Raw genomic sequence first — 72,089 nt, forward strand, 5'->3', positions numbered from 1 at the left:
ATACGACAGGTCCCCTGACAGCCGAACAGCTGGCAGCTATAGAGGATGAAGAGATCCTCAATAATATGGTAAGAGGCAGCTAATGGCACTACAGTTGCAGTTGGTTTGTTATCATAGTTTGTCTTAACCATATTCAGGAAAGCGTTTCTCTTCTGTTCATTGCATGTACTAGCTAGATAAGGCTGTGGATTTCGAGGAGAGGAAAATGATCCGCGCTGCCATGAGAGAACTGCTGAAGAGAAAGAGGGGTGAGGACCAGGGCATGTCCTTAATGTCACATATTCAGTATATATGGCTCAGAAATGGTCTGTTGAGTCTAATGTGCTTCCCAACATTATTTTTGGTTAATCTCACAAAACTTGTTAGGAATATTGATCACATTTAAGTCAAAATAAATTAAAATATTTTGCATAAAGAAAATGAAGTTTTTTGTGACATTATTACTGTAAGCATAATTCATGCCTTGCTGTACTGTCTTTAGTATTTATGCTAATTATACTTAGTGGGGGAAAAGTATCTGGACAGGGCAATTCTCATAACTGTCGATGAGATTTTTTTTGTATTACAGTACTTAAATACTGTGTATTATTTAGAAAACAATAATTTAGATAGCTTTTTTTTTTTTTTTTTTTTTTTTTTTACTGTTTTTTGAGTTAAACTCCTCTGTTTCTGTCAGAGCGGCGTGATAGGGAACGGGCGGCCCGAATGGAGACCCTGCGTCAGCAGAGTGGTGGAGGAAAGACAGCTGCTGGTCTGAATAAGGACCAGAAACCCACTAATGTTACGAGCGGCGCTCAGTACAATGCACACAGTGAGTGAACATTATTCATGAGGATCTGAACACTGTGTACCTGCTCTTCAATCTGCAAGGCTTTGATAACCTTCCATATCTCTTTTTACCTCACCTTGGGTACAGGGATGGCTCAGGCAAAAACATTTTCTCCACCAACCTCTACTTCCTCTCCAAAAACTGTGGGCAGGTGAGTCATTCCTAGAGTCCTGACAGGACGACAGCATGGGACGGATCCCATTGACCGATTGTGTTGTTTTCCTCCTGATCTGGCTCAGTCCCATGTGGCCAGGGTTAAAGTGTCGGGCGGCTCAGCAGTCGGGGGCCCAAATACCAAAGATGTCAAACAAATGCTGCTGGACTGGTGCCGAGTCAAGACTGAACCATATGAGGTGGGCCTGAAGAGACAAAATAAGATCAAATCAAACAGTTTGTTTTGCTACTTGTCTCAGGCTCTGCTAGCCTCCTTGTGTGAATCTCACGGATACATCCAGGTCACATTTCACCCCAAAATCAAAAGAAAAAATAAGACACTTTATCATAAAGAAAACCAAACCTATTTTATGACTATAAAGATTTTTGGCATTACGACATTATTTTTCATGACATATAAGCACATTTTCTACTTATTGTCATGCTTATGCATCCTGATTTTTTTTTTTACATTTAATTATGTAAATGCTCAATTTTGATTCCCTTTATTACAACCAAAAACTGTATTTTTTAATTTAATTTTAATTTAATTTTTGTGTAAATCAGCATAAATTGAACAAATACTGTAGGTATAATTTTTTTTTTTTTTAATTTGTGAATTAGGTGTTTGGTAGTCAGTGTCTTTTATCATTTAAATAGTGCAAAAAAAAAAAAAAAAAAAACGAATGGTCCTAAAAATGGGCTTTGTTTTGTTTAACCAAAACACACTTTTTTATTTTTTTTTCTTCTTTACAGCTTTGTTGTGATTCTCCCTCTTATACTAGTTTTTATGTTTAGGGTGTGAACATCCACAATTTTTCGTCTAGCTGGGCAGACGGTCTGGCGTTTTGTGCCCTGGTGCACAGGTTCTTCCCAGAGGGCTTTGAATATTGCACTCTTGACCCCAATGATCGCAGGGCCAACTTTGAGAAGGCATTCAAGACTGCAGAGTAAGACTTGACACTATTTATTGCATCCACCTTTGCGTGTCTAAAAGAAATGTTTGGGGCATACTTCCCCTGAAAAAGAAAGAAATAGCATTTTCATAATCATATAAAATAATACTATAATACAAAAGAAATATTATAATAATGATATAATTTATTAGTAATAATTGCAATATATTCAATCATTCAATATATGAATAATTAATATAATTTATTTTATTTATAATAGATTTTTAATTATAATTAAATTATAATGTATTTTGAATAATGCATTTAACGTGCATATATATATATATATATATATATATATATATATATATATATATGTATATATATATATATATATATGTGTGTGTGTGTGTGTATATATATATATATGTGTGTGTGTGTATGTATATATATATATATTTTTTGCATTTTATATATATATATATATATATAAAATGCAAAAAAAAACAAAAACATAATGGTCCTAAAAATAAGCTTATTTTTCTTTATGCGTGTAGGAGACTAGCTGACTGTCCTCCCCTGCTTGACGTTGATGACTTGATGCGGATGCGAGAGCCCGACTGGAAGTGTGTGTACACGTATATCCAGGAGTTTTACCGCTGCCTCGTAGAGAAAGGCCTTGTCAAGACTAAAAAGAAGATGCCATAGAAACTTTAACATTTTGAACGTTTTCACTCTAAATAACCAAAGGACTACAACATGCACACGTGACCTGACCTGAAGCTTCAACCAAAGATCAGTCTATTATGTACTTATGCTCTGCTCTGTTTCATACGCGCATGCAGCGGATGAGGATTATAACCTGCGTGTTTTGCGCTCGGGTACAGCTGGGGCTCTGAAACCATGCATTCCACTGAGATAACACATGCATTAATCTCAGTCTATGCTCAGAGATTGTGTGAGAGTGTATTTGTGTGTATATGTGGATGGCTTTTTATGGTACTGCTACTCCCTGTTTTGAATGCGCTCCAGCACTGAAGACACCAGGCTTATAAGGGCATGAGATTTAATGTGGAATTATACTTAACCCAGATTTATTGTTTGTTTAAAAATATAGACAAGGGCACTTTTACTATTATATTAGAGTTCAGAAAGAAAAACAAAGCCTCGAAAATGTCTCATTCGTCTCCTACAGATTAGAAATGTCACCTGCTTTTGCTTGTTGAAATATGACAGCTTGAATAGTTTTTGGTTTCTCTCATTTTGTTCAGGAATTGAAGTCTATTGTAATAAGCGTTTGCTTGGTACTAAAAAAAACGACCATAGAACTGCACTAAGAGAGATTCGGTCCAATCAAACCTCTCACTCAGGGACAGAAGGCCGGAGGTCATTTCCAAGTGCTTTTGAAATGTTCTTGACACTTTATTTGCTGCATGGCCAAAGACTTAAGTGCACTTTAGATGTGTATTTTGAGCATATTGACACTTCTATTGTTAACTAGTGAAATATGAGAAAAATATGACATTAAAAATATAATACGAATTATGTAAGTATTATTATCTAGTACTTTAAGTCATACAAGTATACAATTTCTGTCAACCTGTATGTTTGATTAAATTATGTGTGTTATTTTCCTCCCACAATGCCCCACCAAGTGTTTGCCAAGTATTATTAAATATGATAATCTTCTCTGTGCGTTTTTTCTCTTTACTCACACACACAATTAATACTGGACTTTAGTGACAAACCAAATAATATCACAAAATTTCATCAGAAACAATTGCTAATACTTCAGTGATGGTGCTGTTATTTTCCTACTAAAATGATGACACTTCCTGAAGGATTATGTAATTGTGTTGTGATAAGATTTCCATGTTTAATAACTGATATTGAGGACGCAGTAAATTAAAACTATAAACTCATTATCTCTTAATACAATATTCTCTGGGAAATATATTCTGTTAAAAATATTTTGAAAATGTAAAAAAAAAAAAAAAAAAAGAAAAAAAAAAGGAAAGAAATGATGAAACACCTGCAATATTTCTTAATACATTGTCACTTTTTCGAGTTATAAATTAGTGCAGCACACGGGAGCATTACAAAAATGGCAATATCCACTTAAATAAATCATGAAATTACTTTAAGATGATGTTGTGTTCGGAACGCTAAATAATTTGAGGGGAAAAAAAAATCCTAATACATTTTCCGATTTTAGACAATAGCCTATTAACTCAAATAAAAAATTATGAAATGATTTCTGTTCAAATAATAGTATTGTTAAAAGTTAACCATAACTAGCCTAATATAATTTCCTTTTTTTAATAACTGTAAGTTTATATATAAGCCATATGTAGTTGGAATGACTAAACCTTCAACATCAGGATAAATTTTTGCCTGGACTGTGAGAACAGCTCTCTGAGATGTCGATCTTTGCAGTCCTGACGATTTCATTCCGCTCGCGCTGATGCGGCTGATTTTACGTCGCCTTACGTCATTTTTAGTCAAATATAGTTTGCTAGTCAAGAGTCTGTAGAAGATGTTTCACGCACAGTTTTCGCTACCTTTCCTCGTTCCCTCTTGGGACTGACGTGTCCGCTCTACATCACTCATTATCACACCTGTCTGTGTCTGTGTGAGAGAGATGTGCACGAGCGTCTCTACAGGACACACACACACACTCGCGCCGGTGCAGAGAAACAGACAGGTAAGAATTCTTTCGAAATCAAGTTAATAGTGCTTTTACGAAACGAAACATATAGGTCGACGAGGCAGTCAGATATGAGCTCTTACCATGTTTAAAGCGACGTTATTCACCTCGAGACACTGCAGCGTGTAAACAAGTGTCTTCACCCAAACATCTTTGAAAAGAACCAAGCGTAGCCTATCTGTCAAACACACTAGAGTTAATTTCTCGTTATTTCCATAACATGAGATGTCCTTCTTCCTATCGGCTTGCTGAATGAACTCATCCGCAGCGCGTGCTGACTCGTAACTGACCAGCGAGGACAGATGACCTTAATGATACCGGTTCATTAGGAAATGACGATTATTATATTGGCTTCTCGAGATTTCATTTGATGTCTCTAGGAGATATAAAAATATAATTCTTCTTGACACATGACACTGATTCTTGAGACAAGACCAACTGAAATAAAAATAAAAGTTCATATATTATTAGTATAATAATATTTTGTGTTAATGTGTGCAGAGTAAATGATTTTTTTGGGGTGAAATCTGCTGTTTTTTTCATTTTCTCACAAAATAGGTGTAATTTCTTGCCTATCATTCAGTATCAGTCATAATCATCTGATACAAAAATAATGTCCAATATTTATTAATAATAATAATGACAAATCCAGCATTGACTGAAATGAATGAATGGAAAGTAGGCCTACAGGATGGTTTCAAACTAAATTGTCTCTTTCATCAGACAAACATTTTAATGTCTTGAAATACTATTTTGCATATGCTGCAGAATTTTTTTTTCTTTGTATTACTAGTGACTAATAGGATCTAAAACTCACAAACAATTGGCAAAAAAGCTGAAATATCATGATGGTGAGCAAGAAAATATAAGCACAATTAATTATATATGAAGAGATTAATAGAAAAAGATCTCAAGAACCTGTGACCTTGCTTAACTCAAATCAGGTAAAATATGACCAGGTGTAATGTTTTTTTTTTTTTTTTGTATAAGCATTAGTCATTTTTATGACCTTTTGTGACAACATGCCCCAATAGCAAATAATATTGTCACATAGACCTTTTTGTAAAATTAAAATAAAAATTAAGCACAAAAAAAATTCATTAAACCGCAAAAGTGTAGCAGGTAACATACAAAAAAAAAAAAAATTGTTACTTTGTGAATGTATTTTTTCAGTTGGCTCTGAGTCCATTCAGCCATTGTAATAATTTGTCATCATTATAAATGATGACCTGTATATGCCATCTTATTATAGTGCACTAATTACGGTGTGAGCAGACGAGCTCTTATATTACCTCACTGTATTAAACTGCCTTTGCATTGATTAACTTTACTAAACATTATTTTTATATATAACACTTAATTATTTGAATGTATATTAATGTACATTTAAATAATTAACATGAAAATAAATATCAAACATTAATTCATATGTCTTCTCATATATATATATATATATATATATATATATATATGAAGACATATGAATTATATATACATATATATATATATACATATACAGTACAGGTCAAAAGTTTGGAAACATTACTATTTTTAATGTTTTTGAAAGACGTTTCTTCTGCTCATCAAGCCTGCATTTATTTGATCAAAAATACAGAAAAAAATTTAATATTGTGATATATTATTACTATTTAAAATAATTGTTTTTAAATTTATTATACTTTAAATTATCATTAAATTTTTAGGATCATTATCACATGATCCTTTAGAAATCATTCTAATATGATGAATCATTATCAAAGCTGGAAACAGTTCTGCTGCTTAATATTTTTTCAGAACATGTGATACTTTTTTTGGATACTTTGATGAATAAAAAGTAAAAAAAAAAAAAAAAAAAAAAAAAAGAGCTATGTTTTTAAAATATAATATTTTGTAATAACAATATACACTACTGGTCAGTAATTTGGGGTCAGTATTTTTTTTTAAATAAAATCAATACTTTTATTCAGCAAGGATGTGTTCAATTGATAAAAAGTGATAATAAAGAAAATATATTATTAGAATATATATTATTAGAATTTATTTTTGGAATAAATGCAGTTCTTTTAAACCTTTTATTCATCAAATATATTAGACAGCAGAACTGTTTCCAACACTCATAATAAATCAGAATATTAGAATGATTTCTAAATGATCATGTGATAGACTGGATGTTACATGTGACACTGAAGGCTGGAGTAATGATGCTGAAAATTCAGCTTTGCATCACAGGAATAAATTATTTTTTTAAAGTATATTCAAATAGAAAAACTATTATTTTAAGTTGTAATAATATTTCACAATATTACTATTTTTTCTGTATTTTTGATCAAATAAATGCAGGCTTGATGAGCAGAAGAGACTTTAAACATTAAAAAACATTAAAAATAGTAATGTTTCCAAACTTTTGACCTGTACTGTATGTGTGTGTGTGTGTGTGTGTGTGTGTGTGTGTGTGACATCTGCGTTGCAAACGTTAGAATTATGATTTGCATAAAATATATCAGCTATAAACATAACATCCCCTTTTATGAAATAATTTAATAATTATAATAATAATTTTCACATCCTACTAAGTATGTTTTTATCATCATCATTTTTTAGGCTGGCCATATTTGCTTAATTCTGTTAGGAATGTGTATAACATTTTCTATGATTTAAAGGGATACTCCTCCCCAAAATGAAAATTTTGTCATTAATCACTTAGTCCCATGTTGTTCCAAACCCGTAAAAGCTCTGTTCGTCTTCGGAACACAGTTTAAGATATTTTGGATGAAAACCGGGAGGCTTGTGACTGTCCCATAGACTACCAAGTAAATAACAGTGTCAAGCTCCATAAAAGGTATGAAAGTCGTCGTCAGAATACTCCATCTGCCATCAGATGTGCAATCTGGGTTATATGAAGCGACGGGAACGCTTTTTGTAAGCGAAGAAAACAAAAATAACAACTTTATTCAACAATTCCTTTGTCAGCAGTCTCCTCTGTGTCTCTCCATATCACTGTATGCTGCGAATGCTCTTCTGTATCATCCGCGCCACAATTAAAAGAACCAAAGACTTAAACTACTGCAGTCTGTGTGCATTGAATTTATTTAATACACGAGTTTCACAATTTGAATTGAATTAATGAAATAAATGAACTTTTCCACAACATTCTAATTTATTGAGATGGACCTGTATATGTGTGCTTTCGTATATTAATACACATACATACATGAATATATTTAAGAAATATATGTAATATATATTTATATTTACATATAATATAAATCATACATAAAAATTAATATACATATATATAAAAAAAAAAAAAAAAAAAAATATACACACACACACACACATGTAAATATTTCTTAAATATATACATGTATGTATGTGTATAAATATATACATAATCTATACAGTACACACACAAAATTTTATTTTGGATGCAATTAAACATGTTTAATCAATTTGACAGCCCTAAAAACTGTGTAAAAGTGAGCTTGCCACTTTTTTTTTTTTACTGGATTTTTCAAAATATTTTTATTTTTCTTTATTGTGGACACTATTTGTCATTTAACCATTTGATGCTGACTACGAGCAAAAAAACTTGCATTGAACCTGGAACATTTCTTAAACACCTTCATAGCTGTCTCTATTGTCTTTGCAGGTAAATGGATCCAATGCAGCCCATTCAAAGCTGCCCAATGCCCAAAGAACATAATGGAGTTCTAGGACTCCACAAACCACCAGTCCCAGCCCTGCTTGAAACCCTCGCAAAGTGATCGCATCCTCACACTGCCAGATGATCATGACTGAAAACCCACCAGTTTCGGGACAGACCCCGGCACTTCAGACAAACCCAGCCATTCAGGAGAGAACCAGACCAGACTCCAACTCACAATCCACAAACTGCATCAGCATCAGACGACCCAGGCCTACGGCACTGAGCACCAAGGCATCAATCAAAGTCTCCAGACCCACTGAGTCTCCATTGCAGATTAAATCTACAGGAACACCCAACTGCCTGTCACACTCACCAACCGAATCACCATTGCCTTATTGCAGCCCCCAAAACCTGCTGAACCCCACTTCTCAACTTGGTTTCAACCCCCCAGCCATTCCCCCGACTCCATCACAGCCCATCTGTGCTAACACACACAGTAACCTAATCGCCAGACCTATCCCCAGCACAAACCCCACCCCCCCATCTAACTCCTTTCCTCAACCGATTCCAAGTACAAAAACTACTACTGACAAGAAGTTAAACAAGACCATTAGCGAAAAGTGTGATTTCAGGTGAGACTTTTGTCATATAACTTGTCGATAATTATACAACAGTTATGTTTGGTACCTTAAATGTGGTCCAGCATCTTTCCAAAAGTGACACGATGCGATAAAATACTACAGAACCCATTATAATCAGTGATGCTGTCTACACTGGATGTGGCGTGACTCGACACAACAAATCCCCAACAATAAACTGATACCTTGTTCTATTTATGACGTACTGACATAAAGTCCTAAGGATTTGCAATGGTCACTTGTTGTGTCCAGTGCAGAGAACTTTAAATGTCCCATCCGGTGTAGACTGTTCACTGTTTGTCTGTGCATTGGTGAGAATTTTTTTAGTTGCTCTTTCTGTAGCTTGCATTGTTATGCCAGTAGGTGGTTACAATGACTGTCTTACTGACAGAGTCATGGAGTCATTTATTCAATTGATTCATTCAAACACACTGATTGTTCATTCAAGAACAACAACAGCAAGTGACTGTCTTTAGCCCTATCCCAAAATGAACCCTAAGACCTTTTGGTCTTTTTCTAAGCCCACAATTTCATGACATAATGGTGCTTTGACTGTCAAGAAGAGGTCTGCTGTAAAGCTTGTCGCAGTGAATAAAGGCCACATAGTGGCCGCATAGGGAAGCTCGTGAGCACCCTTCTGAAACCTAATATTACGTAAGGGACACCCAGGGGCACATCCTGTGAACTTAATGGACATGCGTATAATGTAGCCATTGTAAGCTGGCTAAAACGCTAACTCATTCAGGAACAAAACAAATGGCTGCCTTTATGAGTGAATCATTGAATTATTCATGTAACCAATTTGCTCTAAAACACTGGTCATTCAGGAAAAAAAGTGGTTGTCTTAATGATTGAGTCACTGAATTGTTCATTCAACTGGTTTATTAAAAATGTTCATTCTGATTCATTCATTCACTCTTGTGAGTGTGGTATTAATATTTCTCAGTCCCACTGATATGATATGATTTGACTGCAGTCCCCCAGTCATTGGGTTTCTGCTGGGTTTGTTTATGTCCACTGAGGTGAGGGGAGAGAATCTGTCGGTTTAAGGCTGCATCCCATTAGCTGACTCAACATTTCATTGACTCATTGACAACATTTTACTGATGAAAAACTCTGAATCGGAACAGTACATTCAGATCTTCTACACTTGGAGAAGCTCACTGGTCACTGTCATTGCCATGAAAGTCTGCCCTAGTGACAGCCTCAGATTTCAAACTTGCTAGATGTGGTGGTCAGAGGGTTGCTGGGGTCATTAACACATATGCAAATTAAACCTAAAAAATGCGTACCAGCAGAGCTGAGATTTTCTCATACCTTAATATAGGCCTAGCATAATATCGCTCTCCGAGGCTGGTGACAGAATGGACATGGGACGTACAGCTGGCAGCATTCCTAGACACACGAATGTACTACTGGATCCTTTAGCCTGTCATCTTAATTTGACAACATAGACAGAACCCTTATAATGCTGTTTACTCATCTTGCATGTGCTCTAATTAGTTAAAAGCATTCAGCATGTTTTGGAAACTATTGAATACAGCAGGTGACATATATCCCAGACTTCTTGATTTGAGTAATTTTGATGATGTATATAAGAGTAACAGTGAGAGAAACCTAATAATTGTGTGTTCTATGTATTTATTTATTTATTTATTTTTGGTTATTTGAATATTATAAGCATATCAACATGATAATTTCAGAGTGTTTGTATGCATTGTTTGTGTGGTTTTGGTATAGTTGCTGCCAAAAAGTGTTTCAAATCATTTCATTTGGGACCCTGCCTTAGAAGACAGTTGTCTGTGTAGGGAGTATATAGCAAGTATTTAATGCAGTTTGTTTTCAAATATACGTGAAGTCCATATTATGCTTTATTCCTTTTAGAGTTCAAATTGTCACATGGAATATAGGCTCTGGTATACCTCCTGATGACATCACTTCCTTGTTTGGACCCGGTGTTGAAAATGGGAGTACTGACATGATCGTTGTTGGGTAAGAATGTGGTGCATTGTTCAGTTTTCTTATATCCCTTCCATTCTTGTTGCTGAATTAATGAAACTTTATGTGCATCCTCTGTGCGTTTTCTCATTTCCATGTCCTTTTTGTCATCTTGTCCTGTTTGTCCTTGTTTTAATGGTATTCTTCTCTCATCTGTCTTTTTTTTCCTGCTTCCGTCCTTTTCTCTCTTTTTAGACTGCAGGAAGTAAACTCTATGATAAACAAGCGGCTCAAAGATGCTCTCTTCACAGATCAGTGGAGTGAGCTCTGCTTGGACACACTCAGTCATTTTGGATATGTGTTGGTCAGTATGAAATCAAATGCATATCAGGCTTAAAGGAACAGTGCACCAAAGAAAAATAAAGGAAATGTTGTTATCATTTACTCACCCTCATGACGTTCTAAACCTGTTTGACTTTCTTCTGTGCAGTGCACAGATTACTGGCCACCAAAACTGTTTAGTTACCAACATTCTTCAAAAAATCTTATTTTGTAATCCACAGAAGAAATCAAATGTGTAGCTGTTTGGTCATTAAAATTTTCTGATTGGTCGTTAGCTTGTTTCTATGCAGTTGCTAGTGTGTTTGTGATGGTTGTGAGGGTGTTGCTAGAAGGTTTCTGGAGTTAATCAACAAGGTGGCAACACTGACTAGACTCTTTTTTTTTTTTTGAAAAAGATGAGACCGAACAACAACAGCAAACTACTGGAGACACAACAAAAATAGAGACCCATGTTGGCAAGCACTTGTGTGAGGTGGTTAAGACTCAACATTTTAATATACTGTAACTCTAGTTTTAAAAAACGGCACCCATTCACTGCAGAGGATCCAAATCTGTTCCCATGAAGAAACAAACTCATCTATATCTTGGATGGCTTGAGGGTGAGCAAATTTTCATTTTGGGACGAACTATTCCTCTGAGATGCATGCAACTCTATTTGAAACTAGTACAAAAACATTTTTTATTGCTTATAACTTGTGGAGAGAAATTGTGGAGACACTGGAGGAAACGTTCTAGTGTGTATGTGTCCTGCACCTGTTTTTGTGCATGCTATCAAACAAAGTGTACTGTGAAGGGTTATGTGTTCATGTCAAAACTGAAATATACGTTGGGTAAAAGGGTAAAGATAAAGTACACTTCAGTTTTGATGCAAACTCTTTTTGTATGCATTTAGTATACTTTCAAAGTATACTCCATTGAATAGTTAGAGAACACAGGCGTCTGACACATGCACACTAGAACATTTCATCCAGAGTCTGTGCTATTTCTCTCCAGAAGTTATAAGCGATAAAAATGTCTTTGTACTAGTTTCAACTAGAATTGCATGCATCTCAGAGGAATAGTTCACCCCAAAATCTACATGACGTCATTAGGATCTGTTATTCAGAAGCATGGCTTTTCCTATCACTGCTATGCTGATGACACTCAACTCTACTTCTCATTCCAACCAGATGACCCGACAGTAGTTGCTCGCATTTCAGCCTGTCTGAGTGACATTTCTAGCTGGATGAATGACCATCACCTTCAGCTCAACCATACTAAGACTGAACTGCTGGTGGTTCCAGCTAACCCATCGTTTCATCACAACTTCTCTGCACAGCTGGGTTCGTCAACCATAACTCCTTCCAGGGACAGCCAGAAACCTAGGAGTTGTGATGGATGATCAGTTAAGCTTCACCGACCATATTGCTACAACGACCCGGTTCTGCAGATTTGCCTTATACAACATTAGGAAGATTAGACCCTTCCTGTCAGAGCAAGCCACCCAACTTCTTGTCCAAGCTCTTGTTCTCTCCAGACTGGACTATTGCAATGCTCTCCTGGCGGGCCTTCCTGCATGTTCTATCAAGCCTCTACAACTGATCCTGAATGCAGCAGCAAGGGTTGTCTTCAATGAGCCAAAAACAGCTCATGTTACTCCTCTCCTCTTTAGGTTACACTGGCTACCAATAGCCACTCACATCAAATTCAAGGTACTGATGCTTGCCTACAAGACGACCACTGGCACGGCGCCAACATACCTAAGCTCATTAGTTCAATCTTATGCGCCCTCCAGAAGTTTGCGCTATGCAAGTGAACGACGTCTTGTGGTGCCATCCCAAAGAGGTTCAAAATCACTCTCATGGACCTTTTCCTGGACTGCGCCCAGCTGGTGGAATGACCTCCTGATCTCAATTCGAACAGCTGAGTCTTTACTCATTTTCAAAAAACATCTAAAGACTCATCTTTTTTCCACCTGCACTTAACCAACTAATACTAGTACTTACCTTTTCTTTTTCTTGTCTATCATATTCATTAAAAAAAAAAAAAAAAAAAAAACCCTGGCTACGTGTTCTGTACTAGACTAACTGAGACTTGTCATAGCCCTTGTATACCGTTGTTGTTCTCTTGTTGATCTGATTGTTTCTACTGTTCTCATTTGTAAGTCGCTTTGGATAAAACCGTCTGCTAAATGATTAAATGTAAATGTAATGTAAATGTAAAATGAAAATTTGCTCACCCTCAGGCCATCCAAGATATAGATGAGTTTGTTTCTTAATGGGAACAGATTTGGATCCTCTGCAGATTTGGATCCTTTGTAAGAAAAAAAAATGTTTCTGGCTAAAATACGTCTTCTATCCATACTATTGCTTTCTCTATTTAAAAAGTCGTCTTTTCAGTAGTAGTAGTAGTGATATCTCTTTATTTGTCCCTTCCCTTCACAGGGCAATTTACACAGCATCAATTTCACAAACAGACCAATTTTGTAAGACATTGTGACAAAACTGCTAGAATAAAAACATCACAACCACAAAAAAAAAAAAATTACAATACAATAAAAAATACATAAAACTGGAGTGGTGTGGATTTTTTGTGCATTATTGTGATGTTTTTATCAGCTGTTTGGACTCTCATTCTGACGGCACCCATTCACTGCAGAGCATCCATTGGTGAGCAAGTGATGCAAATGCTACATTTCTCCAAATCTGTTCTGAAGAAACAATCTCATCTACATCTTGGATGGCCTGAGGGAGAGCAAATTGTAATTTTTGGGTGAACTATTCCTTTAACTGCCCTACCTATATGAGTCAACGCAATCATCTATTGTTGGGTCTCTGGGAAAAATGTTATTGCTCCATTTTTGTTTCTTTTCTGTCTTAAAACATTTGGTGGCAGAATTGCCACCTTGTGGACAAACTATTTCAAGGTGCATGTGCAAACTGAGCATACAGGGTTACAAAGGGATAGAAAAATCTCGAGGAGTACTTGGTACAGTATGCGTATGCTATGTTGATAATGAAATTTACATCAGATGCGCTTCATGTACATCCTAGTGTACATGTAAATACTGAAGTATACATTTGGATTTGGTTTGTTTGTTCAAATCGTAATAGTGATATATGCCTTAGTAAACCCCACTAATGAAGGGTTCAAATTCAGATATCTTTATTTCCCTCTAGGTGGCATCTCGGAGGATGCAGGGGGTTTTCTTACTGGTGTTTTCCAAATTCTGCCACCTTCCCTTCCTCAGAGGAGTACAAACCCAAAGCACACGCACTGGGTTGGGAGGCTACTGGGTGAGTCAAATGAGAAAAGACATCTGGGAAAGAGTGTCTAATTTCTAAATGCTTATGTCATCAGTGATTGTTTTTCTGCATTAATACTTTAATGTCGAACATCAAATATCTGCATGTCACGACTCCCGCTGTGTGATGTCTTTGATGATTACAGAAAAAGCAGAGTCAAAGGGAGAGCGTGGAAATTAGACTGCGAGCATGTTTTTGATGATGTGACAGTGAGTGTGTGTTGTTGTCAGCATGGCTCCAGGCTCATTCTGGAGTCTCCTTTGAGTAGGGCACAGTAGGACACACAGCAGCTCTGTTTCTGATCTGTCTTCCAGTGCACAAACACACACACACACACACATCAGGTTCATCTCTGATCAAATACAGACTGAACACACAGCAGCTCTCACTTCTCTCCAGCGTGTTACCCAGAAAGAGAGAGCACAACCCGTGGGAACTGCAGCACCAGCGCTGCTAATAAACTGCAAGTCTATGCACAGCCCATTTCAGCTTTGACTGAACAGCACACCTGTCCTTCTCAGCACAGTTTTTAACTGGATACTTCACTCACAAATGGAAATTTGGTCATTATTCGATTATTTACTCATCCTCATGTTGTTCCAACAATGGTTCAGAGTGGTAATGTCTGTCAAGCTCAAAAAAAGTACATATAGTTTTAGTTTAAATAATAGTTAATATAATAACAACACTGTCAGTGAGTCAAGTGTTTATCCTTGTTCACAAACAAGATTCATCCCATTTCATTCTGTTCATTCATGAAGCAGATGTCTAGCTTAGACTTATAACTTAGAGTCATTCTGTGAAGGCTGTGTATTCATTCAATCAATTCCAACCTTTCCAATCAATTGAATGTTTGTTCTTTATTGGAGTTTGACAGCTGTGGTCACCATAAACTGTTATTGAATGGAAAAGAGCTGCATGAAGATTAAAAATTAAAATTTTTCCTTTTGGATTCTATGGAAATTATAACAGCAAAATAATTTGGAACAACATAAGGGTGAGTGAATAATGTCTATAATAATGTTGTTTTTTCTTTCACCATTAAGGCAGACACTTAAAAAACAGCTTACTATGGAGTGCAGAGCTACTGTATTATTAATGTCTTTCATTATCCTCTGGCTCTATATGTTTGTCTCGGGGGAATAAAGGGGGCATAAGTGAACGCATGATTGTTTTCGGACACCGGTGTGCTTCCTCAACTGCCACCTGCCGGCTCACATGCGTATTCTCGAGCAGCGGATGGAGGACTTTGAAAGCATCCTACAGCAGCAGCAGTTTGAGGGCAGTATGGCTGTGGGCGTGCTGGATCACGAGTGGGTACCTGGGGGGGGGGGGGAACAGATCTTTAATGCATAGGCTTATGAATTATTAAAGCTACACTATGAAACATTTGGCAGTTTTAAAACATAAAACTGCAAGCATGTTGCACAAGAACATAGTTTTGATTGTGCTCCTCTGCAAATGACAGATGCGTTATCTCTTATCAACATTTTTTTCAATAAAAAACAGTGTAACTTTAAATATTTTACATAATGTGCAGTCAGACAGTCATCATTGCAAAATGTTAGAATTTTCTTTTAACACCATTTTTTGATTTTTATTTGGTTAGTTTGAGCATTAATCTGTGTGGCTTTTGTACAGATGCACTTTGTACAGATTACACTTTGTATTTTGACCTGTTGAGTTCACTGGATATTATTGCATTCTTCACAGTGTGGTGTTCTGGTTTGGTGATCTGAACTTTCGAATCGAAGGTTATGACATTCACGTGGTGAAAAGTGCCACTGAGAAAGACAAACTGCCTCTACTGTGGGAGAAAGATCAGGTAAAAGATCTGTATGCATATATATATATATATTTATATATATATATATATATATAAACTGTTCTTGCAGATGATAATATTAATGGAACAAGTACACTTAAAGAGAGTGCACATTTCTTAACACATTTAAGTACAATTAAAAAAATTGCACATTGTAATAATGTCAAATTAAAACTTTTAATTGTAAAGTACAATTGTAAGTTTAAATCATGTTTTAATAGTTTTGTCATCATGAAGTACACTTATCTTGATCTTTTATTTTGAAACATTAATATATTTTACATTTCTTAATATATTTTTAAGTACTAAATTGCTAAATTGTTGCATAGTGCACATGAACATCCTTTTGAATCATAAAGTGAACATAGGATGAGGTCTCAAGTCTACATTAAGTGTGCCATTTGGAACGGGGCCATAAAGGAAACTGATTGCACAGGTGCGTGTGATTTCAAGGGTATGTACAGATCCAGCTGTTGAAGCAATGTTGTACATATTAGATAAACTCAGAAAATTGTCCTTGTCTCAGTCACATAACACCAGATGTCTCTACAGATCTTGGCAATATGGTTTTTTTCAGTCTGTATCCAGTAGAGGTCAGTGTACTACATCTATAAACAGAGCAGCTGGATTCAGCTCTTCAGCACACCATATGTTGTGATGTCTGCTAGATTGGGTTGTTGTTAAAAAGATAAAGTGAAAGAACACTTCATCTTTTTGTTTTGTCTTTGAGCTCAACATGGTGAAAAAAAGCGAATCCGTTGTGGAGGGGTTTATGGAAGGACCCCTCAATTTCCCGCCAACCTATAAGTTTGATGTGGGGACACATACTTATGACACGAGGTCTGTTATGCTTTTTTACATGAGTCTTCCTGTTAAGTAAATACTCCTATGTTTCTCAGTTTCTTAAATAACTCCTCTCTTTCTTTGGTATATACTGGCACAATGTAGAAGTACATGCTCAATAGTCTCTGCTTCACTGCATGTAGTACATAATCCTGACTGATGTTTCCCTATTGTGAATAATGAATGATTTAAACCAGAATGTCCTATTTGAAGTCGAGTAATTACTATGTTTTCTTTTCTATTGTTAAAGCATATTCTCCCTCTGCCAACTTGTTTTTGGATATTGTATAGATGTCTGCACTTTAAATCCTTGTCCCACATTTCCTGACACTTTTTATTCATGTTTTCTTTAATCCTTCCTTTTATTTCTACTTTACTTTTTTGTATTTGTACGAATTTGTACCTCAGCGTTCATATGTTTCATTGCTTGTTTGGCCGGTTTATCGACTATTTCATTTCCTTGTACTCCTACATATGAACCTCAGGACTATACCAATTTTCCTGAATCCCAGTCAGATTTATAAGTACTTCATAGATGAAGTTCTTTCTTGATGTTGATTGTTCACTTATCAAACTATTTAAAGCTGACAAGGAATCTGAACAAATGACTACCCTTGTAGGCTTAACTTCCTTCACTCATTGAACAGCTAATAATTTTGCAATTAGCTATGTTGTAAAGACTGATACATAATTAGTTATCCTTTCCTGAATGTTGACTTGTAATCTTTGGATATATTCAGCTGCAGCTGTATTTCCTGATGTAGGATCTTTAGAACCATCTGCGAAGAGTAATTTTGATCTAGATATTGTTGAACAATAACCTCCTTAGATAACGTTTTCTCATTCTTAACCAGATATTGTAGATGAAAATCTACTTGAGGCATAGGAAGCAACCAAGGAGGAATATTCGGCATTACAACAGAGGAACTAACTGAGATTTCTGTAATACCCAAAATCGTAGAATCTCTAGTTGCTGTCCAACCAAAAATTTTGATTTAATTTTCCCCATATTCCCAGCAATCCTTCAATATGTCCTTTACTGGATGTAATTCTGAATTCCCTTTTACATTTATTCAATAATTCATAGTTAATTTCAATTTTTGTAAACGTATAGGTATTTCTCCCATGCACCTCCACTTGTACGGCTGATACTGGAGAAGATCTGAAAGCTCCACTACAAATTCTTAAAGATTGTGCCTGAACAGTTTCTACTTTTTTAATCAAGGATTTTGATACAGATCCATAAATTATGCATCCATAATCAATTGCTGACCTAATCAGTGCACTATATATTCTTTGTAAAAATGTCCTACTAGCTCCCCATTCCATTCCTGTTAGACATTGTAGTATATTATTATTTTTTATGCACTTATCTACCAACTTCTTAATATGTATCTTAAAGGTCAACCTGGAATCCATCCATATTCCTAGATATCTTATATCTTTAACTTTTTCAAGTACTTGTCCATATAACTTCACTTTTATATCAGGGATATGATTTCTCTTCGCAAAAAAGACTAGTTGAGTTTTAGTCACTGATAATCATTTGTTAGCCCATTTTTCCACTTCATTAACCGCCGATTCTTGTCACGTGAGATACATTACGACCCCTTTTCCATATCGCTCCATCGTCAGAGAGATCTTCCTATATCTATTTTGACATTTTGAAACACATTTGTCATGATATTAAACAATACTGGACTGCACACACGTCCTTGTGGCGTACCATTATCTATTTTATATAACCTGGAATATGAAGCCCCGACCCTTACCTGAACAGTTCTATTAAGTAAAAAATCTTTAATCCAGTTTAATATTCTGCTTTCAATTCCCAATTGTTCAAACTTTATTAACAACCCCTCCTTCCAAAGCATGTCGTATGCTTTTTCAATGTCAAAACAGATGCCTACTACCACCTCTTTATTAACTTGAGCCTTTCTTATGTCTGTTTCTAAACTAATAACAGCATCTAACGTACTTCGTCCTTTACGGAATCATAATCTCTTTCCTTTCTAACATATAGTTCAATCTACACACAATCATACGTTCCATTAGTTTACACCAATTTGACATTAATGCTATAGGTCTATAACTTGCAGCATTATGCTTGTTCTTGGCTGGCTTTAAAACAGGAACAATAACCCCGTGTTTCCATGAAGAAGGAAGTCTCCCTGATCTCCACACTTTATTAAAAAGATGCAATAAAAGTCTTCCTGTTTCCCTGGACTCTTGTTTAAACCTGGCTTCCTTTCCTAGTGCAAAAAAGAGGAAGCCTACATGGACGGATCACATCTTGTGGGTCAGTGAAGGACGGGCTCCCCCGTACCGTCCCATAACTCTGCACTACAGCAGCCATATGGGCTTCACTCTTAGTGATCACAAGCCGGTGTCCGCCCTCTTCTGTTTGCATGTGAGTCTAAAAATGGCGGGAAAGATATAGTCTGTGAGTAGTGCTGCATGTATTTCAGGCCTGTAAGGTATTTATTATTGTGACACTTCGACATTTATAAGTTCAGAAAGTTGCTTGTGGCCACAGACAAACAGTTAATAAAATTAAACTGATTTTTTTGTTTACTGAAGACCTCTATAAGACAGTAAATGTTACTGTTTATGTCTTAAAGACTTAATTTTTATATTCATAATACCTACAGTTGATTCTAATATTCTGTCCCATCTTCCTCCATCCTGCTCAGTTTCCCTTTAAGGTGAACGTACCATTAGTGACACTGGAAGTGGAGAAAGAATGGACCAAGTTCTCTGATGCTACAGCCAAACTCACAGTTGCACACGGCTTTCAGAGGAGTTCATGGGACTAGGTGGGACTGTACAAGGTAATACATTAAAGACATTTTCACATAAAATTACTTTTAACATTCATTTCATTAAAGCTCAGTCTGTCCACAGCAGACATTTTTTAAAGATATTACACACATTATATTATTATAATAATTTTTATTTTTAATGATATTTTATTGTGTGTTGTATTGGTGTTTGTTATATGTGTATAACTGGTCCGCCTATCTTGGCTAGGACACTCCTGTAAAAGAGATTTTTAACCTCAGTGAGGTTATTTCCTGGTTAAATAAAGGCTTAATAATAATAATACTAATAATAATCACAATGGTGTTGCCGAAGTGTGCCATTTATGCTCCACTTTTTTCAACAATAATAGTTTTTTAGACATTTTTCCCAGACAATCTCCCAATGAATAGATAGCCTCACACCCAAACCCATGCAACTGGTTGAGCTAGTGTTGCTATGTTGGGCAGGTTAGGAAAATTTAACATACAGAGCAACGTTATGAAAGAACCACAGAAGCACAGCCTTTTCTTTTCAAGGAAATTAATCTATACATTACCTATAGTTATCTTTGCATATTTTCATCATAGAATAAAATACACACTTATCAGTAGAATACATCCACAAAATAAATCATATAAATTATTTTGATAAATGTAAAGTGCCCATGGTTTAATTAGTATGGAAGCTCTCACAGTCTAGAGCTTATATTTCACAATTCTGGCTTTTTTCAGTATTGCATGATATAAAATTCTAAATTGCAAGAGATAAACTCAGAATTGTGAGATCTAAAGTTGAATTTGAAATTCATATCACATAATTGTGACTTTTTTCTCAGAGATCTGAGTTTACATCTGATTAGTTTATTGTCTGAATTTTGAGACATTTTTTAAACCATGGTGGAAACAGGCTTCCATAAACTGTTATCTAGCCTAATTTTCAGACACAGACTCAGATAGTTTTAGTCAATGCTTATACAAAGCAACATTTCAAGCAGCAAACAGAAAACTTTTGTACTAGAAAGAGTTTTTTTAATTTAAGATATTTTGGATGAAAACCGGGAGGCCTGTGAGTGTCCCATAGACTACCAAGTAAATAGCAGTGTCAAGGTCCATAAAAGGTATGAAAGTCGTCATCAGAATACTCCATCTGCCATCAGACGTGCAATCTGGGTTAGATGAAGCGACGGGAACACTTTTTGTAAGTGAAGAAAACAAAAATAACAACTTTATTCAACAATTCCTTTGTCATCAGTCTCCTTTGTGTCCCTCCATATAACTGTATGCTCTTCTGTGTCATGATGATACAGAAGAGCATACGCAGCATACGGTGATATGGAGAGACACAGAGGAGAATGTTGGCAAAGGAATTGTTGAATAAAGTTGTTATTTTTGTTTTCTTCGCTTACAAAAAGTGTTCCTGGCACTTCATCCACCCATCAAATCTGCATCTTAAATGAATTAAATTATTTATATACTCATGTTACTTTGTTTTAGGTGGGATTTAAGCACCAAAAGGATTACGTTGCATATGTGTGGGCCAAATCTGAGCATTCGACACAGGTAGGACGTGTGCGTAAGATGTGATGAGATCTCAAAGACACTAGCAATCTGACTCTGAACCTTACGTCTCTCTGTGTGTACACTGGACAGTGCTTTAATCCCAAAATCAAATCATTCCTGGATAATCTTGGATTGAACACTTTAAGATGACTGAACAGTATTAGTACTAACAAAGAAGATTTATTGTGTAGCCAGTGCTGACTATCATTATCCTTAATTTGTTTTATTCATGACCTTCAGGTGATGTTTCCTGAGGAGGATCTGCCTAGAGACCCAGGAGAATATATTCTGGGATATTATAGTAACACCACCAACAGCATTGTGGGAGTGACAGAACCATTTCAGGTCCACACTGCTCTCACAGCTACATTCTGATTCATATCAAATGCTAATATTAGTTTTGTTTGCATGTGCAGCTCCATAGCTCCGCGCGTGTTATTCCAAGGGCATGATGACTAGGTCATTGTGCTCTGGCTTTGCCATTGTCAACATCTGAAGTATTGATTGCAGTCTGATGAGTATTTGAGGCTGGACATTCACAAATTACAAACATAAAGGCTCTGTCTTGTCATTTGAATGTCAAACTAGATGTAAGATGCCACACAATGGAAATAAGACACAATGTACCGCAGTTTGAAACATTATGTTCCACAGTTTCAAAGAGATTTCAGCAGCATAGCTGGTATCAGAATGAGCAGCAATCCATACATAGTTGTACAGAAAACTCAGAAATGAACTAAAAATGTGTGTAGACTTCTCAAAAGACAGACAGAAAACTTAAGAGAAGCGTTTACTTGCTATATCCAAGATTTGATGACATAATCAACAAGACTCACCCAAACACATATGAATTTCTTTCTTCTGTGGAACTCCAGAAGAGAACTTTTGAAAACAGTGCTGGTCTTTATTTCGTCATTCATTTAAATGAATGGGGAATGAAGCTTTCAAAAAGAAATGAGTCTAGTATAGAGTATGAGTCTAGTATGAAGAAGGTTGAGTTCGGTCTCAAGACTGAAACCAGAAAAGGGTTGAGCTTGAGCCAAGACAGAGGCCAGAAGAGGGTCGAGTTTGAGTCAAAACATGAAAATATGGTCTTGGTCATGTCATGGACTTGGGAACTTGTGGACTTGCAGACTCAACCCATTTTTAATAAATTCTGACTTTTTGGTATCTGTTCATTTGTATGATTACACAAAGTGACTTACATTTCTTTCAAAGTACACTTTTTTTATCACTTCTTGCATTCCCTGGGAATCAAACTCATGACCTTGGCATTGTTAGTGCCGTGCTCAACTGTTTGAACAGAAAACCACTATATATTTGGAATACTTAGAGGACTTACAGTCATACAGACCACTTTTATGATTCTTTATGGTACCTTTTTTCAATTTTTGAAGCTCAGAAACTCTCTGTTCATTGTTATTGATAGCAGCCCTTTTAGGAGAGCCTAGGCCTCCTCAGATAGGAAAAGCAGGCGATGTGATTCTCTGACCAATTCCCCCTTCCCTATCGATTCATTTCTAGACTTTAGCAGAGATCTTAGTGCTACTACTTGAGAGAAACAGCCTGTTTCAGGTCGTCCTCTGGCGTCTATTGATGATAGATTGTAAATGGAGACAGTACAACAGTGGACATCAGCCTTATAGTGCAGGACAACCTGACCCAAGGTAAAACTGTCCTTTTACCGCAGAATTAAATGTCAACATTCATCTCAGCCTTTACTTGTTGGTCTGGTAGTACATGAGTACACATATGCCAGGTTTGGCACATACTATAAGACCACCATACCACATTTTAGAATAAGTTATTTATTAACACCCATCATGCTTTGCTGAAGTTTTGTCAAGATAACAGCCTTCTGAAATAGAGAAAACCTTTGACTGGAGCAGCTGACTGAAGATGACCAATCACATAAGCTCTGTTCATTTATAGCATTTTGTGCCGTTATTTGATAATGTGTGTGTGTGTGTGTGTGTGAGTGTGTGTGAATACATACTGACTGTGCAGAAATGTACAATAATAAATATCATGACTGTTTGCCCTTTAAATATAACGAGATGATAAAATTTAAATCAGTCTCAAACTGACAGTATAAAGATTTTATCAGCACATATCAGCATGATGAACACGTTGGTTATCATCACGTGAACATCAGTTCACAGTGCTATTGTGTATATTGATTTACGGTATGTTATGATTATGATTTGATGTGTATAGAGACAATGTCATGTCTAAAGTTCAAATTGTATTTTGTAGGCAAGTACAAGAATTGAACAGAGGCTTTGAAGTTTCCATATTTATTTTATGGTGCATATGTTTATTGTTTAATACATTTTATAGTCTAACTTACCTGTCTGGTCCTGTGCTTGGGAGGGGAGTGTTTTGATGACGTAAACATCCTGATCTGCTAGGTTAATTAGTGGTTAGTCCATTACTGGGACAGAGATGAATATGGATGCTTGGAAATTGTAATTGTATTAATTGGTGTATTGTTTACATTTGATCAATGGTGATATTCATGATTATGATTGTGTGTTTAAATGTGTATCTGATTGGCACTGATGCAGAACTTAATGTGTATTCTTTGTAATGAGTGTTAATTTACCCCTACAGTTGGTCTGATCCGCTAGTGTTTGGCGTGAAGATCACACACAAGTGATCGCTCTGGGTTTACTGAGGGGAGGCCTTGGATGGCCAAGGGCTGTAGCATGTGAAGCCCAATGCAGGGAATGTGTACAGGTGCTGGTCATATAATTAGAATATCATCAAAAAAATTATTTATTTCACTAATTCCATTCAAAAAGTGAAACTTGTATATTATATTCATTCATTACACACAGACTGATATATTTCAAATGTTTATTTCTTTAAATTTTGATGTTTATAACTGACAACTAAGGAAAATCCCAAATTCAGTATCTCAGAAAATTAGAATATAAATTAAGACCAATGCTAAGAAATGATTTTTAGAAATCTTGGCCAACTAAAAAGTATAAAAATGAAAAGTATGAGCATGTACAGCACTCAATACTTAGTTGGGGCTCCTTTTGCCTGAATTACTGCAGCAATGCAGCGTGGCATGGAGTCGATCTGTCTGTGGCACTGCTCAGGTGTTATGAGAGCCCAGGTTGCTCTGATAGTGGCCTTCAGCTCTTCTGCATTCTTGGGTCTGGCATATCGCATCTTACTCTTCAGTATACCACATAGATTTTCTATGGGGTTAAGGTCAGGCGAGTTTGCTGGTTTTGCTGGCCAATTAAGAACAGGGATACCATGGTCCTTAAACCAGGTACTGGTAGCTTTGGCACTGTGTGCAGGTGCCAAGTCCTGTTGGAAAATGAAATCTGCATCTCCATAAAGTTGGTCGGCAGCAGGAAGCATGAAGTGCTCTAAAACTAACTGGTATACGGCTGCGTTGACCTTGGACCTCAGAAAACACAGTGGACCAACACCAGCAGATGACATGGCACCCCAAACCATCACTGACTGTGGAAACTTTACACTGGACCTCAAGCAACGTGGATTGTGTGCCTCTCCTCTCTTCCTCCAGACTCTGGGACACCGATTTCCAAAGGAAATGCAAAATCTACTCTTATCAGAGCACATAACTTTGGACTACTCAGCAGCAGTCCAGTCCTTTTTGAAGCGAGACGCTTCTGACGCTGTCTGTTGTTCAAGAGTGGCAGCTGAAACCCATGTCTTTGGACAACTGTCAAGTCAGCAGTCTTCCCCATGATTGTGTAGCCTACAGAACTAGACTGAGAGATCATTTAAAGGCCTTTGCAGGTGTTTTGAGTTAATTAGCTGATTAGAGTGTGGCACCAGGTGTCTTCAATATCGAACCTTTTCACAATATTCTAATTTTCTGAGATACTGAATTTGGGATTTTCCTTAGTTGTCAGTTATAGACATCAAAATTAAAAGAAATAAACATTTGAAATATATCAGTCTGTGTGTAATGAATTAATATAATATACAAGTTTCACTTTTTGAATGGAATTAGTGAAATAAATCAACTTTTTGATGATATTCTAATTATATGACCAGCACCTGTATGTCTCAAGTGAGTCTTAATTGTCGTGGCCAGGTCTGAAGCCTTGTTTTGCTGCTCTCAGCATGTTTATTTTCTATGTTATGTGAAGTTAATTTGAGTATTTTGTTGGACTGTTTTTGTTTATTTTGAACTTTGGTGAGAGCACGGGTGACGGGACTGTCAGTAAATAAATCACTTGGACTCTACAGATTGCCTACGTTGTACTCCACTCATTCAATCTATTCCCTGGCCCTGCGGCAAAAACACGTTACAACTCAGGTTAGCTGTAAGCCAACCAGCTCATCCGATCTCTGGTGGCAGTGGCTTTCCAACAGCACATCATCGCAAATATAAGAAAAAAGGTCCTGATTTTGCATAGCTCACCCTTTGTGCTCTTGTCATGTTTTCAACAGTACAGATCATCTGTAAATGGGCAGAACTAGAATATTACTGTCCTCGCTTGTCCTCTTTAATTGTATATTGTTTGGCTAGAGGGCAAAGAACACTGAGTTTGTTTATAATCGTTTAATTATCTACTAAGATTGTCTTTTTGTTTTTAAATCAATTCAAAGTCAACTGTTTTCCTGTGGTTTGATTTCATCATGAAGTACAGAAATGTGTCAAAATGAACAGTGAGGACACAATGTTACCATAAAAATAAAAAAGAGAAACACAATTGTCACCAATTATTGAGTCCTATGGAGCAACTCACAAAGTCAGTTGTAGGTTTAAATGAGAGAGAGTTTTAGCAAAGATGATGTTACTGACTTTTCAGTCAGATTTTTCTCTCCACACTCTTAATGATCCATAGGTCTATTATGAGCTCTGAGCTCTTAGTTAGAGTTTAGAATCAGTCTTTGAAAACTCTTCCAGACCTGAGGCGATTAGAAACATTGTGAAAGCAATGGTTCAAAAGCCAGAACCGGAAAGCAAAAGAGTTTTGTAATATATTGTGAGGTGTTTGACTCATTCATAATTGACAGAAAATATTGCAGAAATGAAGTTCATTTTAAAAGGATCTCCCTCAAGCAAAAACAGTCACTTGGCTGCAACGTGATCATATACATAAGAGTTATTTACCCTCACAATCCAAAACCTTGCCAGGTGCAAGTTTACGTCATTCATGTAAATAAATACACAGAAATAAAGCCACTCATTGTTTTGTCTGGCAGTATGTCTGTTACTCCTTTAATGCAAAACTTTATTCTTAAAAGTAATATATTTTCAGACCTTAGTGCCAGGCTTGCACAAAACTACTTCATCTGCATTTAAATAAAGTTTCTGTGGTTATCGCTTACATAAATATATTTCTTATATATAATGCTAATTTAAATAAAAAAAAACAACAGTGAAACTCTGATAAAAAGACACTCTGTATGATGCTCACTATCAAGGAACGTTTTCACCCGTTGCATCATAACATACCAATTTACAACCCAAAAGGCAATAACAACAAGGTGTTGTAAAGCACTGCTTCCTGATATCAAATAACGAAGACCAAATGGCCTTGTGACTAATTCTACCATATCACATTTTTTTAATTGTTACAAATTATTTACCAATTTAATTCATTGGAAGGAAGACAAAAAACAGTCTGAGACCTGAACGTTTTGTTCAGCGCTGCTGTCATTACATCAAAAGGCGGAACAAAAGACATTCTGAAATGCATTATAATTTTTCAATCCAACCTTTCACTCTGACATTCTGACAGAAATTCTAAATGAGGAAAATGCCAAGAACAGCATTTTCGCAAGTGGTCTCAAACTTTTGGACCCCAGAGCACATCTGAGGTTATGGATCGACAAACTCAAGGACCTCTGAGTTTCACTGTAGAGCCCACGTCCCCTGAAATTACTGTAGAGCCCACTCCAGAAATTAAAGCCTACAGATTAGACGGGATAAAAGAGACCCCATGCTGACTGAAAGAGTGTGACAGTATTGAAGCACTGAGCGAATGTGATAGATTATAATCATGCTGACTGGTTATACACAGAATACAAACACACGCACACATACATATATATTTTGCATACTACCTAGCAACTTCATAATCTTCTGAAACACAATCAGATACACACCTCACATACAATAATAAGTAAAGCAGTGAGACAGGCTTAGCAGCTCTGCCCACAAGTTTTCATTTACACGTATTTAATACGCTGCAATACAACAATTAATGCTTTGCTCAACCCAGTCCAAAGTGCACCTCCAAGACATTCCTGATGTAGGTTACACACTGTCAAAGGACAAAGTGCATTTTACATAAATTCTCCCCTGCTAAACTGCATTACATAATCATCTTACATCACAAGTTTATGCATTTGGAAAAACACATGATGCACATTCACACGTAGTGAACACTAGGCCTAAGGTGCAGCTAGGGAAAAACATCTATAAACCATATATTATACTTTAAAGAAACTGTATGGAGTAGAAATGTAGATTTAAAACAAACCTATAGAGTTCGCTGGAGCAAACACAAGTGTGACAACTGGCACTATATGTATTGTTTTAAACTGGGTTTTGTATTTGTCAGTTTGTCTTTGTTTTATTTCTAAACATGTAAATATATAACGTACACAAAGCAGGGCCTTCTTTGTCTGCTCACGTAACGCTGTTTCTGATTGGCTGACGCGCCTGAGTGACGCGGGAGGGATATAAACTTGAAGACCGGCTCGCGTTATCATTTGAGGTCAAGTCTACACAGTGTGTCCGCCACAGAGCATCGCCACAAACATCCGCGAGACCGGCGCTTTCAGAGCAGAGAGAGAATCTGACAGTTAACGCGCTACACGAGAGCAGCACGCAGATTTAAGACACGCGCAGCGGTCAATCCAACATGAACGGGCAGATAAACGGTTTCCACAACTCCCTGATTGATGAAGACTGCTTTTTGTTCACGTCTGAGTCCGTCGGTGAAGGACACCCTGGTATGTATATTATTCATAGTATGTTATGAATACGATTTTAGCGTCACAGTATCGCGCTGAAGGTAACGTTAAACGATCGGAAACAAAACCCGACAGCTAGCACGTGCTAATAGCGGTTGATAGATATTTCACACTTCCATACATAAAACATTTGCGATTATAACATTATATTATATTTATATACACATTATTATACTCAGATTATGTCAAGGGCGGGTAAAATGCGTTATTGTTTAATGTAGGTTGACTTTAGTAACGTTGGATGTGTTTGTGTGCTCGGCCACGCGCGGCGGAGACACCGGATTTGAGGCCCAAAGCTAATCTCGCGAATGTAGGCCGCGAATGCTTTAAGGGCTTATTCATAGTTTTATTTTCGTGTTTATGTAACGTAATTAATAAATAGAATTGATATCCACTATATACTGGCTCCTTGTAATTCGGCCCATTTTTTTGTTTTTATTTGAAGGTGGGCATGTTATCGGCGGCCTCGCGGAACATGTGTTCATACAGAGTTGCCAAGTCCGTGGGTTTCCCGCGGAATTGAGCTACTTTAACACTGTTGCAGCGGGTTGTTTTTCATGTCCGCGGGTTTGAGCTACCCAAATAACGTGATGTTTAGCCCCTGGAGTGCGAATTTTAACGGGGGACCCCCTCGAAATGCAATTGGGTTAGTTTTGAGTAGCGATTGGACGGGTTTTGTTGTGCGAACCTGGCAACCCTGGTTCATGTGCAGTGCGGACTCGCTCCGCGTGTTGTTGTTCTGCCGGTTTGCCCGGTTGCGTATTTCACACTTCAAGACGAGCCTCTAACTTATTCCAGCCCAAGAGTTATAATTCATCGTTCCTTTTATTACTTAACTTCATAATCCTCATTTATTGGCCTGTGAGATCAGCAAATTTTAATGCCTGCGCGTGTCAGCACGCGTGTTCGTGAAATCGTAAATGTTTATTATCCGGGTATTTCGTTCTCTCTATAAGCCGCCGTATGTTTGTCTGGTTTTTTTTTTTTTTTTTTTTCTTCTTTTTTTTTTTTGGTCGTCCATGTGCTATGACACCCCTGCACGTGGTGTAGCCAAACTTTCCTTCTCGCTCAAGTGGCCGCAACTATTGCGTCAGCACAGCTCACAGGCCCGAAATATACAGTACTCGAAAGCAAACGCCTATAGCATCGCTTTTTAGTGCAGTTTGCTTATTTATTACTGGTGGTATATATATACGCGCCTGACGTACGTCTTTGACCACTGCGATACGTCGCGCGCCGTTATTACTGCGTTTAATGCAGTAAGGCAAATGAGTGCGCAGCATCCAAAAAACCGGGTGCGCGCATTATACACGTGAGAATCTGAGCAGATCCAGTATGTCAAGTGTGCATGGATGTGTTGTAATTCCGTAATCAGGGGCGTTGCACAAGATCCTGGGCCCTATGCATAGCCCAGACTTTTCAAGGGCCCTCTCTTCATTTGGGGCCCTGGTAATCAGTACTGGTTTTACCACCAGTCCGACGCCCCTGTCCGTAATTATACAACTGAGTTGTCAGATTGGGAGAATTAAGAAAACTGAAGAACTGTGAGACAGGCAGGTAGTGCTGTGGGTACCAAGAACAACACTGGGGTTAAATTGTAGTTGTTTAAAACCAGTAGTCAATAGCTTGTCAATAGTCATTTCATCACAGGTCAAAGAATACATTGGTCATTGCAGACATGGCTTGATGTGGTTGGTATTTGCAGGAATGTGTTTGCCTACATAATTCACCTACGGACCAGAAGTTGGTTATGTATCTGATTCAGTATGTACTCTTAAGTATCTAATTTCAGATGTCAAGCATAATTTTCTACGTCTTCATTGAGTTATAAGCCATAAAACCAACCAGATACTAGCTGAATCACAACATGACACTTTGATTTGAAGCAATGTAAAACTTATTTTATTACTATATTTTACACACACACATTGATATTGAAGTAATTTGTGAGCATATGGAAACTGATTTATTCACAAGTGCTTCATGGGAGTGGGCGGGTGCTAAAGTGCTCTTTTGGCGCTGGTTATGATTCTCTAATTAGTGGAGGTTTCTGTGCAGAATCATGGGTTATGTAGTTTTTCACAAGCAATTCAACTGTTAAACTCTAAAGTTGAAATGACATGGGCTGATTGCTTCAAAAACACATGCCATTGATTAACAACCTTGTAGCTTAAAGTAGGTTGGTCTATGAATTGACATTAAAATCAATTCTTATGTGGAAAAAGAAAAGAATATAACTTCTGGAACCAATTGTTGGGCTACATTACAAGATGACAAGTCAGGGTTCAAGTTTTTGAGGTTGTAAGAAGCACTTATGTCCTTGTAGAATTCATAATTGTGGTGGTTCTGACATGATGTGAAAGCACAGTTATTGCAAAAAGGACTTTTGATTGGGCCTCAGGTGTTTACAGGGGGAGGGGCATTCTTGTTCTCAACAATTTGATTGGACAAATATATTAGTGCAGAGTGAGTCATCAGTATTTACATTTAGCTCACTAACGTATTGATAACGTCAAAGGTAATATGGACTAAAAAAGCTGAAAAAAGTTTTCGGCGTTTTAAAACAGTTTCTGTATTAGATCACCCACTCTCTTGGGGTGACAGTCTTATGGCACTTTTACACTGCATGGTACGGTTCACTTTTGGGGGGTTTTTCCGTTGCGTACAGTACTTGGTACTTTTTTTTTTAGTACCACCTCAGTTGAGTGAACCATACTGTTACCAAAACGTGATGTGTAAGCTCTGCTGATCGCGGATTGGCTGGAGAGAGACGTCACTAACTGCGACACAGACACAAAAGAACTGCTAGATTTAAATCAGCACAGCCAGCCATCAATTGAACGCAATGGTTTTAAACGAGTGCACCTTTTTTTAACAGCCATAAAGTTTTGTCTGTTGCGAAAGTACACATGTTCCTCTCGCTGGTAGCAGAGGAGCGGATACTAAGCTGCATTGGAAACGCAAACCGTGCCGAGTCGTACCACGCAGTGGAGAAGCGCCAAAAGTAGAATCTCATCAGGCCAGTTCAGTGACACCAAATGTTTGGGTAACTGTGTTACAGTCACAGCATCTCAAGGGTGCGCTTTTTCAGTGAGATCACATGCTTGCAATGAGTTGGCCAAGCATTTGTGTACTCGTGTAAAGTTTGTTTGTGGACTGGTCCACAGTGTCATGTTTTTGTCATCCATGGACTGACACCTGTACACATGGTGTGTCCTTTTCCATCTCGCTCCACTGCCCTGAGTCCCTGACTACTGCTCAGTGCACCTAATGAGCCCAGCGCAGGTCTAAGTTCAGAGCTGATGGTGTGGGGGAGGGTTAAGCCACAGTCACACTAAACTTTGTGCATGCAAAATTCGTTGTCATAATTCTTTTCTATTTAAGTGATTACAATCAGTCACAAGTATAGTTAATCAAGTACACACAGTCACACATACAAATCTCATGTAATTTTATGTTTTTTTTTATTACATGTTTCACTGTTCAAACGTACCTTTCGGTCCTGTTTCCCTTGTCACTGCAAACCAAGCCGCTTCTCTTTAAATGGGATTTTTTTTTTTTTAATTTTTTTTAAAGTTGTTGTATAAAACAGGATGATGCGACACTGCTAAAATTAGCGATTCCTCCATTTCTGTACCAAGAGGTCTCTTTGTGAAGTTTTGATCTTCTATTGGTCTCACGCAATTAACGTGATGTGAATTTGCAGGTCAGATTTAAGCAAACTTTACCTATGCTTCGCAGCCAAATATCTTCACACGGGCTTGTGTTTTCAGTCTGACGCATTCGCATGCGTATGAATGGAAGTCAGTGGAACGAAAAGTCAAGTGTGACCGTGGCTTTAGCAGCCCAGCTGTGGCTTAGTTTGGCTTACCTCTGCCCTAAATATAGATGGTTAGTCCAGGGGCTGCAGTGGAGTGGCAGCATGGGCATTCCTGCCTCATTTAGAGAGGCTGTACTGCAGTGATCTAATGTACTTCACATGTTTTATGGAGGCGACTGAGGCACTAGCAACATCCATGTCTGTCATTGTGAAACAATCTCTTGGCTCACACAAGGGTTGTAAGCCAATCATGTAACAGCACGGTTATTTTTGAAGTGCTTTCAGAGTTTTGCAAAATGCCAGTTACGTTTGCTGGAGCTATAAAGCAGGGTTATTGTAGTTGTCCAAAGCCATCAAAGAGAGTGTTGTTACTTGAAATAAAATGTTAACTAAAATAAAATAAAATATACAAAATCCTAAGCCAGTTTCAACCAGTCGCCAAGGAAACATTTCTCTCACATTCAGTTTAACTTAATGTACTAAAATATAAAAAAATAAAAATAAACTACATTAGACATTTGTGTGTATGTGTATGTTTTTACAAATATAACTTGTGTTTGTGTGAATGTATTGTAAATATGTAATGACTTGGTATACACAAGGGCCATGATTCCATGATTTTATAAATATGTAGAAAAAAAAAGTGCTATTCACACCCTTGTCATTGGGGAATTTCAAGCTTGGTATTTTAATGTTTGAGGTATGCAAATTCAAAGTCCAGTTATGGCCATCCCTGCAGGCAGTGTTGTCAGTTGTGATATTTTGAGAGTCTTGATTAACCAGAATTCTGTGCTCTAATTGGCTGATTAAATGATTACACTACTCGTTCCAGATAAGATTTGTGACCAGATCAGTGACGCTGTGTTGGACGCCCACCTCAAACAAGATCCTGATGCCAAAGTAGCATGTGGTGAGTGTCAAATTATGCTTTCCTGCACACTTTTCTCCATGCTTGCAACTTGACTTTCCTTACTGTGTGCTCTAACCCCTATCAATCTGTCCTGGCAGAGACGGTTGCCAAGACTGGAATGATCTTACTGGCCGGTGAGATCACCTCTCATGCTGCCGTGGACTATCAGAAGGTTGTCAGGGACACCATCAAGCACATTGGATATGATGACTCCTCCAAAGGTATAACGGCACTAAATGTCAGGGGAAAGAGTGCTGCTGCGCTATTCTTATTGCCATAATACTTTCAAAACTTAAGACACTGTACAATGTGTACTGGTTTATGATTTTGAATTAACTGCCAGTTGGATTTAGGGAAGAATTAATCAGCCTTTTATTGTACTTTTAGGGTTTGATTATAAGACCTGCAATGTGCTTGTGGCTCTCGAGCAGCAGTCACCTGATATTGCTCAAGGGGTTCACCTTGACCGCAGTGAGGAGGATGTAGGAGCTGGAGACCAGGTAAGAGCTAGACAACGACTTTGTTCATATGCCAAGATGTGAATTGGTCTATAAAGGAGCGTTGAGCTTTTTACTGGATTGACTGAGCACTTTGTTTTTTAGGGCTTGATGTTCGGTTATGCCACTGATGAGACTGAGGAGTGTATGCCTCTCACTATTGTCCTGGCGCACAAGCTGAATGCTAAAATGGCTGAACTACGCCGTGACGGCACCCTGTCTTGGCTGCGACCTGATTCTAAGACCCAGGTGAGCCCAAAAAATTTTTGTTAGAAGTCAATGGATCAATAGATTCAATGCACTATAATTCAGAAGTTGTGGCTCAGTAAGAGAGAAACTTTTTTTTTTTTAAATAAAGTTAATGCTTTTATTCAGCAAGCATTCATTAAAATTGATTAAAAGTCAGAGTGAAGACAATGTTACAAAATATTTTCATTTCAAATAGGCTGTGAACTTTCTAAAAATGAATGATTTACACACAAAGATTGATAATTGAAATGAGATGTTTGAGCAGTAAATTTAGCATATCAGAATGATTTTGGAAGGGCCATGTGACACTGAAGACTAGATTAATGATGCTGAAAATGCAGCTTTGATCACAGAAATAAATTGCATTTTAAAATGTTCTGTTAGAAAACTGTTGTTTTAAATTGTAATATTTCATAATATTATTGTTTATACTGTTTTTATGATCAAATAAATGTAACCTTGAAGATCTTTCATCTTTCAAAAACATTTAAATCTCAATTTTTCCAAACCTATGAATGGTAGTTTATTACTACTGTAGGACTGAGATTGTGTGCCTGCATCTTGTAGAGATTGTAACAGTTCATCTCAACTTCTGTGTTGCTTCTTTCTCTAGGTGACTGTCCAGTACAGGCAGGACCGCGGCGCCATGATTCCTGTGCGTGTGCACACCATTGTAGTGTCTGTTCAGCATGATGAAGTAGTGTGTCTGGATGAGATGCGTGATGCTCTGAAGGAGAAGGTGGTGAAAGCTGTGGTGCCCAGCGTCTACCTGGATGATGACACCATCTATCACTTGCAGCCCAGCGGACGCTTTGTCATCGGAGGCCCACAGGTTTAAACTATAACACTTTTAGTGCAGGTTTTCTTGGGGCTCCTATGGACATGGAAAAGTGGGGAATGAATAGAATCTTAGTCCTTTAAATTGTTGTAATCTTATCAGTGAGGGTTTTTTTTTGTGTGATTATAGTCAAAGTAATAGGTTTGGGAACTGAAGTAAATATTATAGGCTTGCGTTGCGTTTTTTTTTTAATATTTATTGTGGTGGTGGTTCCAACAGTAAGATTCTTAATTCATGCTGTTTTTACAGGGAGATGCTGGTTTGACTGGCCGTAAGATCATTGTGGACACTTATGGAGGCTGGGGTGCTCATGGAGGCGGCGCTTTCTCTGGGAAGGATTACACTAAAGTTGACCGTTCAGCGGCCTATGCTGCCCGCTGGGTGGCCAAGTCTCTGGTGAAGGCTGATCTGTGCAAGCGTGTTCTGGTCCAGGTGAATATTTAGCAGTCTTTCGCCATGTATTAGTGTAATGGGGAAGGAATAAGTACAGTCTTACCCATTTACCGGTTTCCTCAGTTGTCTTACGCCATTGGAGTGGCCCACCCCTTGTCAATCTCCATCTTCCACTATGGAACCTCCCAGAGAAGTGAGAAGGAGCTGCTGGAGATCGTGAAGAAGAACTTTGACCTCCGCCCGGGCGTCATCGTCAGGTAAAGTGTGCTCCTCGGTGGCGGCCCAATGGCCGCCTCTCGGTTTGATGGTTTTCAAGTCATCTTTGACATTTGCTCCTGTGTTTCCCGAGTTTGGTCTTTTGCACCGTTAACATTAGAGAGGCTCATTGAGTTTGACTGAACGTCCTCCTTTGTACGTGGCAATTGTCTTACTCTGTCTCCTGTGCAATTCCAGAGAGCTGGACCTGAAGAAGCCCATCTACCAGCGCACCGCCGCCTATGGCCACTTTGGCCGTGAGTCCTTCCCCTGGGAAGTTCCCAAAAAGCTTAAATACTAAATCTGTAACCCCCCCTCCTTTCTTTGGGCAGTAGGTGTACGTTACAGAGAAACCTACTCACCCCGTTGGAGGGGGGAGATGTACCAAATCCCCTCACTCCTAACCTCACACCCACTCCCAAAGGTAATTCCCTTCCAGTGGCGTTCTCCCCATACAACTCTACCTTCAACCCTGTTCTTTGCTGTACTGTTTTCAAATATCTGTGGATGGTGTCTGTTTGTTTTTTTTTTTTTTTTTTTTTTTCTTTATGCACCCTCTTCTCCACCCGTCTCTCTTCAGCCCTTCCTTCCTTACCTACTTGCTTGAAAGATCAAGTGACGGCACAAATGGGGGTCAAAGGTTGTTCTGTGATGCTATGCATTGCTGGCTGAAGCACTAACCCCTCGACTTTTTTGTTTTACCAACTAAGAGAACTAATGCTTACCATTTTCCAGGTCCACCACTTTATGCGTACCATCGCGAATGGGATCAGAACCTCTCATCAAATGTCGAAAACATGTCTTTAGTTGGATTCAACAAGAATGTGTTTAATTTACATAGTGCAGGGATCGGATTGAGAAATTTTAAGAGACTTTTTACACATGCATACTGTCACGATGGTTTCATCCCGGTCACTGCAGGCCATGTTGATTTTATTTCTGACGTGTTACAGAGAAGTCAGAAGCTGCTACCAACTGTTGTGGCTCTGCAGGACTGGCGACGCAACCGTTCCCCTTCGGTCTCGATGGTGATTCCAGATTAAACCTTCTGGTAGCTGTTCTGTGATGTTCTACTAGACCACGGCGGAGGCAAAGCACTCCCTCTCTGTGTGCGGTGACAGCGGGCGTAGCTACAGAGAAGCCCTGCTCCCTCGCTGGCACAGAGGGGCCTCCTCCGCCTCTTGAATCGTTTCATACTTGAAAAACTCAACCTAATATTTGCTCGGTCATCCTCTTGAGCCTCGGCGTCATTACAGAAAAGCCTGGGATCTCAAGGTGTGACTGCCTTTATTACCTTTTTATTTTTACATGAAAAGAATAGTTTTTAAAGACAATGAATAATTGTTTTCATTTGCTTGAACATCGTAGTCATGGTGTATTTCCTGCGTGCTGGCTCTGTGGTCTTCCCTTGGTGTCCTACAGAAAGCTTTGGGCTCTTGCCACAGGCTGGTGCTGGTAGCTGTGACCATTGTTACTTTTTTATTATTATTTTTTTTTTTTTTTACGAAAGTGAAGACCGGAAGATGAGACTGTCCATACGCACACGTTTTACGTTCAGGACTCCCGGCACTCCCGCAGACAGAAGCGAGTCTGGTCGGTGTTGTACAGAGAAACCGGCTTTGTTTACATGCTCTCTCTGTTGGGTGTGTTTGGGTTGCAGTCTTTTTATATAATGCTCATCTTCTGTTTTTCGTACAAATATTGTTTTAATTCCAGAGATTGGTGCATCAGACTGGTTACTGAAAGAGTAGAAGTGCCTTTTTCTATCGTTTCTTTTCCTTTGTCACTCCCCTCCCTCTTCTCGACTTTCCCCTTTGTTCACCTGCTCTCCTTCCCCCTAAATTTCCTCTCGTGGTACGTGTGAATCCACAACGAACTCCTGAATTCCCTTCCTTTCAATGCTCCGTGATGGTTCTGTCAGTGATATGAATAAAAATTCTGACCCTTAAGACTCTTGTTTATGGTATTTCACATTCCTGCCAGATTCTTCAGGGGGGTTTGCCTTCTTTCCCCTTTCCCTCCTTTAAACATTTACAGCCCCTTCCACGATTGAGGTGCAAAATAGGGCCTTTATTGTATGGAATGCATGGTTTTGAAGCTGATAAAACCACTTCACACTTGTAACTCATACAGCCTAAAATTGAGTGAATTTTGTTAAAACATGAAATTGGAGTTCTGTACGATTACACTACCTTTCAAATGTTTGGGGTAGGTAGTTTATTTTGAAAAGGTTTCTCACCATGGCTGTATTTGATAAATACAGTAATATTGTGAAATACTGCAATTTAAAACAACTTACTGAAGGTGAATTTTCAGCATCATTACTGCAGTCTTCAGTAATGATCCTTTTGAAATCATTCTAATATGATTTGATGCTCACAAATGTTGAAATGTAGTTATTTTTTTGTAACTATTTATATATATAAACTTTCAATTTTGATCAATTTATGCCTCATAGCTGACATAACAATCATGAGGACGAATCATTGACATTTAAGCACATCATGTATGGACTTCCATTGAAATCCTGCTGTAGTATTGTATACTTTAAGGGCTTCTGAAAGATATGTTGTCATATGGTGACACCTTACCACACAGGATTTAAAAAAAATACTGATCAACCTCAGGAGGTCAGAATAAATATTATGAATGAAAAATTATGCATTTTTGAAATTCTCTAAAAGTTAAGTAAGTTAAAAAGGTTGAGATTGAATAAAGTCATGAGTGCAATATTTGGTGATCCCTAGTTTAATATCGACATGGGTATCATAGGAGGAGTGGATTGATCAGCACGGCCTCATTCTGTACTGGAGAAAAATAAAACTAAAATCAAACCCTTCAGAAAAATGTTAACTTTAACCAGACATTAAGGTAAGTTCGAAAGGTTTCTGTTGCAATGAAAAACCACAAAGCCAATATCATTCTGCACCATTCATTAAATATCAAGGCATCTTTGGACTAAATCCAAGAGCCATTTTCAAAGGTCTGCATTAGTGATCTCATCATTCCAGTCTCACTGTGGTCTAGACAGAAAGGTTCAGGTGAGGAAACCATGATTTGAATGATATTTTTATTAAGGGTGAAATACCATATGGTTGAATAGGACCAATAACTGATATTTTATCCGAAATTGCTGTATTGTGAAATGACAGAAAATATTTGCATAATACAGGGAGCGTAGTGAACATCATCTAATAACTACAACGATGTTTGTTTGAAAATGTATTATCACTGATCAGTTGTTTAGGCCAAAGTAATTCTTCATTAGATAATATTGTAAAAGAACTCTGTAACCTTTTCCAAGCCACTGAAGAGACAGAAAATATGGTGAGATCAGTGATGTTACTTGAGCAACAGTTCCTTTTTATTAAAATAACAGCTGCCCCAGAAACCTGATTTTATACAGGTTTGTTCTATTTTATCTTGTTTGCTTAAGATATTATCCAAGCATATGGCAATTTGTGACCCTCGTTTTCGACTTGAAAAGCAAATATAACCATGAAAATCCAGCAGAGGAAAAATACTGTGGCTTTGATCCAGAAGGTCCATCATATAAGCTGCATTGTTAATGCACAGATGCTGAAATGTTAAAACTCACTCAAAATGTTGGAACCATCCCTCATCTTTGATTATATTATCGGATAAAAACACAGTGTAAAATCTTGATAAAATATATATATAACAATAAGTCAATACACACTGGGTTGTTAGAATCTAGCTCAGTCAGAAAGGATTAATCAGTTTATTAGCAGTTGAGTGTCACTTGGCAAACTATACGAAACTGATTTATCCCCACACAGAAGGAATAAGAAAAGAAATATATAAATTATATATATTAAAGAAATAAATACAAATCTCTGATCGAAGCATTATGGGTTTTGATGGCTTTATGAACAGTACACAATAAACCACTGTCAAAAATTTCATTCCAGAAAATGAGTAAGAACAATACAGGTGCGTCTCAATGTTCACACTATCCATCCTAAATGTCCCAAAGCATAGTATGTTGAAAAAGAGTATGCCAAAAGTCCCCGGATGGTCTACTATGGGCTCGGTGCACAAGATGGCGCCGGTGAGCTTTGGCGACCCGAGTGTGTGCATACCTACTTCCGGTCTTGCGACGCTCGCATTTACTGTAAGGTAAACTTGCATATGAAACTTGGCTAGATGAATATAATGAATGTTTTTAAAATTAAACAGCGGATTGTGGTATATCAAAGACATGAGAAAACATCCTCCCTACATTGTTGCATACCGCTATGTGGAAATTCATCAAGATACAATGCGGAGATTGCTTTATTCTTTCTTCTGTTGATTATGAGGTTCAGCGGTTAATCTGTCCACAGGGATCTTTCCATTCAACACAAGCCACTCAAATGTGCAATACTTTACATTTTCAGACAGCCGATTTTGTTCTGAGTGTTATCTATAAAGATCATAAGGTTTCCGACTGTCAAACGAGACGCTCAAGAGATTTCTGATAAAGCATGTAGGCCTGTTTTATTAACTTTATTTGATAATTTATAACTGTACAATTTAATGTAATATAGTTATGGTAGGTTTGCATTCATTTCAGGTCGATTTTTGAAGTGTGGATCCATGCACACTCTAATGGCTAAAATTGCCCATAATCCATTGCGCTTTGGCAAAGGATTCAGTCCAGAACTACAAAAACAAATAAAATGCATTAGAAAAGCAACAAACACGATCGACAGTTAGGTAGAGGTTTACAAAAAGGGATCTGAGTTACTAATAACATTTAACCTGGTTTAAAAAAAAAATTAATAAACACACACACTTTATTTATTGTCATCCATGTTATATTTAATCTGCAACAGCAATGTGAACTTTTATAAACATCCATTTGGTGGTTAACCTTTAAATGCATCATTATACAGAAAATATGAGCAGAGATCCCCGCCTGAAAGACCCGCGACTGGCAGATCAACGAGCTACTTGTTTTCTCTCCAGTACAGTAGGAAGTTAAATTAAATGAAGGTGGAGGATGTTAACTGTGACGAGATGATTAACAGGCCAGTGTACAGTGACAGGGTGCGTGTAACGGTGCGACAGAGCAGTCTATGGGTCAGTCTCAAAGGTCGACGGACAAAGCTTTTACGGGTTTGGAACGACATGGGGGTAAGTGATTAATGACAATTTTCATTTTGCGGCGGAGTAACCCTTTAAAGAAGCAACTGTGTGACGATGTAGTATGTCCCAAAGCTTGCCTACTCTTCTGCTACACACTCAAAAGTGTGTACTTTTTTTTTTAACACTTTAAGGGCGTAGTATAAGTAGACACATTGAGATGCAGGGATTTATTATAAGAGTCAAATTAAGAGTGTAGCCCTTTAAGGAACCTGGCAGGAAGCAGTCATTAGCGATACCGTTTGATGGCGTCACTGGCTTCTGCCGGCATTAGACAGGAGCACGCTACCTTAAAGATGAGATGGTATATAATTTCAAATCTTATTTTTGAAAAGGTTGGAGGCATGGAGTTTCTTTTGAAGTGTGATTGAGGTCAACAAACTCCCCGTTAAAGGGGTCATATGATGCTATTTAAAATTTTTCTTTCTCTTTGGAGTGTTACAAGATCTTGGTGAATAAAGACGATCTGTGAAGTTGCTAAGACTAAAGTCTCAAATCCAAAGAAATATTCTTTATAAAATTTGACTCGTCCACACCCTCCTGAAACGGCTCATTCTAACAAGCCCCCACATCTCTGTCAGTGTGTGGGAAGATTTGCATAACGCCGCCCAGATGTTCATGCAAAGAAAGAAGGGCTACCTTTTATTCTCGTTGTAGTATTGTTGTTGCCGCTGCCATGTCATATAGACACTGCGTTTTTCACTGTGAAAGTGAAACTTTGTTTGGCCTTCCAAAAGAGTACGTTATCCGGTTCGTCATGCCTGGAGCTGATCCGTGCTGGTCGCTGAGAGAATACATCAACTTTGCACTGTGTCTTGCTGGATCGGTTTTACAGCCCGGGGTCGTCACATGTGGCTGCTGCAAGACCAAGGTATGCTCCCTCGTAGAGGCCGCCCGTCAGTGTCGGTGTGTGACGTTGTTTCATTGAGAAAACGAAGCTTTGTTTTTGCCTTCCAAAAGAAAACACGACTAGAAATCTTGTTTATATCACGTTTATAATGGGTTTTGTTTATGTCTCATCGCTCTGGCCAGACAAGGCATCACAATATGTTAAGAGGCATAATATTTCCATCTCACACTTGAGGCATTTGGCCAATCACAACGCACTGATAGCTGGCCAATCACAGCACACCTCACTTTTCAGAGTGACCAAGGACTCCTGAACAGACTCCCTCACAGCAAACATACGAAGTGGTAAGCCATCAATCCAGTCTTGGCACAGTAAGTGTGGATCATGGACTTCATGGTTTGATGAAAATGCTCTATCGCCCCTCTGTGACTCGGGATGATAGGCGCTAGACAGTGTGTGTGCGCACAATACCAAACTCTTTCAACATCTGCCCAAAAACTTTTGAGGTGGAATCCGTCCCCTGATCAGTTTGAATTAATCTGGGCAAACCAAATGTTGTAAAAAAAAAAAAAAAAAAAAAAACACCACTTTACAGTCTCCTTCAACAGTACCGGTGCCTTTAATGTATGCAACGGTGCAGCCTCAGGGTAACAAGTAGCAGTACACATCATTGTTAAATTGTACTGATGCCCATGTTTTGATTTTGGAAAAGGCCCTACACAAAAATCAACAACTTTTCAAATGGCTCACCAATAACAGGAATTGGATTAAGGGGAGCTTTTGGGACAGTTTGATTTGGTTTGCCTGCACGCTGGCAGACATCACAGGAGCGACAAAAATTAGACATGGCGGATTTTACTCCAGGCCAATAGAAATACTTTGTAATGCACTGAAATGTTTTGTTAACACCAAGATGCCCCGCAAGAACATTTTTGTGTGCCAGTTTCAAAACTTGAGAACGGTAACTGGCAGGCAGAACGACCTGATATACAGTCAACCAATCTGTTTGCTCTGACGACCTTGGTTCTCATTTTCGCATTAGGACTCCATCCCAAAAGATTGCAATGATCTACCGCAAAATGAATGCATTTTGAAAGTGTAGGATCTGACTTCTGCGCAGCACCAAGACATTCCTTACCCACCTTGGAAGGAAGCTCAGCTGCAAGCAGAGGGTCATGCTCAGACACCATTTCCAATGGAACAGACAACTCGCACTCTACTGACTCGGGTTGCTCAGCCATGAAAGAATCTGAAGGAGCAACTGCATCTTGAAACTTTTGTGACTGAGACCAATTGACCGCACCTACTAGAAACACAAAAGAATTTCTCAGCAAGATCCGACGACGCACACTCAATTGGCTCACTAATAACAACTGGCCTGGGAAAAATAAATTACCACCCGCAAGATCATTTCCCAGGATAAAGCTGACATTGTCTATGGGTAGTTTCTTACACACTCAATTGAAAGACACCCATAGCCAGGTCGGACTTTACATTAACAACATGTAATGGAACACTAACACACCCCATTTCAATTCCACATACTAAAATATTTGTGCCAGTATACGAAGCGTCAGAGAAAGGCAGCACATCCTCTAAAATGAAGGACTGGGCTGATCCTGTATCTCTCAATTTGCACGCATTCAACTTTAGGGCTGCCAGCTAAAGACACGTAGCCTGGCCGAAGAAACAGTCCAAAAGACAAGGTATCCGTGGCACACAAATCAGGAGCAGATTGTATTAATGCTACATGCCTAGGTTTTTCAGTTGCCCCCCCCCCCCCCCACCCCTCTTTCCAAGCTCGACAATCATCGATCAAATGGCCAGGATCAAGACAATAAAAGCAAACTCTCCTTTCACTTGTATTTCTTGAAGCGGTTTTCGTTCTGCCACTCGTTTTGTTCTGTTCTGTCCAATTTGTAAGTGTTGAAGTCATCTGCAATTACTGCCACATCACTTTTCGTTCATTTAAATGAACCACAACACTTTCCGGCACACATGTTTTAAAGTCTTCCAATAAGACCAATTCTTGCAACTCTTCGAAAGTGGTAATTTTGTTTGCAAAAGACCACTTCTTAAAGAGGGTCTTTTTTTTTCCCTAGCAAATTTTGACGCAAGTTTGGGTTGCTTTGAACATGCTCTAAATTTCTGCCGATATGCCTCAGGCACCAATTTGTTTGCTCTCAAAACGGCTGCTTTCACAGTGTCATAGTCCAATGACGCCTCAATCAGCAAAGCCCCACACACCCCTCTTGTGCTTTGCCAACGAGGTTACACTGAAGCGGCAAAGCCCACATATCATTTGGCCAAGTCAATTTAGTCACGACACGCACAAAGGCAATAAAGAAAGAGTCTACCTCTGTCTCACTAAAGGGTGGCACTAACTTGACATTTACCAACATCTAGATCAGCTTTAGGTGTTAAAGAATCTGGATAGGAATGTGGTTTAGGAACTGGCCGATCATATAAAGAGCATGTCTCAAGCTCACACAGTTTAATATCACGATCTGCTTTAATTTCAAGAGCTCTCAAACTCTTGCTTTTTAGTTCTAATTCAAGCTCTTTTAACCACAGTGTGATTTTAGGATCTAGAGAAGATACTTTCTACTAATGACTGAACCTGAAATATCAGACACCACTTCCATCAGTTACAGCTTCTATCCCCTGCTCTACAGTTTTTTTCTCTGAAAGTAACCCCCCCCACCACCAATTTACAATATAACATCCTTTATCACACCTTTCTTTGCATTTCTAGAAGTTTGTGTTATGTTGTAAAAGTCAGCTAGCTCTAACAGAACTTTCTACAACAATTAAACTATCGTAGAAGACAGTGATAACTTTACTAAATCAGATTCCATTTTTCCTCAAAAACAAAATGGAACTTCCTCACCCATCAAAAGTTCAAAGCAGCCAAACAAAACTTACCTAACTGAGGAAGGTTAGATCCACAATCAGTTGTAACCCAAACATGCACCGGACAGGCCCCAATTGTTACATTCCCGCTTTCTAATTAGTCTAGGGGAATTGAGGAATATGTAACAAAGAAAGGAGAGTCCACATGGAGCCTCTTGTCCCAGTCCCAGCCCTAAAGAACACTGCCAACTACTAAAGGATCCACTATAATTTGATTTATTATATTTATATATGTGGGAGTAACAAGAACAAAGCAAAAAGGCTTCAGGAGGAGGCATAGCCAAAATAAACAAAACAGTGGCTTACTCCATTTTAAATCTAACTTACCTAACACAGGGAAAATAAACAAAGAGACAAAATACTTAACTACCTAACTTTCCCAAAAACAGGAGAAAAGGAGTTAACAGAAATGGCACCCTCTTCCCTACAAATTAAAGTAAACAACTTAACCAATATTGAATAAAGGATTATAAAACATTAGCAATATTGAGCTGAGTTTAACAATCTAAGTGGGAGCAAAGCAACAGTACAGTACACTAACTGAAACTCTAGCACAGAATTGGCATTAAGCATTAACTAACAATATACCAAAAACCACAACCTTGTCTGGGGCTGCAGAAAAGGTCCATGTGGTGAGCAGGTGATGGCTCAAACTTTCTCCTTTCCTCTCTCCTCCAGCTCTGCTTTCTTGATGGCTTTTATAGCTGGTTTCCTCTCTGGAGAAGCCAGTGAATGTCAGCGAGTATCAGGTGCCAGTAATCAGCTCCTATTAGCACAGCACAGGAGAGAAAGGATGACTGAGAACACACAAAAACTCTTGACTGACCCCAGAACAGTAAAACAAACGTCACAGGACATAACACTAATGAAGGATATTTACTTACATATACTGAGTTTTTAGAGAAATTTGGTATTCCAGTACCTCCACCTGAATATAGTATTGTAACTGATGCAATACCAGCAGGATCTGTGAGGCTTTTAAAGGGCTTCAGTGAATCTAAACAATCAACATTTTAAAAAGAGATCTTATTAAACGGTATTGATATCGAAGATAGAAAATGTAATAATAAAGTTTGATTCATTGCCCAGAAAAATTTAAATATAAGTACTTCTGGAATAACCTTTTTGAGAATATCAACTGGAAATTGATTTGGACTTATAATAACAAATTCTGTGTCACAAATAAAGTTAGTTAAGTTTACTTTAAAATTATACACATTTTATCCAACTAACCAGTTTCTCAAGAGATACAGAGCTGATCTCTCTGAATTTTGTGTTTTTTTTCTGGATTGATGTTGAATATGTAAGGAATAATTGACGACGGGCCATTGAATTATTAGAAAAATAATGCACAGCCAAGGTGATATGCAGCCACGACGCAAAGTGGAGTTAGCATACAAATAACAATCTATAAAAGGGCCAAAACTCATTTACTTAGGCTTCACATATTTGAGAATCAAAATGTTTCCTAATATAGTTAACACGTTTGTAAATATTTTGAATAAAAAAAAAACAACAACAAAAAAAACACAAGCCTATATCAGTTGTACAGTGCTATTATGGGTGTTGCATGTCACATGGCAAGCATGATTCCTGCCCCCTCAAAAATCATGAATTCATGATGCCCCGATCTAGAGTATAGTCAGATTTGTGATTCCCCTATATCAACTGATGAAATCAAGCAAGCTCTACATAAAATGAAAAAAGGTAAAGGATCGATGGGCTTTCGGTAGAATTTTATCTCCATTTTTGGGAATTTATTAAATTACCATTATTTCATATGTGTAACGGATGTATCAGTCAGGGAGATATGACTGCTATATGAAGCAGGGAGTCATCTGCCTTATACATAAGTCAGACAAGGATCCTTTAATAATCGATAATTGATTAGAAAGATTAGTAGGCTACTGGACTTGCTGGATTATTCAGATCTTATTTATTCAGATGCTCTCATACTCTTTCTTGACTTTCATAAAGCTTTCTCTATAAAGTATAGCATTTATAGAGACTGTACCCATGTTTTATAGAACAGCTCAGTGATCGTGAACTTTGACACTTCTAAGAAGTTTAACATGTATCGTGGAGTCAGACAGGGCTGTCCAATCTACCCATTTTTATTTCTTTTAGCCACAGAGTTACTCTGTCTAAGAATTAACAAAGATGAAAATTCGAAAAGAATTTCAATATTTGACAGGGAGATCAAAATGGCGCAGCTACCCTTACGAAAAAGTTTATTCAAGTGTGCTATTAGTATACTTCTTTTAAACTAAAAAATAGAAAAGTATGCTTTTAGTTTACTTTTTATGTACTTCTCAGAAATGGGCTTCATATACTCCTCAGAAATATACTTAAAATGACATTTAAGTGTACTTGACCTATACTTACAAAAAGTCTAAATAGATTTGAGCTATACTTGTGCTCCTAGAATCTGTGTTTTTATTGTTATACAGTAGAGGGCGCTAGTACACATCTTCTGTACAGAATTTCCAAAAAAAAAACACAAGTGATGAAGAATAAGTAACAACAGATACTAACAAATGTAATCTAACATGATCATCTGACATGAAACAGCATCAAAACTGTAATGTTATGGAATAAAATGTCGACCGATGAAGAGGTAATAATTACAGTCAAGCTTTGGGGTGTTGATCGACTCATTGGGGTGTTAATCATCTACGTTTTTGATTATAATTCTGAATTCAATTCATAGTCTTTTTTCAGCTTTTTGTTCAAAATGTTATTTCTTTATTTTTTTAATGAAACATACCCACATTAAAGTGTTTAAAAAAGAATGCATGAAGCTAGAATAAAATGTTTTTGTTTACAAGCAGATACCCTTTTCATTCATAGAAATTCATGTAACAAAAAAAAAAAAAATTAAAAAAAAAAAAAAAAAATAAAACCACTTAAATATGATGTAAAATAATAAAAAAAGTATGATGTAAAGTTCACTTAAAGAAAACTTACGAGTATACTTGCAGTATAAAACTACTAAACTAGTAGTTTACTGAGACTATACTTCAAAGTATTTAATTAGTAAACTATCAATATACCTACAAGTTCACTTTTAGTATAATTGCAGTACAAACTACAAACATAGAGGTAAACTAGTTGTGTACTCAAAGTTTGCTACTGATAAACTTGAAGTATACTACTTTTTGGTAAGGGTAGCATGACACTACGCTGTTTTGGAGGACAAAAATAAGTTACCAAAAGCCCTGGAATTGGTTGAACAATTTTCATGTGCTTCGGATCTAAAACTTAATACTTCGAAATGTGAAATTATGTCAATTCATGACATGGATGATATATTCTTAGGAGGTATCCTAGTAAAAAAAAAAAAGTGTAATCAAACAATCTGTAATTCGTATGACTAAAAACATCAATCAGTAGACATCATTTAAACTTTTCTGATAAAATAATAAAAACGAAACAGATCTTTAACATTTGGCTTCAGAGAGATCTTTCTTTATACGGTAGAGTGCTTTTATCTTAAATTGAAGGGCTCTCTCACTTTGTATATTCAGCTCTTTCTTTGTTTGTCAAAAATTAAACTATAGAGGAAATTAATAAAATATTTTTGGATTTTATTTGGAAGAATAGACTTACAAATTAAAAAGAGATGTGCTTGCTCCAGAAATGAAGGTGGCCTTGTTTTTTGGACTAGCAGATACTGTAAACACCTTTAAAGTAAACTGGCTGAAAAGATGCCTTACGAATCCAATGTCACTGTGGTTTTTATTCCAAATAAGATATTTGACCAACTTGGTGGCCTGTCTTTCTTACTAAAATATAATTTCTTGTCTGGCAAGTTACCTATTTCCTTATCTGACTTCCATCAGCAATGTCTTCTTTCATGGAAATTGTGTTTTTATCTTACGAACAATTTATGAATCTCCATAATTTTCCAGTCCCACCAAAGGATTATAATACTTTGATGAGAGCCATCCCAGTAGGCTTAACCCAGTTAATTAAAAGTCACCTTAAATTCAGTAAAGGCAACAGTGTTTATCCGGCTTTATGTTTGAATGGTATTGGTATTTTAGATCGGAAATGCAATAACAGACATATCCGCAAAATATTTCAGACGAAGAGAAAGATTACTCCAAGAGGGAAATTCTATTGGGGTTCCTTTATAACAAATATAAATTGGAGAAGGGCCTGGCTTTTGCCAAGTAAATTTTGCATTTCTAACAAGGTTAAGGAGATTCATTATAAAATCCTTCATAAAATTTATCCCGTTAATTTGTCTATCTCTAAACTTTATAATGTGGATGAGTCTTGCTCGTTTTGTGGTTTTGTTGAGGAAACAGCTGCCCAGTTGTTTTTTGATTGCGGTGTTACCGACAAATTATGGGATGACTTAAGCACCTATGTTTCTAACCTTACAAATGTGACCGATACTATCGTCCTCAAAAAAATTTTGTTTTTTGTTTTATTATGAAAATCCAAAGCTATTATCTGCTGAATATATTGTTAATTTTCTTATATTGAATGCAAAATTCTACATTCATAAGCAAAAATTGCTTAAATCTCCTTTTCTTTGTTGAATTGGACTCTCGTTTCATCTCTTAGACTTACTAATAACAAAAAGAGTGCCACATTTTTGATGTATTATGACAACTTTTCTAAAAGGATGTAATTTTATTTTTGCACTTTTATGTAGATAATACCATAATTTCCCGCTTCACTGTTTCTGTATGTTTCTAGAAGTTTTGCAAAAAGGGAGCACGCTAGCTGAGGACGACAACCCGATACAGCTTTCTATGGGAAGAAAGTTTGCTTTTAGTGTCACATTTTATTACTTGATGCTTTTCGGAATACCATGGTATATCCTTTGGTTTGTTTTATTATTTATTTAAATTTTTTCCTGAACAAAATGTTAAATATATTAGGGGTGTGTGATATTGACAAAAAAATGTATCAATATTTTCTGGGATTTTATTGATAACGATAATTAGACAATATATTGCTGAGTGTGTTATTGTGCTGGTATCTTAAGGATTACCGTGGACAGCTGACTCTGTATATTCTGCATATTCTGTGTGGTGATCAGCTCACAGCAGTGATAGAAATGAATCTTTTCCAATAAGTTTAAATAGATTTTTTACCTTTTATGGGCAGTTTTACCTTTATAAAGGTATTAACCGGTTCTTATTAGTGAACCGGTTGAACCAGTCCACCAAATCAGACTGAATCTTTCAAAACGGTTCGCGTCCCCAATAAGCATTAATCCACAAATTACTTAAATCAGTCACTTATATATTTTTGTTAATATATCTTCAGATATAATTATACAGCATACAAAATGTAGTAAAAACACATTTAACTGATCTTTTTTTTTTTTTTTTACAAAATTAAATGCTTATATTTAAATTACCAAAATATCAGCAATACAACACAATCTTCATAATTACAACTATATATATATATATATATATATATATATATATATATATATATATATATATATATATATATATATAAAATAACTAAGGATTTTTCCAGTTTATAAGGTTAAACCTTTTAGAATTGCAGAAGGCTAGAACATCTGAGTGAAAAATGAAAGAGATACATATTTGGGATTAAGTCCAAATAATGCCACTAGGAGGCATGGTTCAACATCTAAAAGCAAAGAAATTGACTTGATTATGTCCAAATAACTGAATCTTGGGAGAGACAAAAAGTATGGCAAAGAGTTGCTGGAGCTTGTCGATGTCTATCACAAATAGGATCATGATCTGGGTAGAAATTATTCAATTTAGTCTGTTAATCAATGTTGTCCACCTTAGTGAGTGATAAGCACAAACAGAGGAGGACGTATATGACAAAGGATTTTGACCATAGACCATTCCTTGTCTGATCTGATTCCAAATTCTGCTTAATTTTAAAATGGGGTGTAAAGTCTGCAATCACATTAAATGAAAAGTTTTGTGTGTTAGTGTGTGCCTGGTATTCAACTCAACTCAACTTTATTGTCGTTCTTTCACATACACAGTATACAAAAGAACGAAATGTCGTTTCTGACGGACCAAGGTGCAAAGACAAAACAAGTATACACACGTGTTCATGACAACAGGGATCAGACATAAGAGCACATTAAATATAATGAGCAATAAACATGACGAGCACAATAAATATAACAAAGCAGAAGTGCTGAATAAGGTAAAAATGTGAAATTGTAGGAATGTAAGAAATGTTAGAAAAAGTGTGGAGGGAAAAAGGTTGGCGCGCCCTGGCGCATAGTCTAAACGGGTTGTCCCTATCCTCTTAATGAGTAATGGGTGTTTTTTGGGCGCAACGTGCAATAAACCAATCATAGTGTCATCTCCCATTCCCATTAGGAGCCAGTTGCGCTCGTGCCATGACGGATTTGCTATTTACACGGCGGAATTTGGCAAGCGCAAAGACAGAACGCGTCTCCAGAGAGGAGCTGCTCCTGCTCATATCCTAATTCTGATACATGCGATGACTATCCATTATGACATGTAGGCATTTTTATATTTATGTAGCCTACACAATAATATTATTTTACATTGTAATCTTTAAACTTTTAATATTTGGCCAATTTGTTTGCTGCTGTGCGTCCCTGTGTGTAATAAGCAGGCTGTACGCGCGCTGTGGGCCCGCCTATAACGCAATCCTTAAAAAACAAAGAAAAAATATTGCGCCAGACTTTAGACCAGGTTTGAGTTGGTCTATGGCGCAGTCTATTTTCAGTTCCTCAAAATAGCAACGAGCCAACAATGCGTCTGAACACACCTCTTTTTAAGACCAGCACGCCCATGGGCGCACAGATGGGCGCAAATGCATTTGCTATTTAAACAACGTGGCGCATGACGGGCAAATGAGAACTAATTCGGGCTGAAACTAGCAAAAAACACTTGGGCCGCGCCTTGCGCTGCATTGCGTCGGGTGTATGATAGGGCCCAATGTCTTTAGTGCACATTGGGTGAGTTGCGTGAGGATGTAAACTGACCCATGTTTCCATTGTTCTGACCAAATGTCCCCCACAAGGATAGTAATTCCAGTAAATCCAGTAAAATTCCAGACACTTTTTTTTGGTCCCTATGAGGAAAACAGCTAATAAATCATACGGATTGAAGTTTTTGAAGATTTAAAAATGCAGAACATTTTGTGTAAAAGGTGAGTTTAGGGTAAGGGGATAGAAAATACAGTTGGTACAATAAACCATTATGTCTATGGAATGTCCCCATAAAATATGTAAACTACTCTCGGTGTGTGTGTGTGTGTGCGCGTGTGTGTGTGTAAATACTGGAGACAGCTGTCATGATCAGGCAGGAAAGAGAGATGTGGATCCAGGGACATGCACAGAAATTTTGAGGGGCAGGGGCTCAAGTGGAAAAAAGGGCACTTCTCATATTTGTTTTTTTTTTTTAAATTCGAAACAAAACGTTAAGCATATTAACACATCAGCTCTGACATACTTACCCATTCATTTTAATTGCCTCACACTCACCCAATTGTTTTGTTTAATTGTTCAACAGATGTCTGCAAAGTAATCAGTTCACAATGTTGTTATAATTACACTTACTCTACCATGCACGCACGCAGACACACACACAAACTGACGGTGACAAGAACTTTGTTTCACATTTGAGGGAAGGCTGTTAATCTGTTAGCCAGCAGCCATATTACCCTGCAGCCCAAGATTGGTTACCCACTGAAGCTAAGCAGGGTTTAGCCTGGTCGGTACCTGGATGGGAGACCTCCTGGGAAAAACTCCTAGGAAAACTAGTAATCCCCATCCACTTGATTGGCTCTGTCTCTCTCTCCTCTCCACCTGTAGCTGGTGTGTGGTGAGCGCTCTGGCGCCGTTGTCCTGTGGCTGCTGTCGCATTATCCAAGTGGATGCTGCACAATGGTGGTGGTTGAGGAGAAGAGAGCCACCCCCCCCCCCCCCACATGATTGTAAAGGGCTTCGGGTGTAAAGCAATACACAATAAAGCGCTATATAAATTTATCATTCATTCATTCTATCTATCAGCATACAACATACTAATAGAATGGATAGTTATTAGATGAGGAGCCTGAGATCATTATGAAGTTATTAAGGCAGGACACTTCATGTACTGTTAAAATTTGAGATTTTGGTCTATTTTGCTTCCATGTCTTCTTTTGCTCTAATGGAAAGGGAATTTCCTAAATACACATTAAGGTGTTTGTTTTAACCCTACCCTCGTCTGTTTGCTTCTGTAGATTTCTTCTAAATTAACCCAAAACAAGCTTTCTGCATATTTCAACATAACATTTCAAGGGAAAAGACTCTTGTTGTAAGTCATTAACTAACTGGGAAAGTTTGATGGTGATATGCTTTAGTTATTTTGTTTATTCTATTCATCCAATGCCTTGTCAAATGTATGCAAATTAGCACATTTTAATTACTTAATATCTGATTTGCATATCAATGTGGCAATTCTGATGACGTTATTAATTTTACTGTATTCAGCTGTCGTTTCTCTGTTAAGTTAGCCTGTATGCCCATGATATATTGCCCTAGCTAAACTTGAGCTAACTTTACATGCTATTACATGGTAGCTCATAAGTCATGGATGTTAAGACAAATTAACTTTATTTGCCTTTTCTCTTTAGGATAATTAGATGTAAATTTGACGCACAGGTAGCTTATTTTTTGTTATTTCATCAGCACTCACCTCCACACCAAGACAAACACAACGGGAAAGGGAGGGAGGGCTTCACTTCTGCTGCTCTCTTCATGTCTGTAATGTGCCGATCATTGTGTGTTACACTGCTGTGCTGCATGTTGACGCAGAGGGGAGAAAGGCATCGGAACTAGACAGATTCTCAACATTTCCCGACCCGACCTGGGCCTGTATACACAAAACATCTTAAGGCTAAAAGAAGCTCATAGAAAATATTAAAAATAATGGGCGTGTCAGTCCTAAATTTAAGACTCCTAAATTTTTTTCTCAAAGAGTATTTCACAAAGCGTTTTATCCCTAAAACTAGCTCCTAAATCTGTGAAATGTTAGGAGTGGTGAAGAGGACTCCTAAGTATAAGATCAAACCACAAACTATCCTAAAATGGCTGTTGCCGGCAATCTGCCTCGGAACGTAAACATTTTAGAAACATTTGACGATAATGCTTTTAAAAAAGGTATCACCTTTGGTTTTGGAGGCTATCCCTACTTTAAATTTTCCTTTGATTATATGCTTGTTTTCATTAACCAATTGGGCAAGAAGTAACAGCTGTTCTAGCGTCCAGTTTGTTTTTCTTTTTTGTTTGCATGTCTTACTATCAGTCATGGTTATTATACTCTGTTAATTAAAAGGCTGTTTATATGCATATTCACATTTTTTTTTTTTACAAGAAGCATACAGGCTGACAATTAGCGGAACATATACATATTTATTATACATGTAGGGCTGGGCAAGTTAATGCGTTATTTTCATGTCAATTATTTTATCGCGCATTAACGCAGTTTTTTAATATTATGAAATTTCGTTGCGCACTGGCTCTGAATACACTCATAGTTGCCAACTCTCGCGAGACAAATAAGCAAACGCAGCTTCAAAACTAAGTCCAAAACAAGCCCAATATTTTTTGATAATTTATTATCATCAGTATTATTTATTATCAATTATTTATTTCCAATAGCTGAGCCTGCAACATATTAAACTGAAATTACCCCTTTATCTGAAAATCAGAAACATAAGTTATTTTACAAAAATCAAAAAGCAAAAAAAAAAAAAAAAAAAAAAAAAAAACTGCAACAAAGCAGGAACAAAACTCATCTCCAGTCACCTGTGAGCAGAGTAGGATTGGAGAGATGGAAAAGACCAAATATAAAATATAAAAAAAACAAATATACTCTTAGTATTAGTAGGCTAAAGGCCTACTATATACTATAGGCCTACTTGTTTTTCATTACAGTGATAACAAAACATTGTTTAAAAAAAAAATTAGGCTGCCTAATAAAGGAAAGAAAGTCATCCCACTCCTCTACATCTACTACTATCATTGCTTGGATTACAGCGTGACGCACATTCTTTTTGAATGTGATTTTTCTCCAATTCCTCATTGAAGAAAATTCACGTTAAAAAAAGGCGTCTGAGAAGGGGGCAGAATATTTGGCAAATTATGCTTCAGCGCTTTTATTTTTGCACTGATTGGCTATTAACTGTGACATACAGTGAACATAAATGAAAAGAAACGAAGCTGCTTGTCAGGTTTTCGTCACGCAACTTTACAAAAAAGAAGCCCAAAGTTGCGTATAATACGCAAACTTGGCAACTATGCAGACAAACCATGGGTCACAGGAGGGGTGGGATGTTGATCGGTATTGGCTTTGGATGGGCATCATCACGCGTCTCAACCAATGAGAGCATTTGGGATGGGCCTAAGGCCCCATTTACACAAATACGTTTTCGTTTTAAAACGCATAAAACGCATAACTTTTGTTTACTATCGTTTACACTACTCCGGCATTCGAAAACGGAGACTTTTGAAAACGATGGCGTGGCTGCCCACATTTGCTCTGTGTATCCTTGACTACCGTGTAAACAATAACATCATGCACATTTTTGTACCCATAGATGGAGTGGCGGGCGAACCCCCCTCCCCCCCCAAAAAAAAATAATTAATATTTTATTATAACAACATAAGTGAAAGAGAAAATCATATTTCTCAATTGCACAAATCCTTCATTAGAGCATTTGAAAAACACACTTAACACTTGTGCGGTCTTCGGTCATTTCTGACCAGAGAATTTTACATTTTGAATTGTAAAAAATTGCAGCTTCACTAGAATAGTACGAAACTTGGTTACTTTTATGGCACTTTAAATTGAGGGCATGATTCAAGTGGTCGTAAAAAAAAAAAATAGTCACACTCATGGTCTTCGGTCAAAAATGACCGACCATAGGAAATGAATGGGAAATGGGGGAAAAAATAAAATACAGAACATTTTTATGTGTACAATCTATAAGTCCCCCACAATGCAGAAAAAAATGCACAGCAATGAAGGGGTGAAACTCTAAAACATCTAGAGTGCTAAATCAACACACCAACTCACACACGCGCGGACACACACTTGTACACACACATACACACCTATGAACTGGTGTGACTGTAACACTGCAACTATGTAAAATAAAATCAATAATTCGACTACAATACAGTAAAAAAAGTGGACAGCAAGGAAGGGATTACACTCTAAAACATAAAGGGTGTAAAACGGATACATCCACACACACACACACACACACACACACACACACACACACACACACACACACACACACACACACACACACACACACACACACACACACACACACACAGAATTATACATACTCAAATGAATTGGTATGACTATAACCATATAGCCAAAATGAGTCAGAAGACTGAAATAAGAGGTTAAAATCAGATCAGACCCAGAAGGACTAAGCTCTGATAAAGCATTCCTGTTCATTTTTGTTAAATATTTATAGAATTTAAATTGTTTTGTGTAACAAAGTGCTTTCTGTGTTCAGGTTTGAATGCAGTAATAATAATGCAAATCAAAACAAATCAACATTTTAAACAACAAAAAATATAAACCTTGACAAAAAGTAGTCTTTGAGAATGCCTTAATATACATTTAAATCTACAACCTAATAAAAGTAAACAATTATGTATAAAAACAACTAGGGAATTCACAAGCGTCTCTATAGAGTCCTATACAGTCCTACACCATGAAATTACAGGTTATTCTTTTTTTTGCTCTCACCCAGAGGTGCTATTCTGCCTTCAAAAATTGGATTTTAAAGGCCTTGTCTCTATTTTAATCTGAAATCTGAAAAACATTTTGTTAAATTTTGTACTATTTTCAATGGGAAAAATATATCATAATTATTGCATAAATATTAATTAATCCCATGAAATTCTCTCAAAATACAAAAGAAAAAAGAAACAATATTATTGAACAAAAATATATTAGATTTATTTTTACTGAAGAAAAAAAAAAGTTTTTTTCAGGTGTCTGGTCACTTTTGACCAATAAGACCATGAGTGTGACTCCCAAATGAGGAGCACACAAGGGTTAAGAGAATCCAGTTATTTAACTATTGCAATTACAACAGGAAACACACTTTCTGGTGCACAATCTCCACCTCCAACATTTGCAAAAGACAATAAACACAATTCTGCACAAAATATGACAGTATAAGTTATCAGAACTTAAATAAATATACACTATGTACATAAATGTGCCAAAAATTTATACAATCAGGTATATTCAAAATGTAACAAGAGCAGAGAGTATTTTTAATTTAGTTTTTTTTTTTATGTCATCACATTGTTTAGAGCATAAGAAACAAATGGTAAAAAAAAAAAAAAAAAAAACATTTGAAAAATGATATTTTATTCATATGTTATGGTATGTCCTCTATAGTGGACACTATGACTCAATTGTTTAAAAAATAAAATGACATGAAATTATATGTATAGGCAAAAACAATGGGATTTTTTTCAATCACCAATCACTTTTTGGGTTTCAGGATTTTTTTTTAACCAAAATTTGTATAAAGATGATTCTCAACTATGTTATGAAAGATATAATGGAATGAATTGATACACCATTTTACTTTATGCAATATGTGGGTAAAATGCTCATAAATTAATATTCCCATTCAATGCAATGTATCTGTACGTTGTATCTAATTTGCATATTAATGTGTTCTCGGAGCAACATTAATGTAGAAGTGTAATAATTAGCGTTATAATAGGCAACATTTTAATAATAATATCTAATATTTCATAGGAAAATTGATGTATAATTTATTTCCATATTCACTTGTGTCTCCCAAAATGCCTGATAAACATGATTTAAGTCCTGATGTCCCCTGGACATGTATGAAATCAATGCCCTGTTCTGTAACAAAGTCATTTTTTGGTTTGAAACCCATAACCTTTTGACATAACGTCTGAGATGTTGGTTTATGAAATACAATTTGAAAAGTACCGCCCCCCATGTATCATGTAAAACATGCAGACCTGGGCGGCTGCCCGGTTAGCCCGTGTCAAAAACCGCTATTGCACAGATGTAAAGGTAGGGGCTAAGGGGCCTAAAGGCCAATTTATACTTCTGCGTCGGGTGCGCGTAGTAGGTACGGCGTAGCATACGCATTGACGTGTACCATACGCCGTAGCCTGACGCGCACCTCCTCAAAAATGTAACTACGCGTCGCGACGACGCGGACTGCAAGATCTGTGATTGGTCGGCTTGGTAGTATCACGTTACCTCCTACACATTTCCGGAATGATCTTCTGCACTCTGGACCGCCCGCCATTTTTAAATTCCGAAATTCAGTGAAGAGCCAACATGGAAATGGACCAAGTGACCGAGCGATTAATTGAAGAAGTGAGGAAATACAGCCATCTGTATGACTCCTCTTCGGGAGATTACAAAGACTGCAAGACAGCAGCGAATTCGTGGACTGTAAACACAGTGGAACCCGCTCGCGTCAACTAGCGTTTCGGCGGTCTAACTGCAGAGCAAAACAGACATACGCAGAAGTATAAATGCTCACGACGGCATCGCCTACGTGCGTAGTCTACGACGTACACTACGGCGTACACTTGACGCAGAAGTATAAATTGGCCTTAAGACTGTAGCACCGCGGCGTTTCCATGAAGCGCTCACGACTTCATAAGTGGGAAATAGGAAGTTTCCGATAGCAATTGAAGGCAACATAGAAGCGCTCTCGCTCAGCATAGTGGAGTGCATCGTTTTGTTAACTTTGTGGTTTATTATTTTGGCCCTCTAGCAATATATTACTTTATAGATCTATCACTTTTGCGCTCAGAAATGTTCACGCAACCATGCTGCACGTATCATAAGTTCCGCGCTCTGACATTACATGTGTACCCCGCCTGAGCCCAACTGAACCGCGCTCTGGCCAACCTCTTCCCAGGGATGGCTAAACGAACCGGAGCGATCACACTAGTCAAACGAACTGGGCTTTGGGGGCCAGACGCGCTCGCTCACGGTTAAGATTGCCTAGTGTGATAACAGCCTTATCCCGCACACACGAGTTTCTATACGCCCGCTCCAGCACTCGCCCATCAAGTGTTGTCCCGCGCTGCACTCTGCTGCGTTGGGTCCCGCGATAGTGCAGGTCTCTACTGGGAAGGTGCCTGTAATAAGGCTCTGGACTCTGAGCATAACTTGTTTTCTATGACAAACTATAAAATATTTTCTATAACGTTAATGCACTGGCAGTGGCAAATAGCTTTGGTTTTATATTTGATTACATTAATGTTGTAAGTTGAGATTTAGCTACAAGAAATATTTTAACTGCTACTATGTAAAAGGAATACTGGTGTAAAAAAGCACCTTATTTGTTTAAAGTGTTTGCAAACCAAATGTTATTGCACTTTTGTATAGCAGTACTTTTACATGAAAAAGTGCCAATACTACTTTTGAATTCATTATTTAATTTTGTGCATAACAATTTGATTAATCACAGAAGATCATGAGTGAGCTGTCATCAGTCTGCCATTGTGTCGACTCTGGTGCAGGGGAAGACAAGAACGTCTCCGATTAAGTGATTGAGGTGTTTTGTTGTTGGATGTAATAAGGAACATACCAGTCTTCATTTACTCCCGACATCTGATCCGCTGAAGACACAGAGGACTAACGTAAATGTTTTTAAGGTAATGCCCCAATTCCCGATCTCCCTTAATGCGTCTATGTTTGCGCAAATCATTTGTGATCCAGCTTCATCTACAGAAGTGAGTATAAGGGTTTTTTATGAATCTTTTGAAATCACATTTCCTTATAACGTGCTAGTAATAGCTATAAGCCAGTTTCGCGGCTGAAGTTTACAGTCTGCCCATCAGTCCATGGAAGAGAGAGCGGGGTCAGCAGAGCTCATTAGCATTTAAAGCAACATGGACTAGAATGGCATGCTGAAAACAGAGCTGATTTTGACAGGGTAAAAAATGTGTTCCCTATCAATACTTCACTAGGACTGCGTCTGCTTAAGACGCTTTGGGGAAAACTACTTTTTCTCCGAATACTGAAGCCTTTTTTTAATCATGCAGTGTAACTGCACGGCCATTGGTTCGTGCAGTATATTAAAAGCACAGCCCGCCAGAGCCCGTCAAATTGGGTGGGGCATCTGGCTATATAAGCATGCCATAGGATCCTCTGATTTCTTCTTCTTCAACAACGATGATCTTCTCTTCGTTGATCTACGAGACTTGAAGCCGCTTGCCGATGACACCCCTCAGTGCAGACAGAAGCTGATTCAGCGACCTGCACTGCTCTGCTGTTCTCGCTCCGCGCTTCTAGCCTGAGCCTCTTTCAGTTTCCGTGCAGCTCTCAGCTTGTCCCCAGCTGCGATCCAGTGAGTAATAAAAGAGCAAGTTTCTCAAAAGAGCAAATTTCTAGCGACTTTGTTGCAAATGTCGTACTGCGAGTGTGCCTCGTGCAGGGAATCCCACACGATGCAGAAGAGCAGTAAGCACGTCACCTGTTTGGGTAACGCCCTCACAGAGACTGTGTGCTCACTGAGACGGAATGCTCACTCGGAGTATGAGTCTTGCTCTTCTCCACTTGCTGACCAGTAGCTCCGATCTCCCATTTCTTCTCTCTCAGCAAAGCTCGGAGAATGAAACCACAGAGCCATGGAGCTGAGCAACTGGGTTTGAGTGATCCCACGCCAGCACAGAGATCACATGCTCGCTCTTCCCGCAGCACTCCGATCTGCCAGAGTTTTTACACTTGAGAATCAGTGTTCCTCATTACATTGAGCGGCTCTGTCCTCTTGGGCGGACATGAATAGAAAGCTTTGATCTGCCAGCATGTGTTAACACGTGAGGATTAGTACTCCTCATTACATCAAGTGGCTCAATCCCTCTTGGATGATCATAGAATGCTGCGCTGGGCGGCCCCGCCCCCTTGCTCTCACGTTTCTCTTCTCCCAGTCACCCCGGAGAAAGAGACGGTAAAATCGCGGGGCTGAGCGTTCAGGCTTGAGTTATTTTTCGTGCTGGTATAGTTCCGCGTGTTTCACTCTGCACACAGCGCTTTGATTCGCCAGTGTGTTTACACTAAGGATTAGCTCCTCTCGCAGCTCATTGATCTGCCTGTGCTGCTTTCACTATGAAAGCGTCAGTGTGTCCCTGCTGCACTCACGGTTCCTTTTCTTCAATGAAGTTGGCCCTACCTCCCCTGCTTTCACATTTCTCCCCTCCCAGTTCCCACAGAGAAGAAACAGCAAACTTGCGGGTTTGAACGATAAAGCTTGAATGAATTTACGTCGGCACAGCCACTGCGTTTCACTCTCCATGCAGCTCTTTGCTCTGCCAGTGCAAGAGTTTTTCTCACCCTGCTTCGCTCGCGGCTCAACTTCAATGAAAGAGGCCCCTCCCCTCATCCGGTACGAGTGGTTCTGATAGAAAGCGTGCAGCACTTTTGATCTGCTGGTGTGTTTAATCAAAATGGGCCGAGGCTTGGCAGGCCATCCCTGGAGTGGGTTTTGGGGAAAGTAAAACTCACTTTAAGACCCCCGCGATTCAGCGCCGTTCAGTTTCCACCTCAGTTCAGAGCAAGGACACACACGTCCTCCACACTGAGGTGATGAATTTGCTGGCGAAGGAGCCATAGAAACGGTTCCCCCAGCTCAAAGTGAGTCAGGCTTCTACAGCCGCTATTTCCTCATCCCCAAAAAGGATGGTGGCCTAAGGCCCATCCTCTATCTCAGACACCTGAACTGCACCCTCATGAGACGGCCATTCAGGATGATTACACCGAAGCAGATCCTCTCACAAGTGTGCCCAGGGGACTGGTTCTTTTTGCTGGATCTGAAAGATGCCTTCTTTCACATTCAGATAGCTGCCCACCACAGGTGATTCTTGAGATTCGCCTTCAAGGGAGTGGCATTCCAGTACACTGTCCTTCCCTCTGGACTGTCCCTAGCTCCCCGCACTTTTATGAAGTGCATGGATGTGCAGCTCTTTCCCCGCTGAGGCAGCTGGGAATCTACATCCTGAATTATTTCGATGACCGGCTCATCCTGGCTCAGTCAGAGAACGAGCTACTATCCCACAGATCCCTACTCCTCAGCCACTTACAGTGCCTGGGACTCAGGGTCAACTTTGCCAAGAGCGTGCTGTCCCCCAGCCAATGGATATTGTTACTGGGAACAGTTTTAGACCCAGCCCAGATGAGGGCGATAGCCACCCCAGAAAGTGCGCTGGCCATTCAGCAGCTCGCGGCCTCATTCAGAGTTGGAGCCTCTCGCCCTCTCAAGGTGTTTCAGAGGATGCTGGGACTCAGGGCCTCTGTGTCTCAGGTACTACAGTTGGGCCTGCTCCGCATGCGGCCCCTTCAGTACTGGCTGAAACCACAAGTTCCATCCAGCGCCTGGCATCTCGGACGCCTTAGTGTCAAAGTAGACCAGGCCTGTGTAACAGCCCTGGCCCCTTGGAAAGATCCTCAGTGGATGGAATGGGGCGTGCCCCTGGGAATGGTCTGCAGAAGGAAGGTGGTCTCAACAGATGCCTCCAACATGGGTTGGGGAGCGCTGTGTTATGGCAAACAAGCTTTCAGCCCCTGGTCGAAAGAGGAAGGCTGGCTTCACATCAACTGCCTGGAAATGCTAGCAGTATGTTTGGGCTTTTGAACCTTTCTGCCAGACTTAAGGGGACACCATGTCTTGGTCCGTTCAGACAGCATGATGGTAGTGTCCTATTTAAATTGCCAGGGTGGTCTCTCCTCGAAGCACCTCTTCACACTAGTGGAGCGCCTCTTGGAATAGGCTCAGCTCACCTTGCGCTTGCTGGGAGAAGCGCATATACCGGGCAGGTTGATCCAAGGAGCAGACATGCTGTCTCGGAGCAACGTCCCCTCAGAGGAGTGGATGCTCCACCCTCAAACGATTCAGAAAATCTGGGTGATCTTCGGCAGGGCAGAGGTCGACCTCTTTGCATCAGAAGACAACTCTCATTGCCCAACTTAGTTTTCGAAGGACAGGGAGACGTTGGCCCATGACTGGCCCAACCTCCTTTACGCTTTTCCCCTGATCGCTCTGATTCCACAGGTGATCAGGCAAATCAGGGAACAGAGATGAAAGGTTCTGTTGGTGGCCCCGCTCTGGAGGAACCAGCACTGGTTTACAGAGCCTTGCCAGTTGCTCTCGGCAGCCCCATGGCCCATTCCTCTGAGACAGGACCTCCTCTCTCAAGTGAACGGAATGATATGGCATCCCCGGCCCGAGTTGTGGGCTCTGCACCTTGGTGTGTCAATGGGAGCTTGCAAACCCCCCTGAGAATGTGCTAAACACAATCTCTCAGGCTAGAGCACCGTCTACAAGACACCTCTATGCCCATAAATGGTCTGTCTTCTCAGAGCACAGTTAAAAGGGGAGTGTTGTCCATTTAGCAAATTTCTGTTTTGTTTTCTCCAAAAGTGGAATGAAATTATGATATACTATCTGAGGTAAGTTTAAAAGGATGAAATGACGAGGCAGAGTTAACTGGAAAACTCAAAATACTAAAAACACGAGGAAGCTAATGACAAATAACACATCATCTGCATAAATGGAATTTTTCTGTTGTCTTCCTGCTCTCAGACTGTGATTGGAATGAAAAGAGATAACAAAAGGCTTTTAATCATAGACAAGGAAAGGGCATTCCTGTTTAGTATCAAGGTAAAGAGGAAATCAGGGCTCATATTCACAAAACATTTGATCTTAACACTAAGAGTTCTCCTAAATAGCAGTAAAAGAGTTTTCTCTTAAAACATATTCACAAAGCTGCTGAGACAAACTTTAACTAAGGAATAGAGAGAAGTCTTAAGCCAAGAGTAAGGGCGGGGTTGGCCTCATTGCTATGGATGATGTCAGCATGCTTACTAACTATGCACACAGTGATCGGCTGATAGTCTCTGTCAGAGATTTATTCATGGACATTCGTATTGTAGAGCACAAATAAATAAAGGTTTAATATAAAGGTTTCAAAATAAAAATTTTAATTGCCCCATTCAAATAAAGATTTTAAGATGCAGGCTAAAGCTGCATTCACACTAGCAGCGACTTTGTCACTGCATGTCACCAGGGGCTGGTGATGAGGTTGCTAGTGGGCATTCTCACTACTGGTTGCCTTGACAGCAAATCAGGGCTGCGTTCAGCCCCGACAAAACGGTGCAAAACATTTTTAAAACGGAAATGGTGGTGCATTGAACACCCTGTTCTGATGATGCAAGAGTTGCAACTATGGCAGTTGAGAAGGCCGTTTTCCTCCAGAGTTTAGCTCCAACCCTAATCAAACACACTTGAACAAGCTCATAAAGGTCTTCAGGATTACTAGAAAATTACTGGCAGGTGAGTTTGATCAAGGTTGAAGGTAAGGGTTCACAGTTAATCCAATGCGATTGTTGTAAGCATCTTCTCAGTAAAGCCGGTTCTGAAATCAGTAGTTAATCTGCATCACCTGCTTTCAGATTGAGCAGCAATTACTACACAGAGCCGTAGTTCACTGATAAGCTAAGCAAAACAGCGTTCATACGCAAAATACACCTTTAAAGTACAGTATGTACTTTTTTGGTGTGGAAAAAGTACACACTTTTGAGTGTGTAGCAGAAGAGTAGGCAACATACTATCACGTCATACAATTGCATCTTCAACGGACCAAGCGGAATGGTTTGTGGGTAATATTAGCCATTAGAGTGTGCACGAATCCACACGTTAAAAAATCAACCTGAAATTGTAGACCATCTGGCATACACTTTTCAACATACTATGCTTTGGGACAGACTTACTGTAATCTCACATACTATTTAAGATGGATAGTATGAACATTGGGGTACAGGGTCATTCATGCAACAGTTGACAATTTCCTGGAGTTCTTCTGCGGGGTGTATTTGGAGTTTCCGCTTGAGTCTTCAGATGGAGATTTACAACTGATCACAGAACCGTGCATCCCTGACAAGACGCGCATGACAATCGCAGCTTTTGCCAAATCACAATAATCGCAATTGCGATTTAAATTTGATTAATTGTGCAGCCCTAGTTCACACTGTTCAGAGTGGTACAGGAGGCCCTGCTTTAGACCAAAGGCCATCAGTTGAGCTGACCCACTGTCCTTTGTGGTTGGCTCTCACGTTTACAGGGCTGGATGTCATGGTATATGTGCGGTTGTATGCTTTTCCCCTGATAGCGCTGCTCCCAAGAGTTCTAGCATTGCTGAATATGAGAGACTGCTATTCAGAGAAATCTTCTGTCTGGGAAACTATGGGTTTGGCCTCTGAGTAGGGTACATCAAAAAAACGAAATATAGGATTTTTACTATGGCCCTAGCATAAATTCATTCCACTTATGTCGGACAGCAAATGTGAAATATATTTAAAAAAATTAATAATGTATACCAGGTCCATGTCATACAAAATATCATTACAGGTTGCAAATAAGCATATACATTTTAACAGAACAAAAATAACCAGGGGTTAGATTCTTGGTACTGGCAGGAAATGTAGGTGAGGTGGGTGAATGAACAGCGCTTTCTTCCACCCTCAATACTCACACTCTAGAATAATTAAAAAAAAGTAAAGAAATTAAATAAATAAAAAATGAATAGAACTGCAGAAAAAATGGCTGTCCACCATTGTGGTTTTTGCCAATTTTTGATGTTTTACTGTCAAAGAATGTAATAAGTCATATACTTTTAACCGTATAATAGATTTGGTAACGTTGCTAGAACACAGTAATGCTAAAAGTTATTTTTATTTTTCTTTGAAACTCATGAATATTGAATTGTTAATTTTAAGCTGCATAACTGTTTATAATTGTCATTCTCGCGTGTGGTTGAACCGGTAAATAAACAATTTAAAATATGAAATTTGACCAAAGTGTTTATTACTTGATATGGCATGCATTAGATATAGGGCTGATACATATTTCTAATTTTTTTTTTTTTTTACCCTACCCCTGAGGTTTGTCTTCCTTTGGAAAATCAGAATCCGATGATGTTTAATGCAGGCACCACTTTATGGTCTTGATGATGCCCCACCTGACCCCTTCGTCGGCCAATGAAATTGGTGCGAGTTCACAAATGCTTCAGATACTGGTGCACAATGAGATCATTCCCATAATCATAATCAGAATCAGAAAGAGCTTTATTGCCAAGTATGCCTGCGCATACAAGGAATTTGTTTTAGTGACATAAGCTTCCAGTACACAGAGACAACAACAACACATAAATAAATAGACAAATATTGCAAATAAATCGAAAAATACATAAATTATATGAACAGTTGTGCTATAGATGATAATGGAATAGAATAGAGTGAGATGCAGGGATGTACTAGGATGGAGGTGGTAACAATAAATATAAGGATATTGCACATTTTTTATTGCATGAGTGGGTAACATTTAACTGTTCATGAGGTAGATTGTCTGGGGGAAGAAACTGTTCTTGTGCCTAGCTGTCCTGGTATTTGCGGCTCTGAAGCGCCGGCCAAATGGCAAAAGTTCAAAAAGGGGATAACTTGGATGTGAGGGATCCAGAGTGATTTTCTGAGCTCTTTTCCTCACTCTGGATGTATACAGTTCTTGAAGGGTGGGCGGGGGAGCACCAGTAATCTTTTCAGCAGTCCAAACCATTCTCTGTAGTCTTCTGATTTTGTAGCTGAACCAAACCAGACAGTTACTGAAGTGCACAGGACAGACTCAATGATGGCTGAGTAGAACTTTTTCAGCAGCTCCTGTGGCAGGTTAAACTTCCTCAGCTGGCAAAGGAAGTACAACCTTTGTTGGGCCTTTTTAACAGTGGAGTCAATGTGAGTGTCCCACTTCAGGTCCTGAGAGATGGTGGTTCCCAGGAATCTGAATGACTCCACTGCAGCCACAGTTCCATCTATGATGGTGAGACACCTGACACCACATGATGTTGAGTTGGCCAACAGGTCCAGATATTTAGCATGCTAGATATTTGTTTGGCATCTGCGAGGCAACAGCGAGCCACTTTGATGCATTGCTGAGTGGTTCACACATAAAGATTGGCAAGCGCTGATCACCTGCCGATTTCCCCCCGATCCCAGCCTGACCTGTCAGCAAGCTTGTTAACTTGCAAATCGGGCTTAAATCAGGCTTAAAGTCCTGTAGTGTGAACTGGGCATTAGGAAACTTTATTAATCCTCATAAGGGGAAACTCATTTAGCCACCATTGTACATTAAAGGCAACACAATAAATAACTGAGCAATAAACACAACAACAAAATCAATTCATATAAATCTATATACAAGTTACACAACTTCATAAAAAAGGACTTCTAAATCGTTCTGTAGAACGATTACTAATCTAATCAAACTACATTACTAATCTTGCCCTTACCAAAAAGTAGTATACTTAATGTTCATTTTATTAAGTATACTCAAGTAAAGTTCAAGTACATTTTTAAGTATACTTTTTGTAGCAAGCATACAAATATCAGTGCTCTAGTAGTATTCTTGTAAGTGTACTGTTTCAATATTTTTTGGGACTAAATTGGCCCACTTTCTAGTATATAAAAGTATACTGTTAAGTATACTTTAAGTATAACAGTAGCAAACTTTGAGTACACAACTAGTTTACCTCTATGTTTGTAATTTGTACTGCAATTATACTAAAAGTGAACTTATTTCATTTTACTTTGTTCACTTTGAAGTATACTTTCCGTAAACTACTAGTTTAGTAGTTTTATACTGCAAGTATACTCATAAGTTTTCTTTAAGTGAACTTTACATCATACTTTACTACTATGTCCCTATTTAGGTTTTAATTTGTATATATTTTGTTACATGAATATCTGAACATCCAAAACATCCAAAGAAAGAACAGGGTATCTGCTTGTAAACAAAAACATTTTATTCTAGCTTCATGCATTCTCTTTTTTAAACACTTTTATGTTGGTAAGTTTCATAAATAATAAAGAAATAACATTTTGAACAAAAAGCTGAAAAAAGACTATGAATTGGATTCAGAATCATAATCAAAACATAGATGGAGTCAATCACCCCAAAGCTTGACTGTAATTATTACCTTTTCATCGGTCAACATTTTATTCCATAACGTTACAGTTTTGATGCTGTTTCATGTCAGATGATCGTGTTAGATTACATTTGTTAGTATCTGGTGTTTCTTTTTCTTCTTCACTTGTGTTTTTTTTTTTGGAAATTCTGTACAGAAGATGTGTACTAGCGCCCTCTACCGTATAACAATGAAAATACGGATTCTAAAAGCACAAGTATAGCTCAAATATATTTAGACTTTTTGTAAGTATAAGTCAAGTATACTTAAATGTCATTTTAAGGATATTTCTGAGGAGTACATAAAGCCCATTTCTGAGAAGTACATAAAAAGTAAACTAAAAGCATACTTTCCTATTTTTAGTTTAAAAGAAGTATACTAATAGCACACTTTTTCGTAAGGGTGACTTCCACTAAAAGAACTCTTAAGTCCACTTAAAATACCATTTACTGGATGTCCTATGTAGCACAAAATCATTTTCAATTTTGTTCTCTTTTCCACAATAACCTCAAGAGTATCAGGTGTAAAACCAATAACAAAACCAGCCTTTCTGATCATTGTATTAATCCTTTTATTTTATGTTTATGTACTACCTCCACCATAGAGCACTGCATAAAACAGAACACTGGACAAAATTTCCTGATAGACGACATAAAGAAGATTTCTACTTATACCAATGGAACTTAACTTCTTCAAAAAGAATAATCTTAACCAGATGTTCTCAACTCCGGCCTGAGAGATCAATTTTCCTGCAGAGTTTAGCTCCAACCCTAATCAAACACACCTGAACAAGCTAATCAAGGTCTTAAGGGTCACTAGAAAGTTACAGGCAGGTTTTTCCCGGGATTCTCCCATATTTTACCAATTTATCCCATCATCCCACTTAAATATTTACCCATAGGCCTATTTCTCACATATTTTTAAGCTTTCTATAAAAAATCCAACTGGGCGTATTTTATATTTTTGCCACATTCACCTCCGTTAAAACTTCCAAACCTCATTATATGAATAATCACATCAACAAATTCCAAGGTTGTCCAATTGCTAGATCTTGTATGAAACGCGTCCTTCTCACACAATGGACACATACAAATTTCAACCATTTTTTCCCCTCAACTTGGCAACCTACAACAGTGATGTCTACCACGGGAAGGAATGGATCACTGGTAGAAATGGGATGGGAGGAGAAGACTCAGGTGGTGCTCCAGTGAAAAGAAAAAAAAACTAATATTCATGCAAACTGAGATATAGCTTAGGCTGCACTTCAAAAAGCTATGGTGAAGTTGATTAAATATGAGCACTGCAAGTTGCAAAATCAGGTGCTGTGCTGCTCTTTTTACTGTGTTACCCGGAAAATGGTTATATTCCTGGGAAAAGTGAAAGAATGAAGAGAGAATGAATTTCAATTTTTCAATAAGCCCTTCTGCTTTTTGTTTATTCCAAACCCAAAAACGACTCTTATTTTTTGAGCAGAAAACATGCAATTTGATAAACACCCAGTTTAAATAATTGTTTGATACAAATAGTTTGAATAAATATAATAATAATAATAATAATATAATATAATAATTGATACATTTACATTTAGCAAATCTGAATGACCTGCGATTAGGATCATAGTGAACATCCTGAGTGGCTTGTTTTGTGGTGTGCAAAGGTTACTTCCTTGATTTGTTTGTCAGAAATCTGTCAAATCTTTGACATTTAAGGGCGTTACACACAACCTTTCATTAATCATTATTCTCTGCAAACATGAAGAGATTTTCCATTAATTGCTGTGACATTCAGCTGACATTACTCACCCTTCAACAGTCGAACATTAACAAAAAAAAACAAAACAAAAAAAAAACATTAATCTAAAAGCATTAACAAATTACTACAACAGGCCATGAATAACCTAAAAAGCTTAATTATTTCCAATACATGCAATATTACAGACTTTTTAAATTTCACTAATAGGCCTATATGTCTATATTATGTAACATACTTAATCAAAAAATATGAATTAACTGGAATATTAAGTGACAACTTTTCAAAGTGATTTCTGTCATTTTAAGAGATAACAAATATTGTATTTACCTGCTTTAGAAACATTCCTGTAAACACCGCTAATAGTGGAGACAAGTAAATGTTAAAGCAACCGTATGAAACAATATATGTATATATATATATATATGTGTATATATTCATATTATTTTATATTTTACAAGAAGAGACCATTTATACAAACAGTGGCATTGCCTGATTGACTTTATTTAAATATCATATTAAGGGACAGTAGAGCATTGGTATACTGTACATGAAATGGTTTTCAAGACACTCATAGCTAAAGGCTGGAATACACTACACGATTTTTGCCCTACTTTGACTCTGATTTACTGTCTGGAGAAGTTGATGCTAGTTGCAGAGAGTTTTTCCTCAGTGACTATAACAAAGATTTTAAAAGTCATGCAGTGTATTCCAGCCTTAAATGCACAAATTTTCAGACTATAAGAGTATATGTACAGTATATGCCTGCCCAGATAAAATAGATTGAATCACATCAACTCAGGTAAACAAGAGAAACAGCTTATCTTTTGCAACTTTAATAGTGTCACAAGTTTTGTTAAATATTAAATTGAGTTTGGACTGATTGATATGCTATAAGAACAGCATCCACAGAATTTCACACACGTACACAACTCTTCTCAACAAGTTCACAACAATGTCATGACATGACATAAGTGCATGACAGTTTTTTGTTCATATAATGGGAATGTCTTTGTTGAAAGCTTGTCTTGAAGTGTGCTTAAAGTAACTTACTCTAAATACTTTCAGTATATCTGTATGAGAATATTCATTTGACCAAGTAATATTAATAATAATAATAATAATTCAGTAATTTTTCAAAATTGAAGGATTTTACATTTAGTGGAAGAAAAACAGAGAAAGGGGAAAAAGGAAGCAAGATTTTTAAAAAACATAAATGAAAAGATAAATAAAAAGCAAAAAGACTCAGCGCATAATAAACAGTAAGGCATTAGACAATAAGAAAAAAAAAGGTGACGTGATAGCACAATTGATCATAATCATAATTTGATGAATGAGGTTTAAGGCGTGTTACTATTTTGTTACTATAGAGCCCTAATGCCTACAAGCATGTTTTCTTTGCATCAAGGAAGCAATTAGAAATGCAGTGAAACAGCTTCTTTATAATCAAACTCTGATTCACCACTTCATGTGCTTTGATGCAATGCTGGTAAAAACATCAGCCCTGATGCCGATAAATAAAGTTGAAGGAGGAAATGTTTTCTGTAAGCATGACAGATTACTGGAATCTTAGTCATTGATTATAGGTGACTACACTGTAAAAATAAATAGTTGAGAAAATGTAAAATAAATAAATAAAATGTAAAATAAATAGTAAATTTATAAATAAATTTAAAGTTATTTTCAGTAAAGATACTTTGTTTAGCCAACATAAATTTATTTATTCATGCAATGCTGATTATGTCATTTTGGAAATAGAAAGCATTTTGTCAAAGCAACTGAAACAACAATTAATATTTTCTGGGTGGAAAAAAAAAATGTGTAAAAGGTCATCACATTATCATTTTAATGTTTATTTATGAACAACAAACTGGGAAATGTTATAGAAATTTTAATGGATAACTTAGTCTAATATGTAGACAGCATTGCCTTTGTTTGTAAAACATCTTACAAGACTAAATTACAATTTTTTCATTTTTCATGGGACAACATTTGGGGTACTTTCATCTGATACTAAGTGGCACTATAATAAGACGATTTGCACTTTGGATCATAACTCTGTAACCATAAGGGCTAGAAATATTCCCCCCCCCCCACCATTTAGAAATTTTGCAATTTGAAATGAAAATATGCATTTTGGTGCAGCTGCTGATATTTACAGTGGGTATAGAACAGAATCACTCCACTTTAAAATAATCACATTTTGTTGCTTTGCAGCCTGAAATGAAGATGGACACATTTTTGTTTTATCCAGCTGTATTTACTCCGTGCAACTTATAACATTCAAGTGAAAGATATAAATAAATGATTCCTGCAACTGCTTCAGAGTTGCTGTAGGTCTCTTGGTCGCCTCTCTGACCAGTTTCCTCCTGCTCTGTCATCAGTTTGGAGTGACGTCCTGATCCAGGGAGGGTCTGTGTTGTACCAAATACCTTCCACTTATTAATAATAGACTTCACTGTGCTTCTAGGCATTGATAAAGCCTTTGAATGTTTTGTATCCATCTCCTGACTTGTGCCTGTCCACAACTTTATCCCAGAGATCTTTAGACAGTGCCTTGCCACCCAGAGTTAATTGTTTGCTTCAGCTGCACTACCAAAGGCTGAAATGCTCCAGAAAGGTCTTTTCATGCAGAGCTAATCAAAATGACCACAGCTGATCACAGGTGAAAGTCAAATGGCTTTGTGTGCCACTGAGAAGAGTTTGAATAACCCAAAAAGATTGAGTTTACAACTTATTTTTAGGAGGGGGGTGATCCTTTTTCCAAATCAGTGATTCTGTTTTTTTTTTTTTTTTTTTCTGACATGCTGTTGTTATATCTTTCCCTTGGATGTTATAAGTTGCACGGAGTAAATACAGCTGGATCCGTCTTCATTTCAGACTGCAAAGCAACAAAATGTGATTATTTTTAAAGGAGGGTGATTCTTTCTATACCCACTGTAGATACAGTACAGCCAAAGGCTAAGATGAAATTCTCATATCTTAT

The 72,089-nt window shown here is 37.8% G+C and overlaps 2 protein-coding genes, 1 long non-coding RNA gene and 1 pseudogene across 5 annotated transcripts in view; 3 read left to right on the forward strand and 1 right to left on the reverse strand.

The window, feature by feature from the left end:
* Positions 1-3,567, forward strand: part of LOC109084174 (smoothelin-like protein 1) — a 5,715-nt gene extending 2,148 nt beyond the window's left edge. Inside the window, exons 2-8 of one of the 2 annotated variants that reach the window (XM_042764827.1) lie at positions 1-68; positions 173-248; positions 677-811; positions 917-980; positions 1,059-1,182; positions 1,781-1,932; positions 2,436-3,567. The exon at positions 1-68 is cut by the window's left edge and continues 61 nt beyond it. In XM_042764827.1, the coding sequence (XP_042620761.1) occupies positions 1-68; positions 173-248; positions 677-811; positions 917-980; positions 1,059-1,182; positions 1,781-1,932; positions 2,436-2,586 (770 nt within the window). In that variant the 3' untranslated portion in view covers positions 2,587-3,567. The remainder of the gene's footprint in view (positions 69-172; positions 249-676; positions 812-916; positions 981-1,058; positions 1,183-1,780; positions 1,933-2,435) is intronic. The other variant, XM_042764828.1, reaches the window with a different exon arrangement.
* LOC122146403 overlaps positions 1-4,883 on the reverse strand; it is a 5,304-nt gene extending 421 nt beyond the window's left edge. Inside the window, exons 1-2 of the long non-coding RNA XR_006160963.1 lie at positions 4,669-4,883; positions 1-1,188 (exon numbers count right to left, since the gene is read on the reverse strand). The exon at positions 1-1,188 is cut by the window's left edge and continues 421 nt beyond it. This is a non-coding gene — a long non-coding RNA (uncharacterized LOC122146403). The remainder of the gene's footprint in view (positions 1,189-4,668) is intronic.
* A 3,354-nt stretch (positions 4,884-8,237) lies between these two features.
* Positions 8,238-24,284, forward strand: LOC109084165 (annotated as a pseudogene).
* A 3,843-nt stretch (positions 24,285-28,127) lies between these two features.
* Positions 28,128-37,357, forward strand: LOC109052063 (S-adenosylmethionine synthase). Of its 2 annotated transcripts, XM_042764829.1 has the most exons (9): positions 28,131-28,425; positions 33,099-33,176; positions 33,275-33,397; positions 33,564-33,676; positions 33,779-33,922; positions 34,536-34,754; positions 35,010-35,192; positions 35,277-35,410; positions 35,607-37,357. In XM_042764829.1, exons 1-9 carry the CDS (start codon positions 28,335-28,337, stop codon positions 35,707-35,709), a joined length of 1,188 nt encoding a protein of 395 aa, XP_042620763.1. In that variant the 5' UTR covers positions 28,131-28,334; the 3' UTR covers positions 35,710-37,357. The 2 variants fall into 2 exon arrangements, with proteins under 2 accessions (XP_042620764.1, XP_042620763.1); XM_042764830.1 differs by lacking the exon at positions 35,607-37,357 and having other exon boundaries at positions 28,128-28,425; positions 35,277-35,414.
* Positions 37,358-72,089: the final 34,732 nt, after the last annotated feature.

Source organism: Cyprinus carpio, chromosome A10 (genome assembly GCF_018340385.1).
Source record: "Cyprinus carpio isolate SPL01 chromosome A10, ASM1834038v1, whole genome shotgun sequence".
Taxonomy (NCBI): domain Eukaryota; kingdom Metazoa; phylum Chordata; class Actinopteri; order Cypriniformes; family Cyprinidae; genus Cyprinus; species Cyprinus carpio.

Excerpts from the sequence above, each read along its gene's own strand:
- LOC109052063 (XM_042764829.1), top strand. The coding sequence starts at position 28,335 with ATGAACGGGCAGATAAACGGTTTCCACAACTCCCTGATTGATGAAGAC. Across the intron at positions 28,426-33,098 it reads CGTCGGTGAAGGACACCCTG|ATAAGATTTGTGACCAGATC; the intron begins GTATGTATATTA and ends TACTCGTTCCAG. Across the intron at positions 35,193-35,276 it reads GCAAGCGTGTTCTGGTCCAG|TTGTCTTACGCCATTGGAGT; the intron begins GTGAATATTTAG and ends CGGTTTCCTCAG.